Source organism: Pezoporus occidentalis, unplaced genomic scaffold, assembly GCF_034315485.1.
Source record: "Pezoporus occidentalis ecotype Australia unplaced genomic scaffold, CSIRO_AGI_Poc_V1 ctg89, whole genome shotgun sequence".
NCBI classification, from domain to species: Eukaryota; Metazoa; Chordata; class Aves; order Psittaciformes; family Psittacidae; genus Pezoporus; species Pezoporus occidentalis.
In genome coordinates this window covers 2,565,177-2,637,265 of record NW_026916253.1, presented here as the reverse complement: position 1 = coordinate 2,637,265, position 72,089 = coordinate 2,565,177, and the positions used below count along the sequence as shown (strand labels likewise).

Genomic DNA, 72,089 nt, shown 5'->3' with positions numbered 1-72,089 from the left:
AACAAGAACCTTAGCCCAGGCCCCCCTGCCGATAAACACTTACACAGCAAATACCGGCTGTAAGTAAGGTACAACATGCTGAAACTCAGAGATCAAGCACAACTCTGAGAGCTAATAAACCAGCATTATGACTATTGACTGTTAATCCAAAACAATGAATGCTTATCACAAATAGATTAGACACACTCTGGTCAGATCTGTCATTGTCTCAACCCTTCGTGCCCCACGCTGGGCACCACAGAGAACTGTTGTGGTTTAAGCCCAGCCGGTAACTCAGAACCACGCAGCCGCTTGCTCACTCCCCCTCCTTCTTCCTCTCCCCGCTCCCGGAGAGACTGGGAGGAGAACTGAAAGAACGCAACTCCCACTGGTTGAGATAAGAACAGCCCAGTAACTAAGGCATAACAAAACCACTGCTGCTACCACCAATAATAATAATGCTAAGGGAAATAACAAGGGAAGAGAATACAACCGCTCACCACCTGCTGACCGATACCCAGCCTGACCGAGCAGTGATCTAGCCCTTCTGGATAACTGCCCCCAGTTTTTATAACTGGGCATGATGTGCTGTGGTATGGAATACTCCTTTGGCTAGTTTTGGTCAGGTGTCCTGTCTCTGCTTCCTCCCGGTTTCCCCTCCTCCGTGGCAGAGCATGAGACTCAGAAAGTCCTTGGTCAGAGTAATCATTACTTAGGAACAACTAAAACCATCAGTGTTATCAGCGCTGTTCCCAGGCTGAAAGTCAGAAACATAGCACTGCAGCAGCTACTAAGAAGGAGAAAAATGACCACTATTGCTGAACCTAGGACATATATCTCCAATTGCAGCAAGTTAAGCGTGTGCTGTTGCTGGAAGCATAGCTTACACAAATGAGTACAGGGCAACAAACTGCTCATGCTAATGAAGCAATGGGGAACCCCACACTGCTCAGGCCTCTTGCACTACAAAAAAAATTATGTTACAGTATCCCCTTCTCAGACTTAAAAAGACGAGTTCATTTGTTGGCCTTTTTAATTATAAACAAACAAAAAAAAACCCACAAAAAAAAAAGCGTAAACATTTTCAGATCCTGCATTCTGCCTGACAAAAGCATGTTGCCTTTTCCCAGGCGTTTTTTTTTTTGGCAGACAGTCCTACAGTAGTATCAGTAGTCATCCTCTTCATCGGAGTCCAATACTTTCCTTCTGTTGAACTAAAATGAAATGTGAAAATAGAACGGTCACAGTAAATACAACACACAGCAAGCCTCTCAACCTCCATTCATTGAAAACATTACATGGGAGCAGAACATTCACCCCATTACCTACCAAGTCCCTGCCTCGTGTAAGAGTGCAGGACAGACACAACAGAACACTGACAGCCCAGTGCCAACATCTGCAATTCTTACTATAGGTAAGGACTGACGGGATTGAATCTCAGAACTTACCAGTGTAGGTAAGACAGGTAGTAAATACAAAGTGAAGTTCACAGAATCACAGACTGGCTTGGGTTGGAAGACACCTTAAAGCTCATCCAGTTCCAACCCCCTGCTATGGGCACAGACACCTGCCACTAGAGCAGGTTGCTCCAAGCCCTGTCCAACCTAGCCTTGAACACTGCCAGGGATGGGTCAGCCACAGCCTTTCAGGCCAACCTGTGCCAGGGCCTCACCACCCTCACAGGGAAGAAATGGTCCAATACCTGCAATTTTTCTGCCCTTTAACAAATCAAAATTACATGTAGGAAGCTAAGCTTACCTTTACTGTCGTTTTCTTTTCTGTTTGCTGACTCACTTTTTCAAGTATTTCTATCAAACCTTGTTCCGATACCTAGGAAAGCAGAAGAAAAGCCATATAAACACATTCTGAGAGATGCTGTATCAAACAACTGAATCACATTTCCCCTTCTGTTCTGCTGCCAGGCAGGGTATGCCACGAAACGTGCGTACACTAGCTCTATAATATGCATGGTTTATTAAACCAGCATGCTAAAGTAAGTAAGCACACTAAAGCAAACAAGCACACTAATGTGAATAATGTATCTCTCTCTCTCTATATATAGTAAGTACAATGAAGCAAATCATATATATATATATAAAGTACATATATATTTATATATAAAGTACAGAGGAAAATTAGTAATGCATCAAGTCATTACTGCATGGAGAGAACAGAGATCAGAAGAAATACACGACCAGTCACCACCGAATCATCATCCAGGTCCACACTTCAAGCTGGGAAGCCCCGTTGCAGCCGATGCCAGGAGTCTCAGGTAACTGAAAGAATTCCTATTTGGTGCGTCCACCCATAGGTGAGGCTCCAGATTCAGCCTCAAGAGGGTCTTGCCTTTATACCCTTAGAAAACCAACCAGCTTTACGCCAGATTTCTAATTGTTTACTTGTGGAGAAGCTACGCAGGCTCTCATGATCTCACTGTTGTCTATGCTCAGAGTGTTGGCCAGGTGCCCCATTGCAGCCAACCATGAAGGTCACAGAACAGCTGCACACCTATGTTTTCCTGCCTCTCTCTGACAAACAGTCACGATGAACATAAACATGTACACTCTACTGAATACACTTTGACAAAAACATACTTTGTTATGATGCTCAGTCATGAGAGGGAATTAGATCCTAGCTAGGCTCCCACCTGTTACACTTTCTTATAAAAGGAATTATATAACACTACTTAGAAGCTCTCAGTTGTCTTTTTCAGTTATTTAATTTACAGATACTAAAACCACCTCCCTTCCCCCCCCCCCCCCCTTTTTTTTTTTTTGAGTGAATTGGGTTTGCTAACAGATACATGCAAGAAAGAATTAGAAAAATATAACTCACCTTTCCAGGTAATTGTCCAAATCGTGCCATCTGTATAAGGTAATTCTCCACTGCTTTTGCTTTGTCTGGTTTCACAAGTGCTAGATTACTTACTGCAAGAGAAACAGGTTCCATTTGTTTTAAATCATACTCAAATACCTTCACTAGGAACTAAAAAGTGACAAATATCCCTATGCAACTGTCTTCTTCATGCCAGCATAATAAAATAAATTCAGAAAGGCATTTTCATTTATGTAAAACATAGAAAGATACAAGAGTTTTATTTCTTACTTTTAAATATTTGATCCTAATTAATCTAATTTTGATTCTTACTATAATTCCTACTATTAATTAAAAAAAAAACATCATTTCGATGTCAGTTAACCCTACCCCTCCAATTGTTGCCATCAAACTGAAAAGCTGTAATGGTTTTACCTTCTCATCAGCACCAGTGTTTTTCTGCTCTGGCCTCTACAGAAGCACATACATGCTTGATCTGAGCTGCACTGGAGCACACTAGGTGGGAATTTTTAATTAGAAAGTTACTTGGATACTTACATCTTGCACGAGCTGCTTGATCAAGAACTTGAGCTAAAATAGTATTTCTTATCTCTGCTTCCCTGTAATGAAAAATCAACCACACATTAGAAGTGCGATTTGAAACACCTAAAATAATGTACACAAACCAGCTAACTACAGAAGACATTCAATTCTTGTCAGTGACTTCTTGAGGTCCCTTCAAACCCCACATCAACCCAATTCCTTTTGTAGCATTTTCGGTTGTGAGTAGCTCTATGTATGTTGACAAGTTAAACAGCTGACCACACCTTCCAAGAAATCAATGTGGATTTATTACTACTCACACCTTCCTCCTGTTTGTTATTACATCTCAGAGACAAAAGCCATGCTACCCACTTGTAAATACTCTGTATTTAGAAATCTGAATTCCATGTGGAATTCAAAGGGAGCGCACGGTACAGCAAGTGTTAAGGAACAGTCCATGCAACTGCAAGACAGAACCAAACCTCCTTATTTATGTAGAACTTGTTAATAAGTCTTCATATGCTTACAGTTACTAAATATTTGCAAAACTGGAATTTTAGTTTATACATTTCGGTTGCTATAAACTTTGAGTGTGTGCAAAGTCGAGCTCTTTAAACACGTATCTTCAATTCTCCACTTACTGCAGCTTCTGCAGTGCTTCTGCACTAAGTTCTGACACAAAGCTTTTTGTTTCACATTTTTAACTGCAACAGATGTCCCAGAAAATCGAATCAACTAGGAAAGCATGTCCCCACTGCACTAACAGAGCCAAACCCAAACTCATCACTCAGACAAACACCAGTTTGGGAAGAGCTCCGCAAGTCTTCAAGGGTTTTTTTACGACCAGGTCTTACCAAGCCTGAAAAGCCAAGGTTTCCCAGTTCCAGAAGCAGATGACTGTGGGAGTGATAATGCTTCCCCCAAACATCCTGTTATATCACTAGGGATCATGAGGTTCATAGAACCACAGACTGGTTTGGGTTGAAAGAAAGCTTAAACCTCATCAAGTTTCAACCCTCTGTCATGGGCAGGGACACGTTCCAATAGACCAGGGTGCTCAAAGCACTTAAAAGGTTACTGCATTCAGCTGAGGTCCAAAGTGAAACCGAGCTGCTGGTGCTGTTTTCCTCCCTTTGCTCCCACCCCAGTGAAGGTTCAGACTGCCCTGAAGCTCTGTGCTAGATCATCCTGTATAGTCATGGCCTGGGGGCCACACTTGCATTGATCAGATTTTAGCTATCCCTGGATTAAATCTTCTGACATTTAAGCTATTCTTTTTTGGTGACTTTTCCAACCACAAAAAACCAAAATCAGGTATTTCAAAGAAGTGAAAATATTTAAAAAAAAATATAAATGCAAAAGGTTCCAAAACAACTCAGTGTGAGACCAAAAGTCAATAGTTCTCATTTATACCTCTGTTTTGCTTCCTGCTGCGATGAATCACCAGAAGGATCCTGAAGAATGAGATCACAATAAGTATGACCATCAACCCATCCAAACCATTCAATATTCCAGCAAAGTCAATGTAAACTAAACCCGCCTGACCACGGATGACATCCTGATAGTAAGAATCTGCTGCCCTGGCAAATAAATGTGCCACCCCATGGTTTCCTCACACAACAGCAATGCAAACTTGCATGATGACTTGTGCTGCTGGATCCATCCACAAACTGCTGTCGGTTCGGACATTATTAAAAGGCCTTCCTGTTGGGCTGAAGGTAATAAACTTTCCCAAAGCCCCGAAAGCAGACAAAGGCATTTAAACTCCATTAAAGCAAGCTGAGGAGAAATTAAATTCAACGTAATGCTTTGTATTTATCAATGAAGAAGAAAGCACAATCCTAGCATGGTAGTTTGGGACTAATGCAGCCGAGATGGCTATTCAGAAGCAAATAAAATAAAAAAGTAAAAAAGATGAACTCTGTGTTGAATCTGCACCTCAAATTTCGTAAGTACCACTACAAAGTGTGGCAGCTCAACAGGAAACCAACAGTGAGAAGAAACGGGACTGATCATAGCTGACATTTTAGCTCTAAAAACAGACTGGAATGCCCGGCGATGGTGACTCAGAGCGAGCGCCGTGCGGATCGGTCGGCGGAGGGAACGCTCATGGGCCGAGCACCGCACGGCGGCAGCCCGCGCACCGGGTGCGGGCCCGGGGCCGGCTCACTCGGGACGTCCCCAGCCAAAGCATCGGGCACGGCCGGGCCGCTCCCCGCTGCTCCCCGGTCTCTTGCCGAAGCCTTTACTCGCGGCGAGGCCCTGTCCCGCCCGCCTCCCCTCCCACACGCCCGGAGAAGGCTCGGGAGTGACGACCAGGCCGTGCCGCGCCCGCAGAGCTCCCGTTTGCCCCGGCTCGGCGGCAGGGCGCAGGGGGCACTGCCAGGGCAGCAGCCGAGCGGGCGCCTCGTCCTTACCCCGTGTTTGGCCTGCAGCTCGGCCAGCCGCTGCTGCCGCAGCGCCTCCAGCTCCTCGTCCGCCATGGCTCACAGACCGCGCCGGCGCCGCGTCAGGCGCTACAAATCAACCGTCGAGAGCGCTGGCGAGGGGCTGGGCGAGGCGCAGGGATTTTCCTCTTGGCGGCGCCGAGGGCAGCCCGGTGTCGTGGCGCCGGTGTGGGTCCGTTAATGGTCTGTACTGCTGCAGCTTGCAGCGATTATCATAGCCCCCGACCTTCAGCGGGCAGCGCTTGGCCTGCGTGTGTCCTGTAAGTTCTCTGGTTCCCCCAGAAACACCCCGAACAAGAAGGGACACACGCAGGGTGTCAGCCTTCCCGGCAGTACAACACTGACTAACGTTCCCTTTGCTCTGCAGAGCTGTGACTCCTCAAGAAATAACTCATTGTACCGTGACCACTGCTTCCCAGCGCAATGCACGTTGGCAACTGGGACTAAAAGAAGTGTGAAATGATGTGGCTTCCTGCCCTCGGCTGCCAGGTCTGGCCCCGACCCTGACACCACGTACCAACAGGTACTGGCCTTGAATGGATTGGCACAAAGTCACAGAATCCCAGACGGGGTTGGGTTGGAAGGGACCTTAAAGCTCATCCAGTTCCAACTCTCTGCCATGGGCAGGACACCTGCCACTAGAGCAGCTTGCTCCAAGCCCCGTCCAGCCCGGCCTTGAACATTGGCAGGGATGGGGCAGCCACAGCTTCTCTGGGCAACCAGTGCCAGTGTCTCAGCACCCTCACAGGGAAGTCACTCTAATGTCAATTCAAACAAACTGTTGCCAATACACTCATTTCATACCTTTGGTCATCATGTTACATGAGCAACTTTACATCTCAAATATCAGCTTTTAATGTTGGTCAGTGTCGTGCTTTAAGCCCAGCCGGTAGCTCAGAACCACACAGCCACTCACTCACTCCCCCCCTTTTTTTTTCTCCCCACTCCCTAAGGAATGGGGAGGAGAACTAAAAGAATGTAACTGCCACAGTGCAGCAGCCCAGATGGGTTTACCTCTGCATTGCCAGTCGCTCTGCTTCCATTGCTGCAACCACTCCCACAGGGCGTTTGCCACCATCCATGAATCAGTACAGACACAAAGTACTGGCCACTTTTCTCCTTCAGCAGTGTCCAAGGCCAGCTGGATGGCTTTCACCTCGGCAAACTGACTCGATTCACCCTCTCCTTCAGCAGTTTCTGCAGCTTGTCACTGGGGACTCCATGCAGCTGTCTTTCACCTGTAATGCTTCCAAAGCACTGGAGGGGCCCACAGGCATAGATGCTTGCCCATACTGTCTCACACACCCTGCCACTCATGACTGTCCAGCCTCTGGGAAAATCTCTTGGTGGTCCTCCTTTATTCCCATGGTAAATATTCGGGGGGTGGGGGGGGGGGGGGGGGGGCAGGGCTGGGGGGTGTAAGGAAATGTCTCCTTCATAGGCTGACCACCCGAGAAGGGAAAAAAACATGTGTAATTGCTAAACACTTCCATTATATAACTCCCCAAGTATAGAGGTGATGACCACATTAGGAACGCAAGTCAGATCAGTTTCATGATCAATGAGTCTATTGTATTACAAGTCATTACCATAAAGTACAGTGAAACAAGAACCTTAGCCCAAGCCCCCAGCCAATAAACACTAAAACAGCAAATACCAGCTGTAAGTAAGGTACAACATGCTGGAACTGTGAGATCAAGAGCAACAACTCTGAGTGCCAATAAATCAGCATTGTGACGAGTGACTGTTAATACAAAACAATGAATGCTTATCGCAAATACATTTGACACCCTCTGGTCAGATCTGTCATTGTCTCAACCCTTCGTGCCCCACGTTGGGCGCCACAAAGAACTGTCATGGTTTAAGCCCAGCCGGTAACTCAGAACCACGCAGCCGCTTGCTCACTCCCCTCTCTTCCTCCCCCTGCTCCCGGAGGTATGGGGTAGAGAATCGAAAGAATGTAACTCCCACGGGTTGAGATAAGAACAGTCCAGTAACTAAGGTATAACACAAAGCACTACTGCTGCCACCAATAATAATAATGACAAGGGAAATAACAAGAGAAGAGAATACAACCGCTCACCACCCGCTGACTGATCCCCAGCCTGACCTGGGCAGCAGTCTAGCCCTTCTGGGTAACTTGGTCAGAGTAAACATTACTTAGCAACAACTAAAACCATCGATGTTATCAGTGTTGTTCCCAGGCTGAAAGTCAAAACCACAGCACTGCACCAGTGGTACAGATACTAAGAAGGAGAAAAATGACTGCTACTGCTGAACCTAGGACAGTCAATCATGTATTCTTGCTAAAGACTGTATGTTTTTCACTTGTACTTCGAGATCTAGTTTAACTTAAGAACCTACCAAAAAACAAAAAAACCCAAACCCCTAAACCATCAAAAACTCTTCTAACAGGATAAATAAGCCACAATTTCCTAAAAATGGAGGTTTCTATAAAGATGTAAAGATATACTTGGTCATATATCTGTGATTTTCTGGTTTTAAAAAGTAAGAAAAGCTATCAAGTGCTTGTTCCATTCAGAACCGCAGTGAATGCAGACAGAATTAGTTGAGTAGAGTTCATTTTCTTTGGAGCTTTCCATGCTCCATATGGATGACAGGAGCCTGTCAGCCCTACCTGCAAACCTTCCATCCATCCAGATAGCAGGGGAAGCATGTTTATACCTCGATAAACTCAAAATCGGGGAGCACGTTTGTAGTGGGTTTCAAGGAAGGGTTTGGGTTTTACTTCCATGTTAGCAGCAGAGGGAGTCCTAGTTCTACAGAAGAGTGTTTGCCGTTCATCATGCATAAACCCACCCACCCCCCAAAAAGGCTGGGTTTTTCTTCTGTGCAGCATGTTCTCACAGATGAAGCTTTAATCTATATCGTAGATCTCTGCTGCTGTAAATTCATGCTCCATTATACCACCATATGCTTTGCTTCAGTCAGAGAAAGCTGCAGTAATCCTAATACTTCATCTAACTTTATAGATATTTGTGTTGCGTATTTGATTGCATATTGTTTGCACACACGCTTAAAGGTTATGTCTTTATAAGTTGTCTTAAATGAGTTTATAAGCAGTGAGCTGGCAGCTGATGCGTTTTTATGTTTTGAGAAGGCATCATTGTAGTTATTGTCAGTTACAATATGAGATTCAGGAAGCAAAACAGAGATGGGTTAATTTAAAAAATCCAGAGGAGTGTAGCACTATGCTTTAGGTTGTATATCTGTTTTGTCTTGTCAGCTGCCTAGGTTTGGTCTGCTCTGGACAGCCTTTAATGTGAAAACATGAAAGAACAGATCCAAGTTTTTCAATACTGGCTGAGTTGCTTCACAATTTTCAGGACTTTTAAATGTGATGTAGAAACAGTGGATTCCTGAAAGGTTTGTATGCATTTGATATGCCCACAGCATGTGTCACTGATATTGGTGAAGAATGGTAAACAGAAAATAAATGCTTTAAAAATGCTTTTTTTTTTAAATTTTTCTATTTTAAACTTTTATGATAATTGTGCAGCTTACACTGCAACCTAGTATATATTGGAAGTAATGTCAGTGCTATATAATTGTTAAATACATTATATTAAAAGCATACTGTGTATGGAATAGAAAAAGATATATATTGCTAACTAATCTGTATACAGTATAAACGCATATTTTAATATAAATGTATAATGTATAATAAAAAATATATGTTTCAAGAGCCTTATTTTGGTATATCCTGTTTTGAAGTACTTCAACAGACATAATTTTCCAGTGCAAACTGGGCTATTGAATGCATCTAAGTTGAATGATGTTTAAGAACTTAGGCTTTGTTCCTTGGTCAGTGAGGGCTTAAAAGGCAAAACCCAGGATTCTGTTGAGGTGGGTAAGTCTCATACTGCACTGTGTGGCTACTTTTGTCTTACTTGAGGCATCAGATAAAATTCCACAAATATTCAGATCAGCAAATTCAACAAGAGTTAAAATTCTTGTTATTGAAAGGCAAGTTTAAATTAATTTTGTTACTCTGATTGTTGCTGTGATTCATTCCTTTTTATTTTACCTTTGTAATTTAGTGAAATTAATTGAAAAATTATTTCCTGAAGTTTTCTAGCAGAATTTACTTTTTTTTTTAAATGGATGAAGAATAATTCACTCTGGTGCCAAAATACAATGGCACTAACAATATGACTGGAGAAAAACATGATTTTAGAGGGGAATACTCTGTATTATTCTTCATTTGTCAGCTGTCAAAGGTGCTCAATATCAGTTGTATTGCAAGTAATAATGCACTAGCACATTAGTACTAGTGTACATTAGTAATTCAGTGGAGTGACAGGAGGAGTTATCAATGCTATTTGAGATATGTAAAAATATCAAGGATATCAGTTTTGACAAGCAGGAACCTTCCCAAGTCCGTTGAGACTTAATTTCAAACACTAGAGGGCTCAAGAGACGTTCTGATTTTTTTTTTTTTTCCACAGTGATTTAATCACTATAAATAGTGTGTCTCTTTCAGCAGTGCTTACATTAACTTCATAATTATCCTTAAGATGAAACCATATTACAGTGATAACAGAAGAATGGCAATGCATGAATAAGCTAATGAACAAAACATCTCCTTCCTAAAGCAGCTGTAAGTAAAATAAAGTGAAATACATCCAGCTATGACAACACTCTGCAGACTCGATGTCTAGTACTTCGGTTTGGAAGATGTATGAAAATACCCTGTGTAATGAAATCCTTGCTTAGGTATCTTGGGTCTGAATTAAAATTTTAGTAAAAATTAAACACATAAATGTTGCTGTTGTAATTTAAAAGACATTTAGCAAACATTGCAATGCCCTCAAAATAGCCTTCAAAATTTCCCCTTTGATTTTCATTATTCTATAATCAAACACACTAAGGCTAATAAGGATTATTTGCAATGCAACAATTTGAATGGATGCCTCAGTAGTGGGCTCTAAATAAATAAATGCACTCTTGAGAAACATTGTGCCCAGCCTGGGTCCTGGGTTTACAAAGATTTGTGAGCACTAATACAGAAGTACAGTAGGATAGATTTGGAAATAGAAGGACATAGACATACAAGTCAGATGAAAGGAGATCTCAGATAGGAAAATACAGAAGTGAAAACAGGAGAAGTGCTTTTTGTTAAATTTTTGTAGATAGCCTTTTTTATTATATTTTATTTCAAAGCATAAACAGCTAATGTTTTGCAGATTTGCCATCAAATCTGAGGGGCACTCTCAAATGTTATGTATGCTATATATATTTAAAGTCTGATACAAAAGCTGGGAAATCAATGGCAGTATCTTACAGATTTCAGTAGGAACTGAATCAGAGCTGAAGTCCAACACCTACAAAATACTTGAGTTCCTGTGTAACATGGGAAACCCCAACAAAATTGATACCTATATGTATATATTTCCTATTTTAGGATTGCCACCACTCATAGATTTGCTTTGCTACAGAAGTGCCTATAGTAATTTTAACCTTGCTGAAGCCATTATTTGTGATTTTTATAGCTTTATGCGCTTTGATGCCTTAATTTTTTAAAACATCTGCAATAAATGTTTTTTCCTTTTCCAAGAATTAGAGCATGAATGCCTTGGGTGTCTTGGCTAAAATCTTATACTCTGGATTGTTCATTCTCTTTCTGGGTAATGTGTTTGTGCCCATACAAAGCAGCTGTGTTTAATGAGCTGGAGCACAGCAAAGCCAATAAAACACAAACTCTGCATTATCAGCACATCTATGAAGTGAGGAGTGGGCTGTGGATTAAAACAACTTTCTGGTTTTCTTTTTCAACTGTAATATATCATCCTGTTCTCCTATAATAGTACTTAACTGTATTGCTACATTTCTACAAGATGAAGCACTTTGTCAATTGGTTTGATTAATGACAGATGTTGACTATACTGTCTTACAGTCCCTTCTTAAGGACTTTCTTACTACATTTCAGATTCAAGCTAGGAATTAATTTGAACAAAACAACTGTATTAACAGTCTAGAACCACTATATTCAGCCTAATCAAAAAGGTTAAGCACCTCTGGTACATCACTTGTTCTGAAACACATGTTCCCCAGCCCCTGAGTAAATCACTGAACTATGAGTAACGGGAGTAGACAATTTAGAAATATCTCTTTAAGTTAAAGGAAAGGTATTGTAGTTGCCAGTGTATTGTTTTGTATAATAAAATTAGATACACTTTTCTAAAAGCATTAGTTTAGAGGTTTTAAAACTTGCTAAATTGAGGTATGTCCACCCAAATTCATTTTTGCTTTAAGAAAACCCCAAACAAACCCTTCTGTGTCCTTTGAATTTGATGCATTTGAAGTGTGGCTCTATTAAAAGATACTACTGTGTAAAAATCAAATGCATTAACCTAGCAGTTCTCTCCTGTGTATTAGTATCTGCTTTCTTAGTAACAAGGATGAACTATTGTTATTTATTTACTTATTTTTGGAAATGACATGGGTTTACTAGAAGTGCACTAGGTTTGTTAGGCGCTTTTTTGTTTGGGTATTTTTTGTTTCTTTTTTTGTTTCTTTCTTTTATTTAAGAGAAGTATTTATTGGATATTTATTACATTCCAACTGCTAAATTTTGCTCTAGCTTATGGAGGACAATCCTCTTTAAATGGCATGGGACAATATGGGTTCTAGTTATTTATTTAATTAATAGCTCATGAAATAGCAGATGTACATTAAAAGCATTTAATATAACTCACTTTAACTCACTATCTGTTACTTCTTCAGGCTGCTGTTTGATAAATAAAGACAGAAGAGTAAATGGATGCCAGACAGCATAGCAGGCTACAGAGGAAGGTGATCAGAAGACTGGAGCTGGGGAAGGAAAAGAGAGACTGGGATAAAAAGTAGTGCTTGCTCCTTTTTCATTTTTGTCATTTATTGTTGCTCAGGTCAAGGTATGGTGAGAAAATCTGGGATAACTGCTGCAGCATTTAGATATTCCACACACATGGAATGGAACAGCAGCTGTTCCCAGGAAGGGCTGTGGACAGGACCAACTGAAAAATGAAAACTACTCTCAGGAAAGCGGGCGATCCGCTGCCTGAGCAGTCTTTTACCTAGACTTAGTTACAGTAGAATTCAGTAAGATGTATACTGACTGCCTTCAGTGTGTCTCACCACACCTGCGCATACCATTAAGGAAGATAATGAATCCTTCATGGAAGCATCATTCCTTATGGTTTCCTTGGGCTGCAGAAACAAAAATATTTTTCCTCTATTTCCTTATGTAGGTTTCCCATATGCTTCTTTAATTTTTGAAGGTGAGCCAATTACTTTAAAAACTTTAAAGGTGGTTTCTGCCTTTGTAGGTAGTATATTACCTTTTATTATTTACTAAATCAGAATATTTCTCAGAATAATTTTTCATTTGTCTGACACAACTGTTAGTTCTGATGTACATCGTAAGACACCTCGAATGAGCACAGACACCAGTATTTGGCACTGTCACACTGTTCACAGTTATTTAAACAAACATTATCTTCAAAGGATGCTCTCTTTCAACCTGTAGTAAGCCCTTTAGGTAGGATGCTGAGAAGCTCACCAGAAACCTGCCTGGCTTCTGCTGGAGCCTAGGGCAGAATTGAATCAGATATGTTTTCTTTGCCAAATCTGCAAATTCTGACAGTGTAAATTGTGTTCTGATTAGTTCTGCTGAGGCAAAAGTAGTTTGGGATTCTGAAACACAGAGAAATGTGGTGACAAATGAAATACATTGAAGTTTTTGAGAATTATGATTATAAATAGCAAATACAATTGAGACTGAAATGATTCTTTCTGTTTACTTCATGTACACAAATAATTGAAAAATACTCCAGGCAAGGTTTACTAAGATTTAGTATCAGGCATATCCATTCATTGTGGCTTACATATTAAATGCAAACCCAGCAGCCTGCTTCTCACAGAGACATTTTATTAAGGCACTTACAGGGAAGAAGCATAGTTTTGAGAAAATGGATGTTTAGAGAGTAGTATAAACTCATTTACAAAAGTCATTATTTAAAATAAAAAAAAAGTGAAGTGACTCTGTGTCAGTTACGTAAGTCAGAATTCTGATTAGAAAAACTGTATGTTGAAACTTAGGATTGTAAAGAAAAGCTTTTCTGTACAGATTTTCAAGCTGTTTACTGAGATTATTAATAATGTAAATACTTTGGAGGAAACAGAATATACCATTAGCGTGTTCTTCGGTGAGAATTTATTGTGAGTGTTTTGTCTGATTTCAACACACCTCAGATTTCACTTCTGTGTATGTATCTATAGCTCATTTAGTTTGCTGATAAGATATGTAGGAGGTGTTTCTGGCTGCCTTAAGAACTATGTCCACTTACATAGGCTATTGTAATTAAAACCTTTATCCTAACCTTCTTGGTAGACAACACACTCTAGTTAACAGCAGAAAGGGTCTTCCAGCTAGTTGAAATAAACTGGGAAGTAATTGTTACAAAATACTGAAAGATACTGAAAGTGTCATCAGTTCTTCATTTGTGAGGAAGGATTCTGCTTTTAGTGCGTCAGAAGGTGTTTCCTGCACCCATCTGACTGCTAGATTCCAAGAAAAAAATGTGAAGTGCAGAGAAAAAGCTGCATGAAGAGCTAGCAAGGATCAGACAACAGCAGCTGTACTTCTGAATAATTTAGGTTTAGTTTGCAAAGTTGTACAGGAAAGGATCATCACTTACACTTGCATTTGAGAAAATGGAGCTGCAAGTGTCATAGAAAGTGACAATGTGCAAACCATTTGAAATAGCACAGCGACTGTCTTGTCACTTTGAGCTCAATCCTGCAGCACTGTGTGCCAGCATACAGTGGGAAGTAAATAGTGTAGAACGAGATCCCTTTGTTGAGATAAGGCAGCAGTGCAGAGCCCTTCCTGAAAGTATGGACTGCTGCTTGAAAGCCATGTCTGTCAGGTGTGCCAGATGACATCCACATCAGCTTGCTCCAGGGGGTGCATTAATACTATTATTGACAGGTATTTATAGTTACTGGCAATAAAAAGTCCCAGGAGACTGCCAGCCCCTTTCTCCCCCTTGAAAGCCGGCTGCTGAGAGTGGCAGTCAGCACTCAGTGCTGCATGTGTGTTTGCCTTTTGGTCAAAAGGAACTGCTTTTATAGCGACTTTTTCTGAAACATGCCTGTTTTATGTAGTCAGTTTAATTTTGAAATTAACTGAAATTTAGTTTAATAGGTTGGGGTTGGTATTTTTTTTTTTCGTTGGTTAAATAAATCTTGGATTCTATTTCTTTCTGTTTATCACCAGAAACATTCTCTAGTTATGTGTCACCTAAGAAAATTTCTTTTACCTCTGCAGATACGGAGGCGCTGGGAGCCGATTACTCGTGACTAAGGATGTAACTTCGTAACTTCAGCCCAATGCCACTGCGCAAGTACAACCTGAGAGCAAAACTCGAATTTTACAATAAGGGGCTACCTAGAAACCCACAAGAAGATAACTCGGCAGCCACCCGCGTGTTGGCAGACGTGGCAGACAGCCGGCGGGATTTCCCCGTGCGCTGCTGCCCGCGTAAGCGCGCGGGGAAGGTGGCTCCGGCAGAGGAGGGAGCTCGCAAAGGTGACGCAGCGGCGGGTGAAGCAGCACGCGGAGGATCACCGGCGCTGGCGGGCGGTTAAGCCGGCCGACACCTGAACCAGGCGCACGGGGCGCTTTATTCCGTGAGGCCCGTGCGCGCAGGGGTAGGGCGGGGCGGCGGCTGCCCCAGCCCCAGCGCAGCGCCCCGCGCGGCCCCTCCCCACCCGCCCAGTGGCCGCGGGAGCTGCGGCCGGGGCAGGGCAGAGGCGCGCCGGCCGGTGCCCACCATGGTGCCCCGCGGATCGCTGCGCGCTGCCGGCTCCCTGCTGCTGTGCTGCGCCCTGGCCGCCGCCCGCGCAGCGCCGCGAAGGACACCCTCGTTCGACGGGCAGGTCGCGGAGAACCGCGCGGCGGGCACGCGTGTGCGCGGGCTGAGCATCCCCCTAACGCGGCTGGCGCCGGGGCCGTGGTGCGCGCAGGTGCGGGGCAGGCGCTGGCGGCTGCAGCTGCTGGGCGCGGGGCACTCGCACTTCCGCGTGTGGCTGCACGCCCGCACCGCGCGCGTCCTGCTGCGCACGGCGCGCCCGCTGGACCGCGAGGCCCGCGCGCTGTACGCGCTGCGCCTGGCGCTGTGCTGCCGCCGCTGCCTGCCGCGCGCCGCCGCGCCCGCGGAGCTGGCTGCCATCACCGTCCGCGTGCTGGACGACAACGACAACGCGCCGCGCTTCGCGGGGGGCCCGCGCCGCGGCGTCACGCGGCTCCGCGTGGAGGAGACGCTGGCGCTCGGCTCCGCCGTGTGGCAGGCGCACGCCGAGGACGCGGACGCGGGCGCCAACGCGGAGCTGCGCTACTTCGCGCTCCCGCGCAGCGAGCACTTCTTCGTGGTGCCGCGCAGCGGGCGCGTGCTGCTGGTGCGCTCCCTGCTCCACCTGCGAGCGCCCATCACGCTGCGCCTCTACGCGCGGGACCGCGGGCGGCCGCCGCTGCTCAGCGCCCCGCTGGAGCTCGAGGTGCTGCCGCAGCCCAAGCGTCTCCCGATCCCCCGCGATGCCGCCCGACGGCGCCGCCGGTCTGTGCTGGTGCCTCCCCGCGCAGCCGCCCGGCCGCTGTCCCTGTCCGTGCCAGAGGACGCCCGCCCGGGCATCCGCCTGGCGACGCTGGTCCCGGTGCGCTTCGCTTCTGCCTGGTTCGAGCTGGTGTCGCCGCCCGTCGAGGAGTCGCCGGTGCGTGTGGAGCGGGAGAGCGGAGTGGTAACGCTGAGAGCCGGCCTTGACAGGGAGGCGGTGGCCCACTGGAAGTTCGTCGTCCGCGTCCAGGAGCGTCCAGGTACGTGAGGGCACACACGGGGGCTGCCTCTGCGCTCGCCCCTTGGGTTGCAGCCGCAAACAAAAGTCTGTACCCAGTAGTGGTCGCGTCCCATCTATCGGTTGGAGGATGGGTTGTGCTTTAAGAAGTCCCCAAGTGACAGCACGTGCATGGGAGTGGTTGAGTGTCAAGTGTTCTATGCTGTTACCTTATGGAATGTGACTTTGACTTTTTACGCCTGTATAACTGTTAAAACAGTGTAGGGCTCAAGAAACATTTTATAGCGTAGGGGGTATTTACTGCCCAATTGTGTAAAAATGCGTGGGGCAGTGGGTTGGTTATCGGAATGTAACTATTCCATCTGTCACAATTCTTAGTCATTAACAAGCATCATGGAAAGTGTGTGGTGTAACCAGAGTGTAACTTACATGATACATGTGCTGAGACAAAGCTCTTTGGATACACAACGCTGCTTACACGCAAGTGCTTGCTGAAAAATGCTTCCTGTAGCTCTGCGTGGCCTGAAGCAGCTTGAAGCCATCGAGTTTTGAGTCGTTAAAGTTCTGCGTGTTTGGTGGAAGGTTTTGAACGGTTGGTGCCCTCGTGCTTCCGTGGCTGCACTTCTCTTAAAAACCCTGAGGATTCAAACGTGCACCATGGAACCTCTGTGTGATTTAAACTTACCCTTTACAGGGTCTTAAGTTAGAATAACTCATTTCATTTATGTCTGGCTGATTACACCTATTACTTTTTCAAATTCTTTATTTTCATTTTGAATTGTCATCTTAATATTTTTCACCTATGAAAACAGAGCTTAGTTTAAGCATGTTTTTAATTCACCAGATGGTGGGTGTCTGTGTACATGCCCCGTGTCTCTCGCTATTTTTGTGTTACGTGTGATTCTAACATTGTTTTGAAGATTGTCTGGAATGTGAGTATTCAGAAGAAAATTGTATCAACAGGAACGAATTGGTTGAATTGATTTCAGCTTGGAAAGGTTTTGAGGGGGTTTTATATTGTTTGTTTTCTAGTGCTTGTGAAAACTAGCAACATCTCAGCAGTGCAGCTGCTCAGAGTAACTTCTGTTCTTCACAGAGCAGCACAGGCAGGCAGAAGAGAATATTTCCACACTTTTCCTTTCTCTCATCGTTTCTGTTTTCTGAATGAGGGGCAGCCTGCAGGAGCGAGAGGCAGTTTACTCTTTGGTGTCTGTTAAATCCCTGAGGATGTCCACAGGGATTCTCGTTAGCACTGACAGTTTCAGTGACTTCCCCAGAAATTCTAAGAAAAATTTCAAGAGAAGCTCAAGAGTTCGAGAACTTCCCATCTTGCAGTAGAATTACAGCTGCTATCTCTTTAGCTAATTCTCCCCTTATGAAAATGCTTTTTGGCTGTCAATAATCATTTATTAAGACACATGCTTTGTTATTTAAGGATGTCTGTTGGAATAATTAATTTACAGTTATTACTTCACATCTGGGCATGCTTGGGTTTTCTGTGTGCCACTCTCAGCAGATGGATACCACACTGGGAAGTCCCTGATTACATGGGTATCATTTGAATCTCTTTTAATTCGTAAGACCCACTCTGCCATGAGAATTTAGGTGCTCTGTTGCTTTCTTTACTTTTGTATGTTTCTGGTTTGCTTTAACTTCTATTTTAAAAGCCATATGAGGGTAAGGGACAGAAATGTGATAGACTGTCATTATTCTTTGAGCCCCTCAAAGTCATCTCTTCAGAAGGTTTATGTTTAATGAATGAGCAAACTGCTGTACTTAAAAGTAGCCCATCAGATACTTCATCTATTTTCAGAGATGACAGTAGAGAAATATTTGCATATAGTTGTACTGTTTCTTGAAGGATATGCAGTAGGACTGGGTACAATAACCAGTGGCTTTATCTCATGTTAGGGTATGAAAATGGGAAAAGAGATTTCTCCTGGTGGCAGCTGAAGGCTTAGGACCTTCTGGAAATGTATTTTACCAAACTTTTTGTCAATAGATATTTTAAGTGAAGATGTATTGCAGAGTCAGGTGTCAGAAGAGTCCAGATACTTGCAGAGTCTTCTCAAAACAATGTCCTCTCAAACTCCAAATATTTTATTTGCAGTAATCAAAAAAAAAAAAAGAAAACAACCCGAACCCCCAATTAAAAAAAAAAGTCTATCTAAGGTAGAAGTCTTAGAAGTTGGAGCAGTTTAAAAAAATACTAACTGGAGTACTTAATTTGCTAATAGATGTAGGCCAGTATGTAATAGCTGTACTGACCTAAAGGCTTGCAAGACTTTTAACACTCATAAATCTCCTTTGAAAAAAAATTGAAATGACCTAAAAATGCCAGGAGCAACCTTGCTTCTTACATATTATTGTTTAATCATAATAATGTAATATCTCTTCCCTCAGTACATTCAAGGACTGTATAATAGTTGTTCATGGTTGCAGTGACATGTTCAGTCAAGTACCTATTCTGTATTGTCAGATTTTTTAACTCAGTGTTGGGCATTGTCAGTTTTATCAATTGGACTGGTGCAGAGAAACCTACATTCTTAACCAATACAAGCGCTCTATTTTCAAGTCTTGTCTTTTAGAAGTATCTGTTGGATTTTTGAGGGAAGAGACATTTCATATAATCCTAATGCAATCAGAAGTCTGAGAATTTGTTTGGTTTCATAGGCTGACAGCATCTTGTATAATTGGACGTGGTGAAAAGAGATGGGTTTAGGGGCACTCCAGCACACTGTATTTGAAATGGCAGTCAAACTATTTCAGCACGCGTATTTTCCAAGGCTTGTCTTCAGCAGTGTAACAATCAAAAGTTGTTAACCAGATGACTACGTATTAAGGCCCTCTTTTCTTTCCTACCGCCCTTGGTGTAACAATAGAGGTAGGTGCGGAATACGTTTTCTGAGTTGGTGTATGAAATGACAGGATTTATTACTTTGCAGTAGCTGTGTCCAATCTAGTGCATCCTTATTACACAACTTTGATATCAAGTTGGAGGAGCTAGTTTGTGCTACTTTATGTTGAAACCCATTCCTAGAAAACAAATGGTGATAAGAGTTTTTTTGAGATAAAACTGGGTTAGGTAGAGCCGTAAAGAACTAGTGAAGAACCTCAAGAAGAAAGGAACAATTATCCAATCAAGATGTTTGGTCACTTACTTTAATTTTCAGGATGCTCTTCAATTTTGGCAAGTCTTTAAATTGGACTCCCTCAGAGGATCATGATTTTGAGAGGGATTTCATTCCTTTTACATACTGAGTTCCTCTATGTGTCTTAAATTTTATGTGGAAAATTACTAATGATTTTACAAGCTTGTGACACCCTTTTAATTTATTAGAAGTTTTCCTGAGCTTTTTGGGCAAAGTATGTAACCAAGTCTTCATAGTATGTGATCATTAAAGTTTTTTCCTGTGTGTGGTGTTTTTTTTCAGTCCAAAAACAGTTTATTTTATTGTGCACATGTGGTTTGTATCTCCCCAAAGGATCACATTTCTAACTTTGAATAGTTAATCTAAAATGTTATGTTTTCTCCTATACGTTTAACCCTGCCTTGTTTAAGCTTCTTAATCTTAACAACTGCGCTTAATGAGACGCTCTCCTTTTGAGCATGGAGACTGTCAAAAGGAATCTAGTGAGGAAGCTGACAGCAGAGCTGTCGTTGATCTGCATAGCTGTTTGCTGAAAGGCGTTTTAGTAACAGATTTTCCTGCTTTTTCTTGGAAAAGGGACATCCTTTCAAAAAATGTGAATTTTATATTAAACTAGGAAGATTTTAGATATCGCACAAAACCTATTTGCGTTGTGGTTCGGACCTTGTGGACTTGAACAAATGTTGTTGGATGTATAGTAACTCTGATTTTACTAAATGGGTTTTCCACTGCGGTGGCCCATGTTTTTTACATCTATTGAAAGGTTAAACAGGTGTTGTGCTATGATTAGTCTGACATAAAATGATGAAAGTCTAAAATGTAGGTCCATCACATAGGTAAACTGTGACATTTTTTGAAGTGCTTCTGCTATAGAAGCCAGCAGTTGTATTATGTTGATGTGTAATTCTTATGCGGAGTATGTTGGTAAAGAGCTGATGTCATTAGCTGTATGGATCTAGAAGTTTGCCTACACACAGACAGGTATTTTAGAGACTGATTATTTATATTTTTTAGTGACTTACTGCTGCTTTTAAAGAACATTTTTGCTATGGTTGAACTTCCCAGCAAGTCACTTACTATTTTGCTTGTTTGTTTGGGTTTTTTTTAAGGGTGAAAATTCTGAGTCATGGCATATCATATATTTCCTGCAAGCAGAAACTCGGTCCAGCCAGTGTTTTATGTTCTTTAATGTAGCTGGAATTCAGAGGAAGGCAATATAATAAATCCTTCTGTTTATCAGTTTCAAACACAGATAGGCCTGAAAAATAAGCAATTATAGACAGATACTTTTGATGAGGTTTCAGCAGTAGATTTTGAGAATTGATTTTGGTGATAGGGAATGAATTTTAGTGCTGCAGCTTTTGTCAGTAATACTAAGTTAAAAGGAAGTAATTCCAACTGGAGGGAATGTGTTAGAAAAAGCAGACTTCAGGATGAGCTGCCCTAAGAAGGATTTTTGATGATACACAAATTGACTCTAATAGGGAATTAAGCAGCTAAAGTAGGAAAAACCTCTGCACTAGAGTTTATAACTTTAGTCTTAATTTTTAATATAAATTGAAAAGAGAGCAGTAGAGAGGGATAATAATTAATTTTGATATTGCTAAAGGCAAATAAGTGCTGTTTGCAATTATGTGGGAAAAGTAATCTGCTTTCATTAGTTTCCATAGTGAAAATAAGTAAGAAAAGAGGAAAAAGTACTTTCTGGACGACTAAAAAGATGATTTTCCCCTTTTGAATATGAAGTAGTATTTTCTATATGGCTTCTAACAATACAAATTTCTAATAGAGGATGTTCCAGTGTTATGTTACTGTCATGTCTATGTGCAGCAAGATACTATTCTTTTAGTAGGATTTTTTCTGATAGATGGCATTGTGTAAGATATCTGCAGTGTACCTGGCTTGAGTGTCAAGTATCTAGCATTTAATATTGAAGAAATTCTTGTTGCTAGTGTGTTACAAAACAGTTTGAAAATTCTTTTAGGGATGGTGAAACCTGTGTCAGATTCCTGACTTAGGGTCTCAGTACTGGGTTGATGTGTGCTGCTGAATATAGTTGAATACGACTTTAAGGTCTCTTAACTATTAAAACACAAGTACCTGGAGGAACATGCCCAAGTCCTTTCATTTTGTGGTTATTAAAGTTTGTTAGAGCATGTGACGATTGATCTCAGTCCTGATGCAGTTCTCCACAGTTTTCTTACAAGCAGAATGTTATAATTAGGTACTAAATGCCAGCATATTAATGTTCAGTAAACTGACAATCAGTAAGTGCAAGAGTGGAATTTGTATCCAGGTTTGTTACTACTTGTTCAATAAAAATCAATTATTCTTCAATTGTGACTTACTTTTTGGTAGAGGAATTCAGGCATGTTAAAAACTTCGGCAGAATGCGAAACTGCATGGGTTCATGGAGCGATTGGGATACTGATTTCCAGAATCCAGAGAGGCAAAGACGAGTAACCTTTCTGCTCGTGGCAGGGTTACCAATGTGGCGTTCAGATCCTCGATAGATCTTGCTATTACAGAGGCAGATTTTCTAATGTTTTTAACTTGGTTTCTAAGTTAGTGCTTGTTATTTTAAGGCTGCAGTATGCCCAGGCAAACTAAGCTATTATTGAGTATTTGCAAACTTGTGACAGGGTCCACAAGACCTGTTCTTTTCAGGAGACAGACAGTTTTGAGACTAACTTCTCCCTTTTGCTCATATTCTTTTTGGACATCTTTGGGTGTATTTCTACCTCAGACTCAGATCAACATCTAACAAGTTTCCTCCTCTGCAGTTTCTTCAGGTGTCTTGAACTAGTTGCCCTGGAACTGTAAGAGCACACATTCTGGCATGAAACACATCTCTTTGAAGCACATCTGGTTCTACTTAGTGTGGTAGTGAGAAATAATATTCATGCTGCTACTTTTTACATCATGATTTACATCACTGCTTTTTGCATCAGGATGTCGGGGGAGGGACTCTTCATTAGGGACTGTAGTGATAGGACAAGGGGTAATGGGTTAAAACTTAAACAGGGGAAGTTTAGATTGGATATAAGGAGGAAGTTCTTTACTGTAAGGGTGGTGAGGCACTGGAATGGGTTGCCCAGGGAGGGTGTGAATGCTCCATCCCTGGCAGTGTTCAAGACCAGGTTGGATGAGGCCTTGGGTGATATGGTTTAGTGTGAGGTGTCCCTGCCCATGGCAGGGGGGCTGGAACTAGATGATCTTAAGGTCCTTTCCAACCCTAACTATTCTATGATTCTATGATTTTGGGATGGTTTTTTGGATGCTCCATCCGGCTTGTTTTGTGTTATAGAGAGGAGAAAGCAGGTAGCTGCTTTCACAGAGTCTGTCTAAATGCTGAAGGAAATTAATTATACCTGGGTGACTACAGGGGCAGAGCAGTAGCAGTTTAGGCTACTATACTCTGACCTCAATATCAGTCATTTTTATTGTGATGAGGAAATTTGAGTTGATCTTTGGAACCTTTGGCTTCACATGCAATGTTGAAAGGAACATTTAGCTAGAGAAGCCAAATTGAGCATCCTCACAGCAGGCCTCCCAGCACTCCTGGCTGTAGAAGTGAAGTATGTAGCACACACCAGTCATCTCAGAGTTCAGAACACTTCGTAAAACTGGGATGTATGTGGTAGCTGAGAATTTTTCCATGAAAATGTAAAAAGGCATGTTGCACATCTCTGTGTTCTGCAGTGGTGCGAGGTGTGTTTAAGGTTCTTTTTCAGGAAACTGTTAGCTTCTGTGATTTACTGTTTGATAAATTAGAAGTCTGATTTTGCTGTAGTGACCAGTTTCTCACATGTCTTATCTTAAACTAGTATTATATTCCCTGGGACATTAAATTCTGATTACAGGATATGGTTATACAGAAATCAATTTGGATTTAACAAGTTACTGTCAATACACTTTCTGTTGCTCTTTAGAGAAGAAGAAAAAGTGATGCACTTACAGTTACAGTTCTAAAATTCAGATGAATGAATACAGTTTTACCAGTTTAGGAAGAACTTCTGTGATTATCTTGGCTGATTCTCTATTGTCTTGCACTCAAGGTCATGATGGGTTAAGTCTCAGTAAGAAACTTGCATTTGCCTCTGTTAATCACAGCACCAAGAAGTTTTCTTTACCACAATCCACTTACTGGTTGTTTATAGGTTGCAGATTACGATTCAGTGTACTAAATATGCCACTTGCCATCAGACAGGGGATCCAAAGTGTGAAAAGCTGAAGCTTGCCAGAAGCTGGTGTGAAAGATATATTAATACTTCTGTGGAACGAAGGGATAAGGTCAGTAAATGTTCATCAGACAAAAGTTGGAACAGGGATGATTTTGAAGAGGGATGTCAATTAAGGAAATAGGGAGGGAGAGCACAGCTGCTAGGTGGCACACCTTCCTGGGGGAATATCCCTCCCTAGCAAGATAACACTACAAGATCAGACATTTTGGCAGCGTTTTATGTTTAGTATCTTAAATGCTAAGGTCTTTGTATTATTAATTAGATTAAATCTGATAATTTTAGTTCTTTGTATGGTGTTTCAGTTCCTGTAAAGCTATTTTGAAAATAAGTGTGTTTATGCATTTTCATGTATAGTAATAACTGAAATCAATTGTTAACACCATCAACTTTCAAAATTCTGACTTTACATCCATTATTAAACTTGTGGATAAATTGTGTTGTAAATATAGACAGCTGTTTTTACGCAGACCACATTCCCTTTCACCTTCCCAGGCTTATAAGCTGGGGCATAGTGCCATGTCAGCACAGTTGTACTCTTTCGGAGTCAGACAGGGTGCGGATACACCACTCTGCTGGAGTTAAAGGCATTCAAGATGGACTGCAGGAGCACTCAAGTTGGCTTCTGTAGCAAAACGTTTTACAAGTTCAGTGCCAGCCCACCTGGAGCCAAGCTGGCCAAAAGGCCTAAGTTCATAGAATCCCAGACTGGGTTGGGTTGGAAGGAACCTTAAAGCTCATCCAGTTCCAGCCCCCTGCCATGGGCAGGGACACCTTCCACCAGACCAGGTTGCTCCAAGCCCCTGTGTCCAACCTGGCCTTGAACACTGCCAGGGATGGGGCAGCCACAGCTTCTCTGGGCACCTTGTACCAGGGCCTCAGCACCCTCGTTGTAAAGAATTTCTTCCTAATGTCTCATCTCAATCTCCCCTCTGTCAGTTTAAAGTCATTCCCGCTTGTCCTGTCACTACAAGCCCTTGTAAAGAGCCCCTCTCCAGCTTTCTTGTTGGCCCCACTAGGCACTGGGAGCTGCCCTAAGGTCTCCCTGACTCTTCTTCAGACTGAACAAACCCAATTCTCTCGGCCTTTTATATTTATACTGTGCTCCCTGATGTTACTGGTAATACTTATCAGTTACAAAAAATACCACCTTTGTCTCAGTGTTGTTACCCCAGCTAAGTTGCTTCAAAATGTGAGCTAGCTATATGTGGTTGAAGGAAGCATTTTTTTTTTTTTTCAGTTGAAAAAAAGGAGAAAATAGGTTTCTGTCTTCTGTATCACTTTGCTTCCTTAGGAACATGAAGATTTTAATCCTACCTTTTGGTCTTGTGTTCAGGAACTTGCTTCAATCAGGATGTTTTCCCACTTCTTCCTCCTTTATCAGGAATGCTTACCTCCCTTCCTGGAGATTTTGGAGCAGTTTTTTCAGTCTGACATTTTTACTTTCTGCTACGTTTTCAGTAATACGTGCCTCATACTTATTATTTGTTTAGGAGCTTGGCTGTCTTCACTGGTTAATTTAATAATAGCAGAGATAAACACTCTTCCCTCAATTTTAAAAGATCTTCTGTTGTCCATTTTTTTGAGAATTTGGATAGTTCCTTTCTGTGGTGGTTTGTTTCTGGGGTTTTGTTTAGTTATTTATTTTTAATAGCATTTAATATTTAATACAAGTGAAAACCATATTCGGATTTCAGGGAACTTCCCAACCAGGAAAATCCCTGGTTAGGGTAGACTGGTTAGAATTTTTTGGCAACAAATATTTAATTTCCACAGTTCAGAGCTGCTGTAACCATTGTACAGTATTGCAGACAATGTACAGTCAGGAGCCTGTACATGTTTCTGTTACTCTGAGTGTCATTAAGTAGCTGTCTAAATATGTCTTTGTTTTTCTGTAACTATTAGGGAAGGATTGGTACTTGGAGAACTTGTCACTTACCGTGATGGATGTAAATGACAACGTACCCAACTGGGCCATGGAGCCCTTCCCGTTCCTGGCTGTGGTTTCCCCTGAAGCTGTGGGAGGTACTGAGGTATACAAGCTGCTTGCTCTGGATGGAGATGAAGGGATCCATGGAGCTGTAGAATATATTCTCTTGGAAGGTAAATTTTAACCCTCCCAGTCCCTGTGTGGCTTCACTCTTGTGACTTCTTTGGGTTTTAGCCTCAGTTTCATTAGTGAGAAATCTTCCCTTCCTCCTGTAAAAGGCTCATGAGCCTTCAGCTCTGTGTGTGAGAAAGATCAGCTTTTATCGAGGGCGTGGACAGACTTGCCAGGTTTGAAGGGTGTTCTCCTTTCGAAGTGGAGTTCCTGTCCAGAATGTCACCTGGGGGGCGGTGGGGGTTGGAGCAGTCAGTCCTCCTCAGGGCTTTGGCAAAGGGGTGACAATGGCAGCAGTGGTCAGCACTGCTCTGCTGGACTGACTGCCTTTTTATGAGATAGGGCAGTATGTGGAGCATGGTTTGTTGCGGGGAGAGGGCTAATGTTCCTTCTCTAACAAATTTTTAAGGGACTGGGTTGTGCCTTAGCTTTGCATAGCTAACAGACCTATTAATAACTTGTCTCTTAAAGAATAGCTCAAAACCGTGTAAGCAGAAGGGGAGTATCAATACCACTGCAAAGGTGATTTTGTTCTTGGCCAGGGATCTAGCAGGATATTTTCTGGTAAGGGATACTTAGGGTCAAACAGCAGCAAAGTATTGGGGGATAAAGAAGAGTAATAATTGTGCAGAAAAGTAAAATGCAACTTAGAAATGCACTCATGAATGTGATTACTGATACCTGATCTCAAAGTTCTAAACAAACTTCTGAGTTTTTGTGTGCATGCTGATTCTAAGCCAAAACCAACTAGGGAATCGATACCCTATTTGCCTCCTAGTTTTAATCAAATAAAACTGTCTTGCTGACGGCAACTTGTGGATTTATTTCTTTTAGGTGGTGAAGACAGATTTGAAGTTGAGAAGGACACTGGCTGGATTAAAACAACGGGTTTGCCACTGGTGAAGGACAAGGAGTATTTGCTGACTGTACTAGCAGCAGATAAACTTGGAAGCAGAGGGTCTCCAGCTTCTGTTTCTGTAATTGCTGGATTTCGACCACCCCAGTTCACTAACATATCATACTTTGTTTATGTTCCTGAAAGTATGCCACAAGGAAAATCGTAAGTAACAGTTAAAAATAATGCAGTGAGATTGTTTCCTAGTTTATTTTCTGTTTGGTCTCCCCAAAGCCTCAATCTTATTTATGGATCATAAATAGATACTGCGAGTAGAAATTTATATATCTTACTAGAAATGATCAAGATGTAGAATCCTTAAATTCTCATATTTAAATAAGACCAATGAAACAAGGACACAGGAAATAAGAGTTGCTGTCATGCACTGGATTTCTGGATTTAGGATTTCACAGCTGTGGGCTGATTTAAGGCTGCTGCTGAGCAGAGGAGCATCACCAGATCTTCCTGTTCATTTGGACTGCCATGAGAGCTAATGTGCTATCTGCAGGGGCAGGCTGATCCTGTGAAAGACCAAGCCAAGAAAAGAAAAAAAGTTCTCAGTTGGGTTGTTAAATGTGTTTGCATCATGGCTTTTAGTGCTGTTGGGAGAGGAGAGTGGCATGAACATGCAGACACGGTAAGAGTTAGAAGGCTAGTTAGTTAGAGAGTTAGAAGGAGGGCTGAATAATTCCTGCCAGCAGGAACACGTCAGCTGGCTGAAACTGTAAGACAATATAATAGGAAAATACAGAAAAAGACTAAAGTGAGATAATGACCAACAACAACCATTTCCATTGTTTCAGTAGTGCACCCAAAGGAAATGAGAAGACAGCAGCATGGAAATGTAATGGGGACAAAGGTGTTCAGACAGAGTTTTGTCTTTTGGATTGTAGTTGTCACTGGATTGTAGTTGTCAGAGGTAGTTGTCTCACCTGGGAGACAGAATTCTTTTTCCTAATAAACCTGCATGAAGGCAACAAACACTTAAGGAATTAGTATTCTGTTCTATTTTTAAATTACTTCTACTTCACACTGCAAGTGTTTTTCACACTTGACTTCAAACATATTGGACTTTGGCAGAAAAAAATAGTGTGAGACGAGCTAAAAACATGTCCTGTATAACCTGTAACAAGCACACTGTTAGTGACTTTATCCTTTTGCAGTTACCTTATGAAGCTTTAGGGATTGCATAACTGCAACACCAAACTTACTATGCCATTATTAGACTGAATCTGTCACATCTTGCTTTAGCTTTTTGTTTGCTGCCTGAAAACTGTCATTGTAGTAGTGGAAAGTTAGAGTAGGCAAACTCAGCTGCAGCAAAAATGAACTCCTGTGTTCCTGCATGTTAAACCCTTATTGTGTTCTGCTTCCAAGAATCGTATCTTTAGCAGTTGAACCTCAAGATGATGTGTGAACCTCACTGTGTAACTGGGTGTTTTGAGTTTGGTGTTTAGGTACAGCTGTCAGTGATCAGACCTGCAGGACTGCACCATCATTTCTGATATGGATAATTTTTGTCCTGTTTTTCAGTATGTTGTATTCTGTGCTTGAGTTCTTTTTAATTTTTTTATTTTCTTTAATACAGCTTTCTTACAGTCACTGCTGTGTCATATCAGAAGAAATCCCTGAGCTACAGTTTACTGACTAATCCCAGTGGTCTGTTCAGTATTGATCAGGCAACAGGAGATATCAGTTTAACTCAGAGTGTGGATTATGAGAGTGACCAACACCAGTACCTTCTTTTGGTCAGAGCACAGGAAAATGAGCAGTTCAGCAGTGCAGCAGAGGTAGGTGTTCACTTCTGGCAGTCTGTATGTATTACCATTTTCCTTCAGCCTTTCCAGATTTCTGTACAGATTCAGTAGGGGCTCCTGTTGCCCCGGTTCATGCTGTCTATTCTGTTGTCCATTTTAAAAGTCTCTTTGTCTGTAAGAAGATATTGATTCCAATTTAAAACAAAGGCAGAACAGTAAATGATTTGTTTCTGATGAGGTGCACAGAGAAAGTAATAAAAGCTCACATAGATTAAAAGATGATGGTTTATGGTGTTCTGGAAAGCTGTTTGACAGCAAAAACGTTGATAAGTATAGTAAATAATGTTTGAATTCCAGGATTCACAGAGCTGGGAAGTGCATGCAATGTAACAGTTTGTTCCTGCTGCAGGAAATGAGATGTACGCTACAGAGGGAACAGGGGGCTGGCTTATTAGGAACAAGTATGAGGACACAGAGACACTGAAACAGTGTCTGTGTCAGTGTAACAGTGGCTGTAGCACACCAGAGAGTGGTCATTTTTCTTGACCGTTTTAGGTACTAGAGGATGAAGAGTAGTGGAATATGACTTGAAGATTATGAAATGATTTTACAAATACATTTAGCCTAAACATAGTTTAACGTATGCCTGCTTTACACTGATACAACCTTAGCAGTTAAGAGACAGCAACTCTCTGTTTATAAGAACCTGTGTAAGAGCAGATTGTGTATATGTCTACCTGTTGCACTGTAGTGCAGAATACCTCAACCGACTTTTGACAGTCTCAAATGTAACAGTACGAGCTGCCATAAAGGCTAATTTAACTCATTCCTTACTGTTTGGATTGCAGGCAGTGCAACTGTGAACACATATTTGACATAGGAATAAGACAACATTTTAAAATATGTTAAAAGCAGAATTATATGTCTGTGCTGCTGTAACTGAATTCAGAACTTGGTTTTGTAATGCTAAAATGTAATATGCTTGGTAGTAGAATCATTAGTGTTACAAATTACAGAGGTGTTAGAAGATAAGATAATGCGAAAAGGATGCTTGGAAAGCAGAAGGTCCATCTTCTTTTACATTATTAACAGGAAATTATCAGTGGAGATGAAGGGTGGGTGGAAAGTGTTGCTGCAAGGGACTGGGACTTGGCAACTAGAAGTATTTTGGAATCTAGTATTTCAACATTTCTTAGAGCAGTCTAAGAAAAATGGCTTATCCTATGTGCTATAGCTTCTGAAGACCTCAAGGATGTTTTCAGGAAGTTCTTCCATCTGATATTTGTAGAGCAACAAAGTTGTTGTCTCAATTCACTTTGCTGTTTAACATTCCTCTTTTCTCTATTAAGGTTTTGGTTGTAATCACAGATGTGAATGATTGTGCCCCTGAATTTCATCAGTCAATTTACAGCAAGGCTGATGTTCCTGAAACAGTTACTATGACAACTGTACTTCTACAAGGTTAGTGCTTCTAAAACGATTTGTTATGTTCAGTATGAGTATTGACATTTTCCTCCCACTAATTAGACTTCAGGTCAGAAGGCAAAATTGCCTGCCCCAGCATGGGTAGTTGCAACTCTCTGAAGACAAATGGCACCACTTAGAATTGGGTCATGATTATTTACTGCTGCTACAGCCCAAATAATTTTGAGGGACAGACGGCAAAGGAAACAAATCTTTGTGGGATTTTGAAGTAACAGGGCTTCAGTTGGGGTTAGGATTATAGCAGCAGGTTTATAATAGCAATCTTGCAACATTTCTTCTCTTGAAGGAAGAGAGTGATGTTTGATCAGAAATTACGGACACATCACCTCACCTTCTCTGCCTATCTTAATTCAAGAGTCCTACGTGAGCTTGCTGTAGGATATACTACTTTTTTGCATTAAAAGCCTCTTGCGTTGTTTAACTGGTTTGTGGGAGGTTTTGTTTAGGTGCTTGAAGAAGACAACTTTGCTTCTTCCCAATGCAACCAGTAGCTTAAGCTTTAAATGATGATGCTTTGTAAATTAGGTGAACTTTGGCTTTGCAAGCTGCAAAAATCTTATGTTGAAAATGTTTATAAAGAAATGGGCAGATCCTAGCAATAAAATGTATGTCACCTAAGTGGTTCTACAAGGGCCTAATATTAGTGTTCGACCCTTACACAAGCTTTCTATAAATCTTGAGGGGGTGTGGGTGAATTAAACTACAGGAAAATCGCTGTTTGCTAGTAAATAGGATTTTATAGCATCTACTGTTCTTCTTCGTGATTTATCCTGTAGTAATAGTAGTCTGTAAATTACTATTCTGGTAACTGCTCTCTTAGCATAGAGTTTTGTAGGTTATGGGTAGGATCTGACAAACACATGACATGAGGCAGTTGAATAATATATATAAATATTTCATATTAAATCACACAGGGTGTGATCTGTCCAAGTGATCTTAAATCAGCAGTGTAGGTGGACATGAGAATATATATCTCTGTGTGGATACAGGTTCTTGGTAGTACAGGGCTCTTTAAATCCAGCAAGGGCAAGATCTAGCAGCTGAATTCAACCAGGGACTTAACTTTATTTTTTTAAAACAACTTATTTTCCAGTAAGGGTTAGTTCAATAAAAAACATAGGCATAGCACAGTTGTATGAATTATTTCAAGCACCACATGCCAAGGCAAGTGCTATTCCTGTTTTATGCTGCACAGTAATTCTCTTGTTATAGTACTTAACATTCCAGGTCACAAACTTTGATCTACACAATGTCTTTCTCTCTTAACAGTGACAGCCACTGACTGCGATTCAAAAGAGAATGCCGAATTGCTATATTACACTTTGAGTCAAGACTTCAGCATTACTTCTCATGGTACCATTTTTCCAGCAACACGGTTAGACTATGAGCGACCTAACCATCTGTATGAGTTTATAATTATGGCTGTAGATAAAGGAGAAGAGCCAAAGACTGGGACAGCGACTGTTAGGATCCATGTTTCAAATGTGAATGATGAAGCCCCTGAGTTTTCCCAGGCAATGTAAATATGTATTTTTAAAAACTCTGTTATTTTTGTCTTTTACAGTTGCTTTATATGTTTTGGTCAAAAGGCTAGTCATTACAGGATGGTAACTGGCTTCAGTTCAATCAAATCTAAGAGTTGGACTGACAGATGTGGGTTGATCTTTTGACTCTGAGACTCTCTTACTACCAGAAAAGAAAAAAAGTGTGGTTCTTAATTTTAAAGTTTAGGCATACTTTCAGTGTACAGTAGGACTTATGTATCTGTCTAGATAGAAGAAGTTGTATGTAGACAGTCTCTTTGAACAGATCTTGCATTTTAAGTTTTTTCCAATATGTACTGAAAGAGGTGCAGTCTTTTCAGATTATACATTTCAAGGGGACTCTACCATCATCAAAGGAAATTGAGCAGAAAAAGCAGGCAAGTCAGTGTTGTCCTAAGCCTTCATCCAGAGTACATGGTGGAATTTTGCCTTTTAATTACTCAATTTAAGCTTAGAGTCAACAGACTGCATCCCTGGTTTATAATTGTTAAAGAAAAACGTTTCGATGACAGAATCCTAAATGACCACTGAATTATAAAAACAGCAAATAAATGTCAGTGAGTGGAGTTCACTTGATTTCACTTAGTCCTGTCACCTAAAAACTACTTTTCCACTCTTCCGCTTTCTAAAGCATCAGTAAGGATTTTTCTTCCTTCATTAGGGCTCAGAAGTGTCTGGAGCAATGTCATAAGTACTATAAACTTGCATTCCTGTTAGAGGCTTAGTAGTGGAATTCCCAGTCAGCTTCTGCATCAGTCTTCTACTTACTAAAGCTAGAAGTTGCTCAGGACAAAATCCCAGCGGAGATTTCATTGGTGCTAAGCTTGTGGTTTAGGTGAACAAAACATCAAAGCTTTCTGACAGTCCTTACTTTGCGTGAAGAGAACCTATGGCTTCAAAATCTTGTCCCTTCCTTTCTTTCCTGAACACTGCTTAGGAGATACAGCTTGGAAAAATTGATCTTTTGTAAATTCTCATTGGATCTCTATGCATTTTCAAACACTAAGCCCAATTAAATTTCTCACTCTCCAGATTATGCCTATTTTTTGTTTATTTGTTTGTTTTAATATTCAGGGTCATTGAATATTTATCTGTTAGTCTTTGATCTGTTTCTAGTTTTTTAATCAGAAATGAGTGATAGTATTAAAGATGCTGTAAACATTTCTTAAGCAATTGGAAGCAGAAAACAGTTTAAACACAGCTCCCTGCCAGCCCTTATGTTTAAAGAAGAACATGATTAAAATGAACATTATTTTAAATTACCAAACATTCACAAGAAGCTTTTCTGTTCCTTATGCTATAATAGCAGGGAAAGTGTTGTATATATGTATAGATCTGCATTGGAATTGAATTCAGCTCCTGGAATTTGAATTATCTAAAGTTCTTGTTTAACCAGGTTAACCAGACTTTTGAATTTGCTTTATCATTCCCATTATGAAAAGGATCTTGAACCCAAAGGTGAAATATGGACAGAACTTAGTTGAAGTTTTCTGTGAAATAGATTCATCATGAAGACTTGTAAATTAGGTCCTGTTGAGAGGCTGGTTCGCAATTACTGCAGTGATGTGTGACAGGCTAATACAAATCAAGAATCTGCTGCTGTCCTTCTAGCCCTTTGTTTAAATAGATTTACAGTACAGCATAAACTTGTGATTCCTTGCCGTGAGCTTTTTTTCATCATGGTTACTCTTTATCTCAGTTATGAAATGCTGAAGGCTACCACTGTGTATCATTTTGTCAGTTTTTACTTTCTCCTGTTTAAGAGACCTCTTCTGATGACTTGAACTCTTTCGTCCCTATATTTCATGTTCAAAACTATGAGAATTACTGTTCAGTTGCTTTCCAGATGCAGAATTAAGACAGTGTCCTGAGGGTTGTGACTGAATTAAATGAGAATAATTTACTTCTCTTACTTCATGGCATATTAAATTGGGAGAAGAAAAATGCTGTTTCTGCAAAGGTTTTGATGAAAACACACATATCTAGACAACAAGGGGGAGGTTTTCTGTGCATCCATTTTCTTCAAATTTTTCTATTCTCAGCATATGGAGAGTGGGTCCATAAAAACTCTGAAGCCAGCGGCTCATATGTATTTTATCTGTATCTTCGGACACAGCCAGCTGTAGTTCATTCTTATGGCTGAGCTTTGGCATATTTCTTGTGGACCAGTCTCTAGTATGCTTTAGTCTGGCCTGTGCTCAATCCAGTCAGATAAAATAATAAGTATCTGGGACTTTGTTAAGCAGGGGGCTTTTCTACTCTGGAGAGTTTAGGCTGATAATCATAGAATCATAGAACCATAGAATCGTTAGGGTTGGAAAGGACCTTAAGATCAGCTAGTTCCAACCTCCCTGCAATGGGCAGGGACACCTCACACTAAATCATATCACCCAAGGCCTCGTCCAACCTGGTCTTGAACACCACCAGGGATGGAGCATTCACAACCTCCCTGGGCAACCCATTCCAGTGCCTCACCACCCTAACAGGAAAGAATTTCCTTATATCCAATCTAAACTTCCCCTGTTTAAGTTTTAACCCGTTACCCCTTGTCCTATCACTACAGTCCCTAATGAAGAGTCCCCCCCCAGCATCCCTATAGGCCCCCTTCAGATACTGGAAGGCTGCTATGAGGTCTCCATGCAGCCTTCTCTTCTCCAGGCTCAACAGGCCCAACTTTTTCAGCCTGTCTTCATAAGGAGGTGCTCCAGTCCCCTGATCATCCTCGTGGCCTCCTCTGGACTTGTTCCAACAGTTCCATGTCCTTTTTATGTTGAGGACACCAGAACTGTACCCAGTGCTCCAAGTGAGGTCTCAGGAGAGCAGACTAGAGGGGCAGGATCACCTCCTTCGACATGCTGGTCACGCTGCTTTTGATGCAGCCCAGGATATAGTTGGCTTTCTGGGCTGTGAGTGCACACTGAACCCAGCTCATGTTAAGTTTCTCATTGACCAACACCCCCAAGTCCTTCTCCACAGGGCTGCTCTGAATCTCTTCTCTGCCCAACCTGTAGCTGTGCCTGGGATTGCTCCGACCCACGTGTAGGACCTTGCACTTGGCATGGTTAAACCTCATGAGGTTGGCATGAGCCCACCTTACAAGCATGTTGAGGTCCCTCTGGATGGCATTCCTTCCCTCCAGCCTATCAACTGAACCACACAGCTTGGTGTCATCGGCAAACTTGCTGAGGGCGCACTCAATCCCACTGTCCATGTCACCGACAAAGACGTTGAACAAGACCGGTCCCAACACCGATCCCTGAGGGACACCACTCATTACTGGTCTCCAGCCGGACATTGAGCCATTGACCACAACTCTTTGCATGCTTCCATCCAGCCAGTTCTTTATCCACTGAGTGGTCCATCCATCAAATTGATGTCTCTCCAATTTAGAGACAAGGATATCATGTGGGACAGTGTCAACTGCTTTACACAAGTCCAGGTAGATGACATCAACTGCTCTACCCCTGTCCATCAGTTCTGTAGCCCCATCATAGAAGGCCACCATATTGGTCAGGCAGGATTTCCCCTTAGTGAAGCCATGTTGGCTGTCACCAAGCACCTTGTTGTTTTTCATGTGCCTTAGCATGCCTTCCAGGAGAATCTGCTCCAAGATTTTGCCAGGCACAGAGGTGAGACTGACTGGTCTGTAATTCCCCGGGTCATCCATTTTCCCCTTCTTGAAAATGGGGGTTATATTTCCCTTTTTCCAGTCATCGGGAACTTCACCTGACTGCCATGATTTTTCAAATATGATGGACAGCGGCTTTGCAACTTCATTCACCAGCTTCTTCAGGACCCACGGATGGATTTCATCAGGACCCATGGACTTGTGCACGTTCTGATTTTTAAGATGGTCTCGAACCAGATCCTCTCCTACAGTGGGCGCAAGGTCTTCATTCTCACAGTGCCTGCGTCTGCCTTCCAAGACCTGGGTGGTTTGGTCAGAGCATTTGCCAGTGAAGACTGAGGCAAAGAAGTCATTCAGAACCTCAGCCTTCTCCAAATCCCGTGTAGCCAGTTCTCCTGAGAGCTTCCTGAGGGGTCCTACATTCTTCCTAGTCTGTTTTTTATTTGCTATGTACCTGTAGAATCCCTTCCTGTTATCTTTAATACCTCTAGCTAAGTTTAATTCTAACTGAGCCTCTTAAGAGCTTATTATGTCAGTGATGTGTCTGGACTTGAGGTTTTTGCAAAACTGATGTTGCACACACATCCTCCAGATCTGATTCTTATCTTAGTCCTGCTGGTGCAAAGAAGCGTTTTGAGAATTTGTGTCAGAAAATGTGCTGTGATGAGCAATGCTTTAACTTGGCAAATGTTTGCTTTGATTCTGTGAATCAGGCAGCTCATTTTTTTTTTTTTTAATCAAAATAAAAAAGCAAATTCTGCATTTAGCACAAATCTTGTTACAAGTCTGAGTTTCAGAGTTTCAGTACTGCTGGAAGTTTGCAGCGGAAATCTGTGAGAGGTAACAACAGAAAGACATGGTTGGTTGGACAGATCATCAATGCAAACATTTCACTGGTTAACAGAAGCATCCTATCAGTGTAATTGTATTAATAAATTACAAATCTCTGCAGTACCCTTTGTGCATATAGTGAGTAGGTGGTGTAAAGCACTGTTCTGTATATATTATTTCCTGTCTAAATTAATAAGTATATCATACTCATTTCTTTTAACAGCTACAGGAGTTTTGTTTCTGAAGATGCGGTCCCAAACACATTAGTTGCTACAGTTAATGCCATTGACCCTGATGGAGATGGTGTGACATACAGTATTCTCTCTGGGAATCAAAAACGAAACTTTGTTATTGACCCTAAGAAAGGTAATAATATATTAGCTCTTTGCTGTTGCAGTTATAATGTTGATTCTGATCTGGTGCAGCTTGAATTTGGTCTTCATTTGGTGGCAGTTATAAAAGCTGAATAGCATATTCTGTTTTTGAAACTAATACCTAATTTAAAAAAATGCAGGAAAAAGATACAGTTGCTCTAGACTGTTATAATGTTAAAAAAAAATCATATTATTTTCATAAAAGCTTTGTATCTTGCCTATCTTGCTCATTCTTTGCTTTTGGTCAGTAGCTTAGTAGAGAACATTATTCTAGGTAACAAGTAACTTAATAGAGAGTGTTATTATTGGTAACAGTGTAGCCTTCCAAATGTCAAACAAGGATAGGACATGAGTAACATTTAAACTAGGAAAGTAGTTTCAAAATTGCAGTATTCACATGAGCAATATTACTTAGCCAAGAATACTGCATGCATGAAATAAAAAAATACGTGTGGAGAATGCTTCGTGGTTTAAGTAATTTGTTCTGAAATAGCAGATTTTACATCTTTTAAATTTTTTCTCAGCACTTGAATATTTTTAAAAACCCAAAGGAAGAAATTGCACAAAATCAGTGTCCTTATTAAAAGAAAAAATTAAGAAATGCATAAACACACATTACCTGAGCAGGCTGGCACATGCCTTTAAATTACTAGGGTTTATGTGCTGGTGATTGCTTGAAAAAAACAGAAGATGATGTTTTGAGATAGAAAGAGTCCTTCAAATTGAAATCCCTCTGAAGGATTGAAGTAACGTAATTAACTTCATTTAAACTACTTTATATGTAACCTGTTTTGACCTGCAATCAAAATCAGAACTTCTGTTTTTCAAAGCGTAAGTGTTAAATATATAGGCAGGAGTAAGCCGTGCTATGTTATTCCTCCTTTATTTCATAGTGTTCACTTAGCAGGAGATGTTAATTTCAATGCAGATCATGTTTCTGCAATATCCATGTTAAATTCGAAAATGTTCCCAAAAATACGGTCTACAGGTAATTTTCAAGTGTTGAAACATGATCCTGAATTTATTGAGAGCTCCTTTTATCCTTTCTGAGTTAAAACTAGAATTGTAGGTTCCATGAGTTAAATTTCTAAAGGTATTTTGGCACCTGAAGGAACAATGGTTTTAAAAGTGTCTAATTGCCATGGGGATGTTGTATATCTGATCCTCCTGAATTTCTGTATTGTAAGTGCACAATGAATCTTAACATTTGTTTGAGAGCATCTCTTGAGGTTAGCTCCATAGTTTTAATATAGTCACATATATATACTTTTATACTTTTTTACCAAATAACTTTTATAGTCTTTAAAACTTAATTTTAGAAACATCATAATTTTCTGGCTTTTGTTGCTTAATAAAAGTTATACAGTGGCTTGTAGCATTTTCTTTTCAGAAATGATGTCAAGGGAATAGTCTGTACCCCCTTGCTGCAGAAATGCCAAGGTAAAGTGGTGATCTGTCAAACATAAGTGCTGCAGCTAAAACAAGACATTTGCAAGCAAATTGAGTGACATTGATGCTGTGACAATACTGTTGTAATGGCAGTTGCTGTTATGACTCATGAACAGAGGTGATTGATGGATGATGGAGCAAAACGATGACAGCTTGTTACTGCATGGCCTCAGATAGCTGTAGTCTCTTTTTCTTTTGTGGCAAATCTTTCATATATCTTTCTCTGACAGCGCCTTTGTGTCCCACCCATCATTTGGGTGACTTGGGAGAATAGCAGAACACAGGTTTCTGATAATATGCCTGTAGGGATAAATTCTGTTGTGCTTGTGCTGCAGGAAGGTAAACTTGAGCTACTTTGTATAAGCTACAGCAGTAGATGTGGTGCCACGTGCTTCAGTAATGATACAGGAAGACAAGCAGACTCACTAATGGGGCAGGCACAAGTAAAACACAAGTCTGGCACAATGTTTTTCTGTATTTTTGTTTTGCTCTGTTTTTTTTTTCTGCAGCAGATACACAAAAGCTAATATGTGCAGGTCAGCTGATTTGTAACTGTCATCTCATTTAGCTCTGTAGACAAACCTGCAGACAAACCTGGTGTGCTGTCTTAATTCTGTGTTCATATCAGGCTGCAGTAAAAATACCATGATTAAATTGAACCATAGCAGCCTTATGGCTTATTGATGAATAGATAAACCAGAGTGGTTTGTTGTGGTGCTTACTAGTGAGAATAACTGTAGTTGGTTAATGCAGTAAAAAATTAAACCCCAACAACCTATTGTTTTTACAGGGCTAGTTAGACTTCGTTCAAGTCCATTTCTGGAGCTGCAAGGAACATATGTACTTAATGTCACAGCTGCTGATGATAATGCCTCTGGAGGTCCCCATTCTCTTACAAGTACTGCCCAGGTTGTTGTGAAAATTGATGATGTCAACAATAACAAACCTGTCTTTCAGAAGGTAAATATATGAGGCTTATCATTTGTATTAGACTGTGTGGTAAATGCTTAAGACTGTGTTATTGGTACAAGTGGTGCAGCAGCTGAGCTATTCAAGAAGTGGTCACTTCCATCTCTCTTGGAGGCCTTATGCCACTGTCTTCTGCGTCTTTTCCGTTCCTCTCCTAAGATATACAGGGTTTGTGCTCTTGTGGCAGAATAGCTCCTGTGAGCATTGTCTTTTCCCTGAACCACATCTCATCTCTGGCATTTTAGAAGATGAAGTTGAGTGAATAACTTTTGGACCCATGCTCATGTGAGGAGGAATGGATAGGTATAGTTATATAGGTGTACCTATGCAGTGGACTTGTTCCAGAATATTCCAAAACACCTCTCTAAATTACTGTCATGGTTTAAGCCCAGCCACGCAGCTCGTTCACTCACTCCCCCTGCTTACTCCCTCAGCTCCTGGAGGGATGGGGGGGAGAATCGAAAGAATGTAACTCCCATGGGTTGAGATAAGAACAGTTCAGTAACGAAGGTATAACACAAATCACTGCTGCTACCACCAATAATAATAATGATACGGGAAATAACAAGGGGAGAGAATACAACCACTCACCACCTGCCAACCGACACCCAGCCCGACCCAAGGAGTGATCTGGCCCTTCGGGTAACTGCTCCCAGTTTCTGGGCATGACGTGCTGTGGTATGAAATACCCCTTCGGTCAGTTTGGGTCAGGTGTCCTGTCTCTGCTTCCTCCCAGCTTCTCCTCCTCCCTGGCAGAGCATGAGACTCAGAAAGTTCTTGATCAGAGTAAACATTACTTAGCAACAACTAAAACCATCAGAGTTATCAGTGCTGTTTCCAGGCTGAAAGCCAAAACCACAGCACTGCACCAGCTACTAAGGAGGAGAAAAATGACTGCTACTGCTGAACCCAGGACAATTACATAGGCTTCTTTTGAAGACTGTATGTCTGGAACTGATGAAAAAGAGAAGAATAAAAGTGCGTTTTTATCTTAATTTGTTAAGTACTAAAAATAAATGCTTGTATAAGTTTTCAGAATGCTGATTCATATTAAAGATCTGTTGTCTAAAAATTAAGTTGGATGCTGATGGACAGTGTTGCACATTTTGAAAAGTCAGTGGCTATCAGTGTTACTCTTGGGAATTCTCAGTAATCTGTCCTCAACAAAGTTACTTTTTGTAGAAATCCTGTTTTGAGCAAAGCCATTCTGTACGCTGGGCAAGTGTATACCCTCTTTTTTCTCATAAGGTTTTTGCTGATATGGAGAAATATTTGCATTTGGAAATTAATTGTACCTTTTTGGCCAAGTATTTTCATTATTTGGAGATGCTTATTGGCTTCATGTTGTGTTACAACTGCAAAGTAGCAACTAAAGTCTGTAAATTAGTCACATTACAGGTAAAACATTAGTATCAGTGCATATGAGTGAAACTGTAGCTAAAACTTTTTTCCTTCTCCCCCCTCCCATATCTTTAAATCAAAGAGCATGGTAAGTCCTTGTGTTTTTTTTTGTTGGGTTTTTGTTTTCCTTCCTTCTTTCAGTGTCAGTATTACCAGGAACATGCTTTTGTACTGGAAAACCAGCCTTCAGGGACAGTTGTACTGCAGGTTGAAGCTACTGATGCTGATGAAGGAGCCAATGGTCTAGTGAAATACGGCTTGGTGCAGAGAGGTGGTGTCCTGCCAGCATTTAGTGTTCATCCTAACACAGGTAAAGCAAGTAATAGAACTGATACCAGAATATAGAAACCACTTTCTTACACTGATGGAAAAAAAACCCTTAAATAAAATCATACTTCATGGTTTTTCATTTAGTTTTTTGATAGCAGACAAAATAGAAACTGCATTGACTGCATGAGCAGAGATTCTGTGAAACCAGAAGTGTCCTACATGTTCAGGGCTGAACTAGAAGGAACTTTTTTTCTGACATGTGGAAGTTCTGCTGTGTGAAATGATGACTTGTCTATTTTTTTGTAACTGGATTTAAAAGAACCACCATATTTTAAATGCACAGTATATTGCAGCATTACTAAAGGTATAGAAACGATTTATCTAAATGACAGCAGTCTTACAAATAGAAAGAGACTAACTCTTGGGAGGCCAAAACTAAACTCAGGAGAATGAAGACATGAAGCATGCCTTTATCCTGTCCTTACTGCTCTTCAAAAGAAATATTTTGTTTATAATGTCATTCTCTCAGTTTGGTACTTACCTCCACTTTCTAAATTTAAGTTCAGTTGTGTGTAGATGTAAGTGTATATGAAGTTTGTATCTGCCTGAGGCAGGACACTGTAAGCTGTTGAAACAGTTAAATCTTGTGTTTGAATGCTTGAACCTGAAGCTCACATTATAGGTTGTGTTTCATTGTATGTGTTTCATTGTATGACAGGCAAATAAGCATCCAAGTGCAGAATGCACAGTATTTTAACTCTCTGGTGTTTAATGTGGTTTCAGGTGTTCTGACAACTGTTCAGGTATTTGATCGAGAAAAGCAAAGGGAATATCCTATCACTGTGACAGCAACAGATCAGGCAATGGAGCCACTCATTGGAATGTGTCAGATAAATATTATCATCCTGGACCAAAATGACAATGATCCGAGATTTGAAAACACCCATTATGAATGTAATTGAGAATCCTTGGATAGCGTTTCAGTGCCCTGAGTGTGAGCTTACCTGATGTGTTGTCTTTCCTGACAGTAGATCACATGTCCAACTAGGTGGCTGCATCCAGGGACGGGCTTACCTTGATTGTAACTCTGTGTAATGTGCAGTGGAACGAGCACAGTCTTGACTCCTGAGTGTCATGGGAAAATTCCTTGTAACAGTAGCCATGTCAGTACCTTTCCTTACCTGAGTGTACTGAGTGTCTGTGGTACCACATAGAGATGTGAAAGTTGCAGTGAGAACATGAGTGTGCTGTGCTGAGCAATAACTGTATCCTTTGTTTTCTGATTTATAGATTTTTGTAATAACTTTTGATTGCATACTTTTTCCATTTGAATTTTTTAATTCTTCATAGTTTGTTGTTTTGCCTTGCCTTCTTGGTTCCTCAAAAACTCCCTGTTTATGGATGAACTCCCAGAGGCATGTATAATATTCATAAACAAATGAAGACTTATAATTCTCCGTTTCTTATACTAACTGAAGGAGAAATGAGACTTGAATTATCAGTCTTCTCAGTTAGTATAACTAACTCGTTTATAGTTGTACTAAGTCCTAGAAAGTAGGACCTTTTCTTCTAGCTTTATGCAATAAATGAATATTATATTTATGTATGTTTCACACAGAGCAAGTAGTGTCTTAGTAAAAATACAAGAACTAAAAAAAGTAGTATAAGAAAAAAGAATTTCAGGTTATCAGTGTGGTAATAAGAAGTTCAGATGTGATCCATAGCTCTGGAGTGACAGCAGCACTTCAGAATACTCAGTTGAATTCTTACTGCCATTGTTCCAAGGAAGATAAAGTTATAGCTTTAGTATTTCTTCATTTCTTAGTAAGATGCTTATGGTACTTCAGTGAATTAATGATCAGTTTGAATTATCCTTTCCTTACATTAGATTTCCTAAGAGAAGACACAAGAGTTGGGACCAGCTTTCTTCGTGTTGCAGCCCATGATGATGACTACAGCTCCAATGCTGCCATTACATATTCAATAGCAAATGAAGAACCGAATTATTTGCAGATTAATCCTACTACAGGCTGGGTGTTTGTGAACCAACCCATATCTCAGGTATGGTGCTTGCTTGCCTTTTTAAGCTATTTCAGTATTACATAGGACAGACTCAGGTTATGAGTTTGTGTTTCTCCTTCACATTAAAGGATCAATATGTTTAAATTGAGCATGAGTCTAAGGCTTTTAGCTAATGAGCTCATTGACTGCAAATTGCTTTCAACTGGGAAAATAGCCCCTGACAGCACCGCCTCTGAGAACTTGTTCTTCCCATTTCATTAGCTTTGGCATAGTGATACCAAGGACCCGAGGGCTGAGACCATAAGCAGGGGAGCAAGAACCTGGGTGTAGGACTTCACTCCGTTAACAGGCAGTGAGTTAAGACACAAACCTGACTCTGAAACAGTGTTAAACTTTGCTTCTGATACAGAGCCCCAGCCTGATTAATGTTAGTCATGGTGAACTAAGCTGTCCCTTAGAAATGAATGCAACTGTTGCATGTAGATACCTAACATTTATCAGTTTCATTAGTTTCTAAATACCTACATAAGCAGTTTGATACTTTCAGAGTTGCAATTTCTGTTGAAATGAAAATATTGTTGCAGATGTCAATCTTTAAATAGCTAATAGATATTTTTAATGTAGAGATTTAAGTCCTAAGTAACTGACACATAAAATTTTGGTGAAGGTGTACCCTTTTAACATATTTTCTTTATTGAATCCAGGAACCTTACAGACCTAGTAACAAAAACTGTTGATAGGTTTGCATAAGAACTCAGGGGCTTTACAAAGTGCTTCTTTATTTGTTTTGTTGTCAACTTTGTGTGAAATTTGCTGAGGTTTATTGAGACAAATAGGAACATCTTCCAGCAACTTTTAAGTGAAGCAAAGAGCAGAATTTCCAGCAACCTTGCACCTACTTCATATTCTGAGCTTAGTATATTGCAGTTGTGGATGATTTTGTACTGTGCAGGTTTTTTAAAGTGTGCCTTTAATTTTATGTCATTATTTTGAAAAAAACCCAGACCCAAACTCACTGGAGCCCTGATCAAAACCGTCTGTAACAAAACTTTTGTTACTGTTCAGAGGTCATCTATAATTCGAGAGATTATTGCTACAGATGGAGGTAATAGAAGCAGTAAAGTTGACCTTGCAGTAATTATTACCAGTGCAAAAACCCAGCCTCCACAATGGGAAAGAGACAGCTATGAAGTTGTTATTCCAGAGAACACGACACGAGATGCATCAATTTTGGTAAGGTTGGGACAGATTTGTTTGTCTACCTGTAGCTCTAAGGCTATAGAGTAACTTAACGCTGCTTATTTGTTTCTGTGTTACCTGAGGTGATTATTTGGTTTAGAGTACTTAGTGTTGTTCAGTTTGACTGCTTGGCATGAGTAATCAAAACAGCTTTATGAAGTAAGTCTAGAATACATATTTTTAAGACAAAAGCATGAGCAACAAAGCACGTAATGACTGGTAACCTTTGCCTGCAGCTGTCTGCAGCCTGGAGGTGTTCAGGCAGGGTTAAGATTTGGTATCAGGAAATGCTTGTCATTTTCAGCTGAGAGATGATGATTTGTGAGAGTCAGTGAACAAAAGCTTTTTGGAATGTTGCTGTACTTATGAAACTTTCTGAACTGTGCAGACAATCAAAGCAACTTCTCCCCTTGGTGATCCCCGTGTGACTTACAACTTAGAAGAGGGACTTGTTCCGGAGACCAACATGCCAGTTCGTTTCTACTTGACTTCAAATAGACATGATGGTTCTGCATCAATCCTGATAGCTGAGCCACTAGATTATGAAACAACAAAGAGCTTTCTGCTGAGAGTTCGAGCGCAGACTGTTGCTGCAGTTCCTCTGGCAGCATTCACTACAATCTATATTAGTGTAACAGGTTTGTAAGCTGTGCAGTGATGTTATAGTAAAATCATAGTACTTTTTTTTTCTTTAAAGTTTTATACTTCTCCTTATGCATTCTTTTTGATGTTTTAGATGTCAATGATAATGTCCCATTCTTCACTTCACCTGTTTATGAAGCCTTGGTAACAGAAGGAGCTGATGTGGGGACATTTGTTGTTCAGGTGTCAGCTGTCGACCTTGACCTTGGTCAGAATGGTGAGGTAAGCAAGCAGCTGTCTACATCTCCTGTGACAAAAGGTATGGAATAACATCTATGTGAACAACAGCTAAACAGACTACAAGTCTTCAACCTAGAAAAGGGATGACTAATAGGGAAGCATGAGATGAAATTAAGTCATTAGTAACATGTTTCTCTGTCTTGCCATGTGAAAAATGCTATTAAACCTAGTAGGTGTGAGACAAAACAAAATATACTTATGCCATCTGTAGTTCAGGTGAAAAACTTGCTGTAGAATGCTCTCATTCAGAAAGGTCTTCATAGACCTAAAATGTGATTGGGTAAATTAATAGAAGAAAAAAAAGTGTTAAAAGCTTCTGTGAGTTGTAAATCATTGGGAGTAATGAAAATTGAATCATTATAAAATACGTCAAGTTAACACCAAAAGTAGATGTATCCGTTACTGATTTTTAAAAATGGAAAGTAGTTGCATCCTTCGAACAAGAATGCAAGCTCAAGACAAGAGCACAATAAGATATAAATGAGACTAGTACGAATGCAGCTAACCTGTGGCTATTCTGTTACTACCTGGGATTGTTAACTGAGTTTGTGTGCTGTTGCGCAAGTGCTTTGCAAATGTGAACTCGTGAGCTTGGGAACTGATTAGACAAGACAAATTTATTGCCTTTACAGATTGGCTGTCAGCACGCGAGGAAGTTAAGTGACGTCAAACTTGATTGCTCAAACTGTCAGCTTTACCTAGCTTTCTTGGCCCTGATTAAGTTCTCAAACACAAGACTGTTCTTCCTCTCTTTAAGTACTTACTTGCCAACTATCCAACAAAAGGAAAGTATATATTAACTTTTTTTTTAATCCTTTAGATAACTTACTCCATGTTACATGACAGTAGCAGAGACTACACATATTTTCGCTTGGACTCACAGACAGGCTCAATATACACTGCCTCAGTGTTTGACAGAGAGAAGAAAGTGTCCTATCTTCTAGAAGTCAAGTCAGTAGATGGCTCTGAGTCAGCTCGACCTGGAAAGCATGGGAAGCCAAACTCTGGTAAGAGACAGATGTCTGTGACCGGGATGATTTTACCTGGATTCATCTCTGAAAACAGAAGCTTGAAATGCAAGATTAAGATATTCATTGCCCTTTTTTCAAGTGTACTTGTGAAAGAATGTCCACTGTTGTGGTTTTAGGTTGGTTCTGGTTTTCTTTTTTTATTATTTGTCTGTGCAACAGTTGTGTTGGAGCTGGAAGAGGTATTTTATATGATGAGCAAGTAAGTCTTTTGTTCTGGAATTAAAACTAGGACTTCATAGATAGTGTTTACAGAGTATTTCCAGCTGGTAAAGATACACCCATTATCCTTAGGATATAGACCTTTGGCTAGTGAAAGTGTTTTTCAAAGCACTGCACAAGGCACTGTGTTCAGTCTCAAGTAGTTAATGAAGTACGAAGCAGGAAAGTTCAAGGTAGAAAATCCCGTTCTCAGTTGATGGCTGTGCTTAAAGACAGACTTAAAATTTGGCTTTTTTGGCTTCACGACAAAAAGTTATGACTAAAAACTGTACAATTGCCATATTATGCATCAATTATTCACATATTATCTGTTTAAACATACTGGATGCGACATTCATTTGATATCCAACTGCTTTTGAGTAATGTTGTATGTATATGGCCCACAACCCTAAGGGTTTGTTTCTGTATTGTCTGCATATTCATCTTCATTTAGTGTGTGTCTGGACAGCTTAAGGAGCTGTAGCTGACAGACATGGCACAGATGAGTATTTTAATCTCTTGTTTCTTGCCTCTCTAGACACTGCCTATGTGTGCATTTTTATCAGTGATGTGAATGATAACAAGCCTGTCTTCACTCGGAGTGTCTATGAAGTAAATGTGGATGAAGACCAGGATGTGGGCTCAACTATCATTACAGTCAGTGCTACTGATGAAGATGAAGGTGAAGTATTGGAATTCGCAATAGCTGTGTCTAAAATATTAATGAGTTAATTTCAGCACACCAAGACATAGTTAGTGGTGTTAGAAAGGAAAATGTCTTTTTGTCTCTCTCTAGATTTTTAAACTTGTTTAAGTGTGAACTGATTGGGCATGAACATTAGTTCATAATGGAGCTGTGAGGCAGAAGTCAAATAACTCTTATTTCAGGAGGCAATGCATTAATGTGGGATGATGGGGAATAATTTCTGTGCCAGCAAATACAAATTTATAATAGATCATATAATTTTCTTATAAATGGGCACCAATAAAAATGTCCTGGTTAACTAGAACAAATCAGACTTTATTTCAGTGGGATTCATTTGCTTTCCCTATAGACAGTATATTTGTATTCTCTTTCATTTTTTTTCTTTGTATGTATTCTGATGCTCGAGTCTAGACTTCCTAGAATGAGTCCTGAATGGTTCTATGGTATGAAGTATTTTATGATAACTCAGTATTACATGCTGGGTGTTAGCAAATAAGAATTTGTCTTTTTGGTCCCATAGCCTTGGCCAGTCATATTGATCCTTCAGTGAATTTGAGGGATCATAAGTAAAAGCAGAATTAATACTTCATTGCAAAGACACAAATTACAGTTGGACATACCAGAATTGAAAATGCTGGTAAGTAATCTGACATAGCTCCATGTTTTAAAAGACCACAAAGCTGTAATACCAAAAATAAGTTCTTGTATGATTTGTACTTCCTCTTAACATCCCATGTTTCATCTGCTTCAAGAAATGTGTATTTTCTGACACTGTTCGTAATTGACAGGAACAAATGCTAAATTACGGTATCAGATCACATCTGGGAACACAGGAGGAGTCCTTGGTGTAAAATCAGAAACAGGAGCCATTTTTATTGCCCAACCACTGGATTATGAAGAAACAAAAATGTATGAGATTCGCATGTTGGCCTCTGATGGGAAATGGGAAGACTATGCAGTTATCATCATCAATGTCATGAATAAAAATGATGAGATTCCAGTTTTCTCTATCAGTGAATACTATGGAAGTATAATTGAGGAACTGGATGGATTACCAGTCTTTGTACTTCAGGTAGTACATATATAGAGAGATAATATTTCAGTGAAAGAGCACAGATTACTAGGGTAAAATTACGTTAATAGTCCAAAACAGATATATTAATGAAATTTAGTTTCATTAGGGTTTTTTTTTGTCAGTGGAAGAAGAGAAATGGACTTTTATGGAAAAATAATTACAAGGATATTAAGTAGAAAATAAGCAGAATAGCTCAAAATCCTGAAAAGTGATCTGGAAACATTTTAAAGTAGCTATCAGAATAGCATAGTCAAATCACCTCTAAAAATATGAAAAATAAAATCTGATTTTAGTATTAGAATATCTACCTTCTTATTGTGGTACAAAGCACATTTACCTACCTGGATTGTCCCTCAGCCACCTCTCATTTGCCAGTGTTCTGGCATGCACATACTAATAACATATTACCTACTTTTGATTGGACTCCTTCAGACTGTAGGAACACATATAGTGCAATATTTACGTATTTTATAATTTCCATGTCCTTGTTGTCAAAACTTTTGTAGGTTTTGGCAAATGATCCCGATAGTGATGTGGATAAAGCAGATTTGAGATACTCATTGCATGGGCATGGTGCAGCTGATATTTTCACAATAGATGAGAGAACGGGTAGCATTTACTCCAACAAGATGCTGGATCGGGAAGACAGAGCACTGGGGAGATTTGTTGTATTGGCTACGGATGAATGTGGAGGAGGACTTACAGGATTTGCTGATGTAATTATTAACGTGTGGGATATAAATGACAATGCACCCATGTTCACATGCATGCCTGATGATTGCAACGGGAATGTCTTTGAAAATTCTCCTGCAGAAACGTTAGTCATGGAAATGGGTGCTGTTGACTGTGATGATCCAAATGTAGGTCTTAATGCTGTCCTGACCTACAGGATAACAGAGAACGTAAGAAATGAGTTTGGTGCTGACATGTTTAATATCAACGCCGATACTGGGACGATCTATGTAGCGGGGGGAATGCTAGACAGAGAAAGGACTGAAAATTATTTTCTTACTGTTGAAGCCAGAGATGGAGGAGGTCTAACAGGAACTGGCACTGCCACTGTTTGGATTGCAGACATCAATGATCATGTACCTAAATTCATAAAAAACGTGTGGCAGGCAGTAATTCCTGAAAACAGTGCCATCGACTCAGAAGTGGTGCAGGTGGGTGCTACAGATGCAGATTTTGGGGAAAATGCTGGCTTAATATTCAGTATCATAAGGGGAGACCCAGATCAGAAGTTTTATATTGGGAATGACAAAGAATGGCAGTGTGCTGCTATTCAACTGAAAAAAAAATTGGATTTTGAGAATGCACATGAAAGGCAGTTTAATCTTACTATTGCAGTGGAAGATCTTGATTTTTCTAGTATTGCAGTGTGCCTGATTGAAGTTGAAGACTCTAATGACCACAGCCCAGTTTTCCCTTCCCAGTTTATTCAGACAAGCCCTTTCTTTGAAAACACGCCTGTAGGTACTACAGTAACCACAGTAAGAGCTACAGACAAGGATTCTGGTTTGAATGGGAACATTATATATTCTATACAGTCAGATTCGGATCCTATGAGACAGTTTGCAGTTGACCAGTATGGTCATTTGGTTGTGGCAAATGCACTAGACCATGAATACAAAAATACAGTTTAATTGTCCAAGCTTCAGATGAAGGGACACCTGCCCGCACTGGAAGCGTTACAGTTCTGATTAACTTGCTTGATGTTAATGACAATGGACCAAGGTTTGAGGCACCATATATGCCTGTAGCTTGGGAAAATATACTGAAGCCTGAAATAGTGTCAATGAACCATACATCAAAACTGCTGCATGCGTTTGATCCAGACAGTGAGGAAAACGGGCCACCCTTCATGTTTTCATTACCCCCAGATTATCAGAGTTCTTTGGATTTTTCTCTTACTGACAACAGAAATAACGCGGCGACTGTAACTGCTTTGAGGTCCTTTGACAGAGAAAAGCAGAAGGTGTTTCATCTGCCAGTAGTTATAACAGATAGTGGGATTCCAGCTATGAGCTCTACAAACACCCTAACTATAACAATTGGTGATGAAAATGACAACTGCCATGAATCTGGCCATAAGGAAGTCTATGTGTACAGTTACAAAGGTAAGTACTATCTGGATATTATATCAGATTCATGAATATAGTACAATTTTAAGCATAATTTCTCTCTTGCGCTTCTAATTTTTTTTTTTAATGATTTACATATTTCAAAACTGAGACTCCAGTTCTGTAAACTAATAAATCAAGTGGAATGAGTAAAGTATATGTGCAGACCCTGGTATGTAAAAGATCATCTCCCAGAAAACTGTTAGCTGCAGACAAGTATATATTGCACTTGCAGAAAAAGCAGTATTTTTTTAAACCAATAAAATCTGTTTTCCGGTAGCTAGTTTTTACCTGCACAGAGGAGAAGTCTTTTGTGTATGAACCCGTGATTGGGGACGCATCTGATGCTGAGAGATCTGGAGCTGAGAAAGGCAGAACTGAAGCAACTTTAAGAAATAGAGGGTTATAGATGAGCCCTACCCAGAAATCTCAGAGCAGTCCCACTGCCACTTTGACAGGCACTGTGTGGCTGAGCAGGGTAGAAGTCCTGAGGAAGGAGGTTTTGTGCTGTCAAGAAAGGATCCAAGAGAAAGATGGGTTGGTGCTTTTTTAGCTAAGGAATAATCATTGGGATGCAATAAGTGACTTCTTCCTGGAGCATGTAGTCTTTGGACTGAAAAAAAGATGATGCTGCTGTTCTGGAGTGGTGCACAGTACTGTGTTCATGAAATACTTGCAGGAGAGCTGCTCTGTGATAGTAGCAGCAATACTGTGAGTTTCAAGGTTGTAGTGGGAGAGAGCAGAGCAAATACATACATTACATGAATGCTTTACAATTTCTCAGAGTAGGTAGAGGATGAACATTTAGATAATATTTTCTAAAAATTGTCTTTAATTATTTTTTTTTTCCTGAATTATTTGTAAAAGTTGACCTTAAATAGTCCTGAATAATAGAACTTACTAAGCATGGTTCATTACACCTATCCCCAAATACTCTGTCCCGTATAGACTTGACTGTATCTCGGTCATCATTGCATTAGTACAATTACTCATAAATGTTAGAGAAGATTAATCTATAGAAGGTATTCTTGCAGTGAGTTATTTTTGCTGAATTCAGTATACCTAAAAGAGAAAGAGATGTGACCAGTTCCTACTGTAGAAATGAGAGAATGAAGTTCCTAGGGTGGATTGGCTCCAGATTTGAGCCTTAAAACATTTCCCATGTTGCTGGATCTTGGCTGTAGAATTAAAAGGTCTTTTTCCCTGGAGTTGCTTCTTTTGCTGTTTTAGAACAGCGGCCTGGATGTTTCACTTCAGTGGCAGCCCACGGGGGTCTGAGTAAAGTGCCAAGACCTGGCACAGCTTGGTGGCTTCTTGCCCATTTCCTTTCCTCTGTCCTGGCCTTCTCTCCCAGATGAACCCTATGAGATGCTCTCTCTCTTTTGCTGGATTCCACTTGTGTGACACTGGAAATAATAGCGTGGCAATGAAACATTTGGGTGTTAACTTCTGATGTGATGATTTTTGTTTTTTTTTTAATTTTTATTTTTTTTTGTCTGAGAATTGTATATAGAGTTGTATTTATTTATCATTCTATTGTTGTTTTGTGTTGTTCTCAGCTTTTCTTCTTTCATGTGACATCCAAGTGTGCTCATGTTTCCAGAACTGGCAGAAATAATATGACAGGCTATGAATTATTTTAAGAATCTTGGATCATAACCATCACCAAATTGAGCAGGAATCTGAAAATAATAAATGCAGTAATGAATGCAGCAAAATACAAAGTGCACTGAAAAGCAGAAATTCAATGCAGATTTATTGTAATTTATCTCAACAGGAAAATGGTCAACAGCAGTGCTTGGGGAAGTGTTTGCACCAGATCAAGATGACTGGGACAATAAAACATTTCTCCCTGAAGGAAAAATGCTGAAGTGAGGATTGTACTTGTGTCAAAATGAGTAATATTTATGCTTCTGTAATTATTTTGCTCACTCTGTATTTCTCCATGTACCGGATGTGCATAAAGCCAGGGTTATTGAGTGTATTAAGGAATGTACCTCCGAATGCTCTTTTTCTTTTTTAATTGGGTAACTAGGTATTAAGAAATTAATGCAGGAAATGTTGTTTTCAAGAGAATGCAGGATTACACCATGATGTTGATTTTTAGTCAGATGTCGTCATTAATTTATTTGAAAACGTGCATTCTGTTAAGATCGGATTTAAAAATAGGCAGAGGTTTTAATACTTGCTTTCAAATGTTAGAGTTAGTGGAATACAAATCCCAAATGTAAAAGTCAGAATGGAATCATTTAATCAAATTTGGAGGGGAATTTGGTCATCTCCTTTAATGGTTAAATTTACAATTGCATGTGAAGACCACAACTCAGATTACTGGAGTTTTTTCTGTTAATGTAAGTGTTGAATTAGATCCCTAATACCTACTTGTATATTATTTGCTCATATCATCAAGTGAGATGGCATATAGCATAATCATATGCTATTTGAAATACAGAAAGTGGATGTGAATATCCATGTGAATTGTTGTGTCTGCTGTGAATAAGAGTTTAAGAGCTTTATGTAGCCCAAAATTGAAGGCTTACTTTCTGTCTGTCAGTAGCCCCTGGATCTGTTTCCATGTTAAGAGGTTATTATTCTGCAGTAGTGGTCATGGAATACTTCCATCATTGCTGATTACTGTCCCTTTGAGGTGGGAAATGAAGATGATATCAGAGATTTCATACAGAGCCTAACCTGTTCCAGATGGATGATTATGGTGAACCCCATGGTTCCACTACACACTGCTTTCATTCAAGTTTGGGAAAGTCTGGGGATTGGGAGTGGCAGAAACATCTTTTTATAAACTCTACAGATTGTCATTTCTGAATTTAGGTGTTTCTGGTTCTTTTCTGCTGTTGTTTGCTAATCCACTTAAGTTTTGATCCTGTAACCTTCATGGTAACGTTTAAGACCTTCTAAATAATGAATAAAGTAAGTGCTCAGTTTTATTTTATTAAATTAAAGGTCTTTCAGATTAAATCAGAAGACTGGTTCTTTGATGATGGTGGATAACACTCCTCAAGGAATGTACAACTTAAAAGTTAGGGTTCCTGATGGAGTTTGTCCTGATGTTATATCTACAGTACAAATCCATGTTGAAGAGCTGGAAAATGAAGCTATACAAAACTCAGCCACTGTGCATCTGTCAGGTTAGTATTAGTTGCTGGTGAAAGTTAGTTGTTAGTATTATTTGCTGCTTCTGTAACTGAATGTTTATGTGATGTAGGTGGTGTTATGTCAATACTTAATTTACTTACCACCGTAGGGAACTTCCCAGTATGTTTCAGTTTTGTTAAATAAGATATTGAGAAACTAACCTGTGGTGTCCCAGCATTTCATGTTTTCAAACTCAGATATCACAGCAGAGGAGTTCATAAGGAGAGATAAACATGGCAAAACGAAACATGGCAAGTTCAAGGAATTACTAGCAAAGATTTTACTCACTAAGTCCAGTGATGTCATGGTCTTCAGTGTGATGAACATTGATGGAAAACAGATAGATGTAAGATTTGCAGTCCGTGATGGCTCATCATATTACAGACCTGAGAAACTTCATGCGGAGATGGAGGCATTTAAAAATGAGGTATATTCTCTAGGGTTATTGTGTGTCTGTCTAATTCACCCAGATACTGAATGTGTGGGATATATATCCCAAACCTCAGTGGAAGAATATGCTACATCTACAGATAAGGGGCTTTTTTCTTCAGTCAGGACAAAAACACTTCTTAGGCTAGCACTTAATTCAAAGTTTCTCCCTTTTCCTTAGTCCCACACATACAGTTATAATACAGTTGCACTAAGTTCTGGTTCAATAAGTATAACCACTTTTTAGTCACAGAAAGATGGTTCTCCATTCCTATTACGGTACAGTTGCTTGTGTTTTCTCCAATCAGTGTTTCATTGTGTAATCTATCAGAGTTTTGAATATGAAGTCAGAATACCTAGAAGCCAAAGTGGTATTGTAGTACAGAGAATGTCTTGAAAATGACAGCTTTTTAGATGTTCTAGATGCTGATGGAAATACCCAAAGCATCAACTTGTGGTTAGACACTTAGAGTAGAGGCTTGATACCACCCAGATGGAAATCCTATTTTAGAAAGAAATGGCACTCCATATTAAAAACCCTGCTGGAAAGAACATGCAGGTTGGAAGAACAGTTAAAACAGATCAGTGACATGGAGTCAACCAATTTTGCGATTGTATTTAACTCACTGAAAGACAACTTTAAATACAAAGTGATGCCCTCCCCCAACTTTTTTTTCCTGTTATAATAGGAAAAGGGTTCTTGAATATAAGCTGTTTTCTTCACCTTCCAGATGTACCCTAACTGTCCTACTCATTTACTGGATCCTGCATGTTCTCTAACTCAGTTACCCAGACACTACACCAGTCTATCTTGGCCCCACTTCTGTTTTTTGTAGTTCTTCAGATCTTGGTTTCACTGAAGGCCTGCAGCTGTTGCTGAATAGACACTAAAGTTGCTGTCTTGAGCAAAGGCAAGATACCACTGCTCTACTTGTAACCTTCCCTGGACAAGGCAGTAGTTTTTGTAATTTGTGTAATTACAGACATGTAATTTCTAATTTTTGGATATATTTGGGTTTAATACTGGTCTTGTTCAACATCTTTGTCGGTGACATGGACAGTGGGATTGAGTGCACCCTCAGCAATTTTGCCGATGACACCAAGCTGTGTGGTTCGGTTGCTACGCTGGAGGGAAGGAATGCCATCCAGAGGGACCTTGACACACTTGTGAGGTGGGCTAATGCCAACCTTATGAAGTTTAACCATGACAAGTGCAAGGTCCTACACCTGGGTAGGAGCAATCCCAGGCACAGCTACAGGTTGGGCAGAGAAGAGATTCAGAGCAGCCCTGTGAAGAAGGACTTGGGGGTGTTGGTCAATGAGAAACTTAACATGAACCGGGTTCAGTGTGCGCTCACAGCCCAGAAAGCCAACCGTATCCTGGGCTGCATCAAAAGGAGTGTGACCAGCAGATCAAAGGAGGTGATCCTGCCCCTCTACTCTCCTCTTGTGAGACCTCACTTGGAGCATTGGGTACAGTTCTGGTGTCCTCAACATAAAAAGGACATGGAACTGTTGGAACAAGTGCAGAGGAGGGCCACGAGGATGATCAGGGGACTGGAGCACCTCCTGTATGAAGACAGGCTGAGGAAGTTGGGGCTGTTCAGCCTGGAGAATAGAAGGCTGCGTGGAGACCTCATAGCAGCCTTCCAGTATCTGAAGGGGGCCTATAGGGATGCTGGGGAGGGACTGTTCATTAGGGACTGTAGTGATAGGACAAGGGGTAATGGGTTAAAACTTAAACAGGGGAAGTTTAGGTTGGATATAAGAAGGAAATTCTTTCCTGTTAGGGTGGTGAGGCTCTGGAATGGGTTGCCCAGGGAGGTTGTGAATGCTCCATCCCTGGCAGTGTTCAAGGCCAGATTGGACGAGGCCTTGGGTGATATGGTTAGTGTGAGGTGTCCCTGCCCATGGCAGGGAGGTTGGAACTAGATGATCTTAAGGTCCTTTCCAATCCTAACTATTCTATAATTCTATGATAATATGTGGTACATCTTATGAAGGATGGTTCACTGAAGAGACAGCAGCGCCACTTGAAATTGGTGTGGATATGGTAGAGTCAGCTGATTCTGGGAACCAAGCAGAAATATCTTAACTTGCCACCTGCCAACACCTTGGTGTATCTTCAATAGTTGTGTGGATTTTGAGACTCATCAGAATGACCAAGTAGGAAATGGCAGAGACAGATAGTATTCATGAAGTGTAATGACTTCTTCTTTTGCATATTTATTGAATTACTGCAAAAATAATGCAAAAAACAGATTTCAAATATTCTATGCCACAATGTATGGCAGGTGAATTCATCAAAGTGGTAACAACGGGATTGCTTCACATATTTTAATGAAAAATATATTTGTATTAATTGTATATAACCTTTCAATATTTAATGAATAGCTTTAGTGAATAATCACCAATAATTTACAGAAAACCAATCGTAGCTGGAGAATTTCTCCAGTAGTTTTTGTACATATATTTACCTATAAATACTGAAAATAAGTAATTAGCGCTGGAATTATTCATTGAATTGCTAAATAAATAATATGTTTGCATTACCTCCTTGGGATATAGCTTTATAACAACTATTTTTATTTAGCAAGAAAATAATCCATCCTAATACCATGCTGGAGCCAAGATTGCTTATATATATGTGTTTTTTTCTGTAATGGCATTATATAGCTATCTAAATGTTCATTACGGACTATCCACTAATGGTGATAGGTTTGGGCAGCAGACACCAGGCTACATTGACAGGATGCCTCATGTCTTTATAAAGTGTATTTTATGGCTTTGGGGACATGTTTTTCAATACAAATCAGGATATTTGAGGCTATGGTGAGAATTGATTATAAAGGTCAAAGTTCTTACAGTGGTGAATTGAGATTACTGTATCAGTGGGGAAAAACAGTCCTCTGCTTTAGTATTTATGTATTTGTTTTCATAATTTCAAAGCTTATTTTGGAGATATTTATGATTTGAAAAAAAACCCCAAACCCCAAACCACCCCAAATATTAAATGTATGAATAGAGTCTGAGTCTGATCTACTCTTAGTTTTACATTTGTATACCTCAGTGTATACCTCTGTAACAGTAGTGAGAGCTCTTGTATTTGGCTGTTTGGGCTTTCAGGTTCAACCCCAATTAATGATAAAAACCAATGGACTAGCAAAAGGGATACTAGAATAGCTAGAATAAGATACCTTATCCAGTTGACTTCGTTTTGTTTCAGACAGTTTGACTTTAAATGTAAGTTTATAGGTCACAATCAGGAACCAGTAGACAGAATCCTAATTGCTACAAAGTCGTGATGTCAGGTGCTGCCTGTGGACATTGTTATTGAAAGCAGCTCAGCCCTGCATTCTTCCGTGGCTGTGTTCTTCTGTGTGAGAGAAGGTAAGAAATAATACCTGGGTGTAACTCATGAGGAAGAATTTTTATCCTGGCTTGAGCTAGAACATGCTATCACAGTGCAGAGAAGTGTGACACAGACATCACAGCTCAGAAGGTGGAGTCTCAAATGTTCTCAGAGCTTTGATCCTTGGAAATAACACTAGTTGGCCAGTACAGATTTAACATGCTCACAGGCAGTCATGTCGGTGAGTAAGTTTTTAGGAAATACTGCTACTGTAATTTTTTAAAATTTTTCCTGTATTTGGCAAATAATTTCTTTTGCCTTTACACTCAGGAATGTTACTAATTAACACTCAAGAAACTAAAGCATTCCATGAAGTCTGCAAAGGCTTAGACTTTTGAGAAATGAAGGAGTAAGTAAAAGCCTTTGTTGTGATGAGACTGGCAATGTGTTAAACTCTATTTTCTCCTAGGTCCAGTCAGCTTTACAGCTGAGCATTTCACAGATCGAAGTAGATGAATGTAGGAGAGCAAACTGCAGCGAGGGCAGTGGCTGCAAAAACTACCTTGCTGTGAGTGACATCCCAACAGTGGTGGATACGGGAAGTGTGTCGTTTGTGTCAGTAACAACCACCACCAGTGCAGTCTGCACCTGCTCAGCTCGGGACCGAGTTCATCACTCATGTTCCTCCTACCCTCAAAGCCCTTGTCTCAATGGTGGGGTGTGTATTGACACTTTGAATGGTTACAGGTGAGGAAACTTGTACTGCAGGTTCTCATGCCTCTTTCTATTTTCTGTGTGTTAAGTGGTGCTTACAAGGTCCAGGTCTAAAAAATCATAAATGTCCTTCCGACTGAAGGAGAAGTGAAAAACCCCACTAGTGCACTGGAGAGTAAACCTAGTGACAGCCGGGTCTTTCCTAATGGCCCAATAACAGAGCTGTAGTCCTGAAATGGGTGCACATAATGTGTGAGTAAGAAGAAAAAACCCTGGGAAAAAACAGTGGTATGATTAACGTGTCATTTTTTAAAAGCACCTAATTCAGCATGAAGGAATGGGAAGTGCACTCTGGTTTGGCTGGTTGGTTGGTTGTTTTTCTTTTCCAGAAGAGTAATAACAAAGGCAAGTATCAGTGGTGATAGCAGGGATGTAAGGGGAGGGAAATGTAGTTTAAACATGGGAAATAAAAAAGTTTAGAAAACATTAGATAGGAAACTTGCTTTATTTTAGCATCACTTGGTGTGCACCAGTTTTCCTTTAGTGAAAATATACTGGTTTATTCTAGCTAGGAATTAACCTCCCTGAGTTTTCTCTGTAATACACTGACCAACTGATATTTCGTATTCTGTGTTACTCACTTAGGGAAATAATTCATGGTTCTCCAAAACATGGCCTCAAAAATGCCCTTTTTTTTTTTAATGGAGATAGTGCATCGGATTAATATGCTTTGTATCCTTTCAGTATTTTAATGATTGCCAAGCAGCCTTGAGATTGCTAAAGTGTTTATTGTTTCACTGTTTTTTTTCTTTTTTTTTTAATTGTGATTTAAGGGCTACATTTGTTGCATATAAAACAAGCAAACAAAGAAGTTTGAACAGTGGGGAATTTTGACTATTTGTTGTATTTGTGCTCTTTCAGATGTCTTTGTCCTGCTTCATTTCACGGACCAGACTGCCAGCAGACAAAGCACAGTTTCCATGGAAATGGTTATGCATGGTTTCATCCCATCAGGCCTTGTTTTGAAAGCTCACTCTCTCTTGAGTTTATTACTGTGGCTCCAGATGGACTTTTACTGTATAGCGGTCCTTTATCAAATCCAGAACCTGCGAGTACAGAAAACTTCATTGCAATAGGTACTTCTGCAAAAGTGTGTGCAAAAATTCAATGTCTTTTGGGAATGGGTTTCCTCTGAGCAGTGTAGTAGTTAGAGTATGAATTCTGTTTTTCCATCTTGTGAGAAAATGTATTTTCTGGTTTCAGAATTTCTTGAAACAAGTCCTACTAAATCTTTCTTCTTCGAAGTCTATTTCTGTAGCCTGCATCTATGGTTTTAGGTCCATTGCTGAGTAGTAGAAATCAAGGGGAGAACAAAATAGACAGACTGATATATATATAAAAATACTCCCCCAGGAAAAGTGTAGTGCTATGAAGTAATTTAGGGACTTTGAAGATGGGTATTACATGATTTATGCAGTCTTAGTCGCATGTCATTCTTACCTAGTTTGATGAGAAAAGAAATCTACTTCAACTGCTCTCAGTCTCGGGGCATTTTTGCATGTTTTAAAAAACAGGCAATGATTTGATGGATGAATCCAGCCCCATTGTGCCACCATAGGAAAATCTATACACAAGTAGAACTCATTCTGTTGACACAAATTCAAAATGTTACTATTACTTATTTTGTCTGAGTTAATATACAAGAAGCACAATATGGTTGGCATTTTTTATTTTCCTAATTAATTGAAAGGTAATACTGGATGTTGTTAATAATTTACCTCATTTTTGCTTTGTTTAGCAGTTACATGTCTATATGAATAGGAGAGGGAGTAAAACCTGCATGTGTTCATAGAATAGAATAGTTGAAAAGGGCCTTAAGATCATCTGTTTCCAACCCCTGTGCCTGTGAGGGACACCTCACAGTAAATCATGTCATGAAAGGCTCTGTCCAACCTGGCCTTGAACACAGTCAGGGATGGAGCATGCACAACCTCCCTGGGCAACCCATTCCAGTACCTCACCACCCTTACAGGAAAGAACTTCTTCCTTATATCCAATCTAAACTTCTCCCATTTAACCCATTACCCCTTGTCCTATCACTACCGTCCCTAATGAAGTGTCCCTCCCCAGCATCCCTATAGGCCCCCTTCAGATACTGGAAGGCTGCTATGAGGTCTCCATGCAGCCTTCTCTTCTCCAGGCTCAACAGGCCCAACTTTTTCAGCCTGTCTTCATAAGGAGGTGCTCCAGTCCCCTGATCATCCTCGTGGCCTCCTCTGGACTTGTTCCAACAGTTCCATGTCCTTTTTATGTTGAGGACACCAGAACTGCACACAATACTCCAGGTGAGGTCTCAGGAGAGCAGAGTAGAGGGGCAGGATCACCTCCTTCGACCTGCTGGTCACGCTGCTTTTGATGCAGCCCAGGATACAGTTGGCTTTCTGGGCTGTGAGCGCACACTGAACCCGGCTCATGTTAAGTTTCTCATTGACCAACACCCCCAAGTCCTTCTCCGCAGGGCTGCTCTGAATCTCTTCTCTGCCCAGCCTGTAGCTGTGCCTGGGATGGTTGGTTGGTGCAGTCAGAGCCTTTGCCAGTGAAGACCGAGGCAAAGAAGTCATTAAGAACCTCAGCCTTCTCCAAATCCAGGGTAGCCAGTTCTCCCGATAGCTTCCAGAGGGGGTCTACATTGTCCCTAGTCTGTTTTTATTTGCTACGTACCTATAGAATCCCTTCCTGTTATCCTCAACATTCCTAGCCAAGTTTAATTCTAACTGGGCCTTAGCTTTCCTAACCTGGTCCCTAGCTTCCCAGACAACATCCCTGTATTCTTCCCAGGCCACCTGTCCTTGCTTCCACCTTTTATAAGCCTCTTTTCGTTCAGAGTTTCCTCAGCAGCTCCTTTTCCATCCAAGGAGGTCACCAGGCCCTCTTGCTGCACTTCCTTCTGGTTGGGATGCAACACTCCTGAGCTTGTAGCAGGTGATCCTTGAATACCAACCAACAGTCTTGGGCCCCCCTGCCCTCTAGGCCTGTATCCCATGGAACCTTACTAAGCAGGTTCCTGAAGAGGCCAAAGTCTGCTCCCTTGAAGTCCAGGGCAGTGAGCTTGCTGCACGCTCTTCTCACTGTCCTGAGGATCTCAAACTTGACCATCTCATGATCGCTGCATCCAAGGCTGCCCTGGAGCGTCGCATTTCCAACCAGCCCTTCCCTGTTGGTGAGCACGAGGTCAAGCATGGCACCTCTCCTTGTCGGCTCCTCTATTACTTGCAGAAGGAAGTTGTCTTCCACACAATCGAGGAACCTCCTGAATTGCTTGTGCTGGCCTGTACCATCCCTCCCAACAGATACCAGTGTGGTTGAAGTCCCCCATGAGGCCAAGGGACTGCGAGTGTGAGGCTGTTCCTGTCTGTAGAGTGCTTCATCCGCAGGTTCTCCTTGACCAGGCGCTCTGTAACAGATCCCCACAGTAATGTCTCCCATAGCTATATTCCCTTTAACCCTGACCCACAAACTCTCTGTTATCTGCTCACCTGTACCCAGACAGAGTTCCATACTCTCCAGCCTATCCCTAACATAAAGAGCAACTCCCCCTCCCTGCCTGGCAGGCCTGTCTTTCCTAAAGAGCCTGTAACCTTCCATTCCAACACTCCAGTCATAGGAGCCATCCCACCATGTTTCTGTGATGCCTATTATATCATACCCTCGTAGACGTGCCCACATCTCTAATTCCTCTTGTTTGTTCCCCATGCTACGGCTGTTTGTATAGAGGCATCTGAGCTGAGCTCCAACTGGAGCCGGCTCATTGGCTGGAGTGGCTGGGATATCTCTACATTGCTCCAAGCATTTATTATAGGTTCTGGCAACTGACTGGGTGTGTTGGGATGGAATGATGCCCCCTCCCCCAACACATCTGGTATAAAGCTTTCTTGACCAGTCTGGCAAGCCTCCTAGCCAAACCAGTCTTCCCCTTGCCAGACCAGCTCCACCAGCCCCCACTAGACCTGGCCTACAAACTTGGGTCCCGTGTTCAAGACACCCAAACCCCTGCCTATGGCACCACCATTCTAACCATTTATTAACCTGGCCAATCCTCCTAGCCTTTTTAGGCTCCTCCCCTGTACCCTGGTGTCCTCGGTTCAGCAGTAGCAGTCATGTTTTCTCCTTCTTGGTAGCTGGTGCAGTGCAGTGTTTTGACTTTCAGCTCAGGAACAGAGCTGATAACAAGGATGTTTTGGTTTGGCCAAGGACTTTGTGAGCCTCATGCTCTGCCAGGGAGGAGGGGAAGCCAGGAGGAAGCAGAGACAGGACACCTGACCCAAACTGACCAAAGAGGTATTCCATAACACAGCACATCATGCCCAGGAGGTAACTGGGAGTTAGCCGGAAGGGCTGGGAGACTGTGGGGTTGGAGGAGGTATCGGTCGGAGCTTGGTCGGGCTGGGGGTCGAGTTATCGGTCGGCTGGTGGCAAGGTGTTGTATTCTCTTCCCTTATTATTTCCTTTATCATTATTATCATTGGTGGTAGCAGTGGTGATTTGTGTTATACCTTAGTTACTAAACTGTTCTTATCTCAACCTGTGGGAGTTGCATTCTTTTGATTCTCCTCTCCATCCCTCTGGGAGTAGGGGGGAGGGAAAGAAGGGGGGGAGTGAGTGAACGAGTTACCTGACTGGGTTTAAACCACGACACCTGGAGAATTGATGGAAAGACTATCTGAGCTCCAGAGCCCCTAACCACCTCTCCCAGGCCTCTGTAGTCCTTCTTTATGTTCCCCAGGCTACTGCTGTCTATATCCCTAGCACCCACATGGATCACTAGAAGCAGGTAATACTCAGTGGGACTTACTAGAGCAGGCAGCCTCTCTGCAACATCCCTGATCTGTGCCCCTGGTAGGCAACGCACCTCCCTTGAGGCTGGGTCAGGCCAACAGATGGGTGCTTCTGTCCCTTTCAGTGTAGAGTCCCCTACCACTACGACCTGCTGCTTATTCCTGGCAGCACCAGTAGTGATCTTTAGCAGTGCACCAGCCGGTTGTTCATGGCACGAATGTGTTTCCTCGTCAGCCCCCTGCAGGACAGCAGAGTGGTTCTGGGTGAGGACCACAGATTTAGGAGGAAGCCCCATGCTTTTAATTGTCCTCTTCCTCCTTTTTTTTTTATTGTTTTTCTTTGTTACTATTTCCCAGCTCCTCGGGTTAACGGCCTCCTTTCCTCCGTGAGCTACAGGGGAAGCTCGAGGCCCCCGCATAGTTTGGGCCGGGAGCAAGCATTCCTGCTTCCTCTCAGCTTCCCTGGCATCTCGCAGCCTATTGACAGCATCCCGCAGCTCAGCCCCTGCTGCAGGAGCACCTCCACCAGGGAGCACCGAGTGCAGCCCTGCCCGTTGTGCACCCTCCCCTCACCAGACCAGTGCAGGCACTCTCCTCTCTGCACCCCGAGCTCTGCACTGCAGCCTCCCCTCTCATCGGCTCTGTCTGGGTGCCTACGCTGCCACCGCCGGGGCAGGCAGAGCAGGGCTCCCGGACCAGACCCTGCTCCCGAGACATGTGCTCACCATCCCCGACCCGCCCTGCTCGCCGCGCTCCCTGGGGCAGGTTTTTAACCAATCAGGGCTGGTGCCGCCCCTGCTGGCTCCGCCCCCTGTGAGTCCCTGCCCGCGTCAGCGGAGCTGCCGGCTCCTGGGCAGGTCCTGCCGAGGACTTGAGGCTCCCTCGGTGGCTGCCGCCGCTCTGAGCTGAGGCTCCTGGACGCGATCTCCCCCCGCTCCCGTGTTGAAGGCGTCCTCTTCTCGAGCTGCTCACCTCAGCAATTCAGTTGTTTATTGTGTTGTTTTAGAGCACTACAAACTTGCAGATTGCTTATCAGGAATTAGTTTCCATGTTTTGGTGGAGAAAGTGGCACAGTCTCAAGCATAGAAATAAATACTATGTTTAATGAGTATTTCTGCATATTAGAGGTCATAGAATATAATTCCAGCGACTTCTGTAGGGAGCCCCACTTTAGGTAAATAACCATGAAAACAGTGCACTCACTAACTGCTAACATATCCAAAATGGAAAGATTCTCATAACTGAATTTAATTTCTTGTTCATTTTGTATTAGAGCTCTCCGGTGGCATTCCTGTGCTGAAGATGAGCCATGGCTCAGGTTTTATGATGCTGCAGTTTCCAAGTCACCTGAATGTAGCAGACAAAAAGTGGCATCAACTGGAAGTCAGAACTAGTGGTCAGGTCAGCTATTTGATTCCCACTCCCGACCTCCCCCTCTACCTGTATTTCCAATAGCATTTATTTCCTTGTGCAGAAACAGAAGTATAGAAAAAAAGACTGCATAATTATATGTTTTATTCTGTGCTTGTAGATTTGATGAATAATACAAGCATTGGGAAGACAGCATTGTCAATTCCAAATCTGCCAGTGTTGTAATCCATATTTTGGGATCAGAGGAATCTTTTTCTTGTTTTCTAAGCTTTGCAGCACATGTGGAGTGTGCATAAAGGCTTAGTTGTAATTTACACAATGTATACATTCGGACAATGAAATTGATTACCTATGCACAAAAACCAGATAATTGTTTATTTGCAAATGCAATTACAGTTTTTGTGCAAGTGGTTGAACTACTCAGAAGCATAAATTGAATGCAGAATTAAGTGCCTTCTTTTGTTAAGTGATTCCATTTTGGCTTTACTGGTTATTGCAAGGTGGAAAAGGGAACAGAAAAAAGCTCCAACCTTTTTTTGCTTGATGGTGTGCAAAAAGAAAAAGAAGAAATTTTTTATTATTTTTGTATAATATGCTTATTGAATTTTACAGAAACTCTTAATTCGGTAATCCCATGTTTTGGTGCAGAATGTTCGATTCATTTTGGATCAGTGCAGTGCACCTGTTGTTTCCGAGATTGAAGGGGTAGGCAAATGGCTTTCCACTGAAGATCATACAAACTGTGAAGTCTTTGGGTCTGTTCCACGAAGAGAAAGGTACATATCTGGAGACTGACTGGAAGACAGTTTATTCTAAGGCCTTTGAACATTTTACCTGTCAAATTGAAGCCAAGTTATTAATGAGTAGGAGCATTGAAAGCATTTCCTTTTCTCTAGGATCTTCTGGGTCAAGTCCGGAACTTAGAGCACTAACCAGATTTTAAGGAACCTGGGTAGTGATGCAATGCTAAATGACAACCCCAGAACACTATGTGGCTAATACCGGAGCTTTTGTGGGTACCCTGTACCATCTTGTTCCCACATGATTTCTCACTTTATTTGGGCCTCAGGTGGAGTCCTGGGTCCAGTTTGTGTACCTCAGTGCAGGATGGCTGTGTACCAGCTGGACTTAGTCCAGAGAGCAATGACTGTAATCAGCTTGTCTTGAGAACAAGACTTATCAAGAATGAAAGGATTGAGGTCACTTAACACCAAGAAGGGAAAACTGAGGAGAGATATGATGTCAGTGTATATAAAAGAATGCTACAAAGAGGATTTAGATGATCTCTTCTACACAGGGCCTTGAGTTATGGCAAGGAATATTTAGGTTATATTTTAGGAAACCTTTGTACTAGTAAAGATACTTGAGCTGTGAAATAGATAGTCCCAGAAAGTGTGCTGATTACCACTGGGATTAAGCCTTGTCATCAGAGGCATGGAGCCTTCCTGGTCATGAAAGGAGCACACAAAAAAGGGAAAAATACAAGAACAAATGAAAACAAAAGATGGAGTTGATAACTCAGGAGAAAAAACTTTGTGAGGACTAAAATAAATGGAATTCTTTGGCTCAGAGAGATGACTGGGAGATGCTGCAGACCCTGGACATGTGTAACATACCTTTTAGACCACAGTGGCCCAACTTTTATGTTTCTGGCCTTTATCTGGCCTTTATCATGCACAAAACAATTTTTTTGTTACATTATTCCTGTAGTATAGGATGAATGCGCATGCAAAGGAGCACTTGAAGGAGAATATGGTGTCTGGAATATCACAGCTGTTCCTGACTTGAACACAAAAGTACCTGAATTGTAATAGTTAAAACCCCACAGACTTAACTGTCATGTTTAAAAAAACCTTTATCATCTTCCCCTTTATTTTAAAGGGCCAGCTACTGCTCACTGGCTGATCGTATTTCAGAGAAAGAAGATAAAATAGTTGCGTTATTTTGTTTTTTTAGAAAGCCTTTATTGTTTGGAAATACAAAATAGATGTTCCTTATGCCATAATGTTTGAAGATAAATTCAAATCTATTTTTATTATTCGTATAATTTTTAAAGGTATTTGCATGTGAACCACGTTCTACAGCTGGGTGGTGTAAAGGAATCGTTACCATATTCCTACCCACAGCTGCTACACAAACACTTTTCTGGTTGTTTGCGCAATTTCATCTTGGATACTCAGGTACAAGAATTGAAACATTTTGCTTTAGCAAAGGACTAAACTTCTTTATTCAATTTTTGGGGCATCTGTGTTATACCTGAAACTTTTGCTTCCATTCACCTATTCAATGCCTGTGTGCATCAGTGTAAAATAAAGAAAATTCTGAATTTTGTGTCATATTAGAGTAACTACCTTGAAAAAATATTTTTCAATTATAAACAGATATATCTGTGAGCCAAAACCAGTGCTTTTGTTTATCCGCTACTACATGCAGCTGTCTTCCAAGCTTCTTTGCACATTCAGGGAACTTGTGAATGGCAATTGTATAATGGTATATTTACGCCAGCTGTCTGCTTTGTTAGCAAGTATTAGGGTTTTTTTGCTTTCGTAGTCAGTTGAGTTTATTCAAAAGCAAAATGTGGTCTTGATAAAATAAGTTGAAATCTGAATATCAAAAGGCAAACTTGGCATCTTAAGCAGTACAGATGAAGAACAGACTGTTACTTGGTGAGCTCTTTCTTTTTAAAGATGAAGTGTGTTTCTTAAATAATATTTTGGAGTTGTATGATTTTCTCTTAAAGGTATATGATCTTCAGTCTCCTGCAGAGTCCCTGAATAGCTTCCCTGGCTGCACGCTTACGGATGGGAGCTGTGAGACCATGGGGTCTTCTTCCTGTGGTGTTCATGGGAGGTGTCTTGGAGACTGGGGCTCATTTGCTTGTCAGTGTTTGCCGGGTTACTATGGCTACCAATGTGATAAAGGTGAAGTCGTCTTCTGTTATGTCATTGATAGGCTGGTAAATTTTACAATACGGAAAACTTAGAATGTTTGCAGGTAGCGATTGCTGAGGTGGCTTGTGATGTTTACACTGTGTAAAGCCATGTTCCAGTGTAGTTGCCTGCCATTTTTTACAGTTTCCTTTCTAATTCCCTTTGAGAAATCGCTCTCCAGTATCAGACCAGTTCTTTAGTCCTGAGAGTGACTATATAGTCCTGTGCAGTAACTATACAATGGAGATTGCATGAAAAAAAGAATTCTGGAAAAAATTATTTGTTTTCATGGTAATTTTTAGAATTTGCATTTGTTTATACTTTCAGAAATATCTAATAACCTAAAACTTAAATGTGAGTATGCCACTACTCCTTAATGTGCAGAATTGGGACTATGCAACTGGAATTAGAAATTATAGCTCTTTTGGTGTCTGGAGGAGACTGTTGGCGGAAGGATGTGTGGTTTTGGTATCGTAGGATCTTACCTTTAGCCCTTATGGAGCCAAAATTTGTGGCAAAAATACAACTATTAAATACCAGGTTGTGAAAATTGGTTGTGGTACTTAATACTTTGCAGTCTATTCTTTTGTCTTGGTCAGAGCCTCTATCTTCCTGCTGTCATCCCGAATGAGCACTGTAAGGAGGAGCAACAGCAGGATCAGTTCAGGAGGGAGATCACCTCTTTAGAGAGGAGGATAAAGTGGGAGAATGACTGTTGTGGAAATAGATAAATGGGCATATCCTGAAAGAAAACTTACATTTCATGGATCCATGCTGTGCATTACAATTTTTTCTTTTTCTTTCAAATATTACTATGAAAACAATGTAAACATTAATATTTTCTTCTTCTCACAAAACGGTTTAAAGGTCTTTGTCCTGTATTTTTAGTTGCCAATGAATATACATTTGGGCCAGGAAGTCATATTCGCTATCAGCTTCCCATCAGTGTGCCTGCCCGGAGGACACTGTTTGAAGCCATGATTAGGACACGGCAGCCTGATGGTGTCATCGCAAGCATGTTGTCTCGAAATAAGGATGAATACATCACCCTGCAGGTGAGCAAGGTGTCCCAGACAGTGATATTGTAAAGTTAAATCAATGCTTGTGAATAGTTAGCCCAGAAAAAGATTAGCTTAAGTTGGAAATAGAACAAAAAACCTCATGCTAAGCAAAAAAATTTTGAATTCATTTTATGGACACTTACAGACCTGAACCTCCAATTAAGATGTTGACCACACAACCATGGTATCCCATTGGATTTCAAAGGAATTTATTGCCAGTTACTGTGAAGTATAGTTTGCTACCCTGGTGTTCTCTTCAACCGGGGTCACAAGTGGCTGATTCTGCATAGTTTAGACTCTGCCAAAAAGGTGCCTCTAGCAGTTCTAGTGATGTCAGACTCTCAACATGACGCCCTTCCCATGTTACACACATCACTGAATGAGTCACCTCTTCAGCTAAATTGGTTTGGGCTGTCAGTGTATAGGTGATGTATCAGATTCTCACCCATTTGAAGAGCTCTATAAATTGGTCCAATAGAGATGCAGGGTAAAATTACTCCAAGTGAATTCCATACTAGTGTGGGTACACCACTACCAGTATTTAGGTTGTCCAGTTCAGCAACTCACTATATGTATATTATACTCTGTGTGCACTGTCAACATACTCTAAATTTAAACAAATTGATTGAAGTTACAGGTCAATACAAAATATCAGGTGATGACTTTTCTTTCTTACTACTTTGTTAATTATTCACAAGGTTGTTCAGGGATTATTAGTGGTCTCATATAATCTGGGTGATGGAGACTATTCTGTAAGCCTTCCCTCCTACCACATCGATAATGGTGAATGGCATCATATCACACTGGAGAGAAATGAAAATGAATTTACTCTTTGCCTTTATGAAGGAGGTGGGAAGAGAGAAATTCGGAAAGCAGCAGGAATGTACAAAGAGATTGTGATTGACCCCAGTAGCTTGGTCCTTGGAAACACCCACCTATTCAATCAAAACAGGAGTTTTCAAGGTGAGGAATTCTTGACCTTGGTGTTCAGAGTATGCACTGTAAAAAAGGTTTATTGGTACTACGTGGGCATGTTGTGAGAAGCTTTTCTGTTTATGTAGAGGCCAGAGTAAACAGATTTCTTGCATGACACTTTGCGCAAGGGAGACAAACTTTTCTGACTATGAGAAAAGTACAGCAGGGTATTATGTGCAAATACTGGACTTGGAAATAAGATGGTAACCTCTTCACATGCCTGTACATAGAGTATTTGTAGCTGGAGGTCTACAAGCTTCTCCCAGGTATTCTGTGAGTAGCTCACTGTGTTAGACATGCAGAGTTGGTGCATTGCATAGTGCTACCCAGGCCATTCAACAGCTGTCCTTCCCTACCAAATACAGCTGTCCCTGTGCTGGAAGGAGTATTTTTATATGTGCACTGAATAGCAGATGACAGGTTGGTTTATTACCTTGATGCACTACCCTTTGTTTACCGGATTTTGCCATCACTAAGTTGAGGCATTAACTACAATTAGAAATGGTTTATTGAATTAGAGCTAAGAATTCAGATTTTTGGCAACTGAGTGGATGAAGTCATGATGTCTGTTAAAAAGCAAATCCATTTTAAGCCTGAAAATTGAATGGTTATACAAGGAGAAATATAGAGAAATGTTAAGATTAAGACACCCATAACAGCTTTTTACGCTGTCCTCGGTTGGAAGCTTCCCTTTCCCTAAAATCACAGTATAAATAATGCCTGGTTATGCAGCACATCTTTTGTACTGACAAGAAAGACACACACCATTACTTGGTTCATGCCTGTTATCTCTCCCCCATGCCCTTCACCTTTTTAACCAGATTAGAGTAAATCCATTGAAACAAGGTGGTAATGTTTTCACCAGGTAAAAGTATTCCAGTTAATAACTAAAGTGGGAGGAGAAAACATACAAAATGTATATGCATTAAATAGAATAACAACATATATATTTTACAATTACAATATCAGTGTATCACAGATTATTTAGAAAAAGATGGTTTCTCTTGTTTCACTAGAAATATTCCAATACCTAAAGTTTACACTCAGAATGAGGGACCACGTTTTGAATTTTTCTTATGGGAGTGATAGCATTTGTTTTTAAGTAAATAGTCAAATGGTTACATGATCATAATCTTAACTAGAACAGTTAATGTTGCAATTTAGCAGCTAAACTTTAAGGTCTTTGAAGTTATAAAATGTACTTAAATTCATAAAGATAGATGCTTTTGTGCTGAGGCATCTTGTACATACAAAATGACATGAAAACATAGTGAAGGGGTACGTGTTATTCTGTCTTGAGCCCAGCAGACAGGGGCCTGCAGCAGCACTCAGTTCTTGTGGAAAACATGGGGAATTTTGGTCAAAACTTTTAACATTCAGTCAAAAAACCTACTTGGAGAAATGCTATGAAAGTTCAGGTAAATTCAGTTCCTTTGTTAGACATAAACTGCCAAATCTTACAGCTGCTTCAGATCATTCTTGCAGAATGGCTTTTAAAACAATTTCTTTGTGCCTTGCCCCAGGATGTATGAAGGATGTCAAATTTAATAACTACAGAATCCCTCTGGACACTCATGTGAAGGATCTGGTGTCAGTATTAAGTGCCCAAGGCGTCAAAGAAGGCTGTTCTTCAGAAGCTTGTAGGAATAACCCTTGTAACCAGGAATTTATTTGTATTGATTTGTGGATGATGCATGAATGCAGGTAATTGGTGCACAAAACACAGGTAATAAAAACATGAGGACCTCTAGCTGCAGGTGGGAAAGGGTGGAAGCTGAAGAAGTGTGCAGCTGGAAGACTGCCACTGGGAATCTCATCACCTCAACAGAACCAGTGAAACACTAAGCTAGATGCCTGCACAGGTGCCATGTTACTCAGAGAGCACTCTCCTTTTAGGAAGTACCCTTAGCTGATGTAAATCTGCTTTATCTCCACTGGTTCTGAAATGATTTCAGCTGCCTCTCTTTTCTAATGGAAAATGTTTGAAGAATAGCAGCAAGTCCAGAATGTTTATAAACCCTGTAAACCCTGACAACCAGGAAGAAAAGGTTTGTTACCTGGAGCAGAGCACTACCAAGGCTAGCTGTCTTGTGGAGCTCGTGCTGCGCAATGTAGATGTGGTTTCTTTTTTAGTGTCCCACTCCTAATGCTGTCTTAAACTCTGACCTCTGACCCCTCACTGGCCACTTGAGTTGCGTCAGAAGCATTGCATCATTAAGCTCAGAGTTCTTGTGTGTGTCTGTGGCTGGGGTTAAAACAATGCTAATTCAAGCTAGTTGTGCTGTGAAAACGTACACGTGAAGCATTAATGACTCCGCTGTCCACAGTATCAGGAGTTGTCTAGAGGTGTAATTTTGTTCTGGGAATTCACTGTGACGGAAACACAAAGAGCATGGCATAGCCCATCCTGTTGAGACAGAACTACAGACCCTAATGCAGGTATTTTTCACACGGGTAATCTGGCAGAAGTCAGTGGAACTGAGTTTAGAAAACCTGAGGGTTTAAATTTGTGGAACCCATTGTTGTGTGAGTGCTTCAGAAATACTGCAGACCTGTACTTAGATTCTAAGTAACTTCCTTCTAGTAGCTACTTCAGAAATTGCATCATCAAATTCTGTTTTAAATCTTAAATGCTGACTTCAATGCCTACTTTTCTACAAGTTTAATGGTTTCATTTTGCCTTTGTCTTTTTAGTTGCCCTCCAGGATACATGATCATGGAGAATGCCACTGGCAGACAATGTGTCCACACTGTTCTCAAGATTTCAGGTGCCCTTTCTCTTTCACAGCTTCTAGAAAACCGTAATGCACTGAAAAGTGATTGATGCATGCAATTTCACTTACAAATTTATAAGTTTCCAATAGAAGGGGGCCTACAAGAAATCTGGAGGGGGACTTTCTACTAAGGGTCTGTAGTGACAGGGCAAGGGGGAATGGCTTTAAACTGACAGAGGGAGATTGAGATGAGATACGAGGAAGAAAATCTTCCCTGTGAGGGTGGTGAGGCCCTGGTAGAGGTTGCCCAGAGAAGCTGTGGCTGCCCCATCCCTGGCAGTGTTCAAGGCCAGGTTGCATGGGGCTTGGAGCAACCTGGTCTAGTGGAAGGCGTCCTGCCCATGGCAGGGGGTTGGAACTGGATAAGCTTTAGGGTCCCTTCCAACACAGACCAGTCTGGGATTCTGTGATTAAAAATCAGCTCAGCTAAAAAATGACTGCCAGACAGTTACCATGTGTGTGAGCATCTGTGTGACGCATTGAGG

At 41.0% G+C, this 72,089-nt stretch overlaps 2 protein-coding genes across 2 annotated transcripts; one reads left to right on the top strand and one right to left on the bottom strand.

Annotated features, from left to right (window-relative positions):
• Window positions 1-994: 994 nt before the first annotated feature.
• Window positions 995-5,822, bottom strand: PDCD5 (programmed cell death 5). Its single transcript, XM_062604878.1, has 6 exons — window positions 5,754-5,822; window positions 4,750-4,790; window positions 3,352-3,413; window positions 2,815-2,906; window positions 1,738-1,809; window positions 995-1,193 (listed from the first exon to the last, which is right to left on the bottom strand). The coding sequence occupies exons 1-6, from the start codon at window positions 5,817-5,819 to the stop codon at window positions 1,146-1,148; spliced, it is 381 nt and encodes a 126-aa protein (XP_062460862.1). The 5' UTR covers window positions 5,820-5,822; the 3' UTR covers window positions 995-1,145.
• Window positions 5,823-15,623: 9,801 nt separating this feature from the next.
• LOC134156664 (neural-cadherin-like) lies at window positions 15,624-71,654 on the top strand. Its single transcript, XM_062604917.1, is given in 32 exon segments — window positions 15,624-16,662; window positions 25,939-26,136; window positions 26,969-27,194; window positions 28,618-28,819; window positions 30,136-30,247; window positions 31,541-31,790; window positions 36,498-36,640; window positions 38,888-39,057; window positions 40,609-40,777; window positions 41,521-41,691; window positions 42,626-42,798; window positions 43,825-43,992; window positions 44,387-44,636; window positions 44,735-44,862; window positions 45,701-45,887; window positions 46,648-46,791; window positions 47,604-47,887; window positions 48,397-49,513; window positions 49,516-50,007; window positions 51,788-51,881; window positions 52,972-53,156; window positions 53,361-53,590; window positions 57,414-57,691; window positions 58,580-58,794; window positions 63,767-63,894; window positions 64,513-64,640; window positions 65,921-66,044; window positions 66,605-66,785; window positions 67,683-67,849; window positions 68,554-68,818; window positions 70,354-70,534; window positions 71,525-71,654. Coding segments are annotated over 32 exon segments (7,929 nt in total).
• The last annotated feature ends 435 nt before the right edge of the window (window positions 71,655-72,089 follow it).

What these genes read in the sequence shown, in the direction of transcription:
- PDCD5 (XM_062604878.1), bottom strand. Translation starts at nt 5,819, where the DNA reads ATGGCGGACGAGGAGCTGGAGGCGCTGCGGCAGCAGCGGCTGGCCGAG. An exon ending in AGCTGCAGGCCAAACACGGG is followed by an intron (nt 4,791 to 5,753) that starts GTAAGGACGAGG and finishes CTCATTCTTCAG; the next exon opens with GATCCTTCTGGTGATTCATC. An exon ending in TTGGACAATTACCTGGAAAG is followed by an intron (nt 1,810 to 2,814) that starts GTGAGTTATATT and finishes CTGCTTTCCTAG; the next exon opens with GTATCGGAACAAGGTTTGAT.